General features: G+C 37.8%; 3 protein-coding genes and 1 long non-coding RNA gene across 12 annotated transcripts in view; 2 read left to right on the top strand and 2 right to left on the bottom strand.

Moving 5' to 3' along the window:
• The window catches only part of LOC129732542 (serine protease inhibitor 28Dc-like), a 10,807-nt gene extending 4,678 nt beyond the window's left edge, over nucleotides 1-6,129 (bottom strand). The window contains exons 1-2 of one of the 7 annotated variants that reach the window (XM_055693507.1): nucleotides 5,922-6,129; nucleotides 5,305-5,369 (exon numbers count right to left, since the gene is read on the bottom strand). Coding sequence is in view for 2 of the 7 variants with exons in the window: in XM_055693500.1 (XP_055549475.1) it covers nucleotides 5,619-5,667 (49 nt within the window). In the remaining 5 variants the exon portion in view is untranslated. Of the gene's footprint in view, nucleotides 150-1,747; nucleotides 2,313-5,304; nucleotides 5,370-5,618 lie in introns of those variants that run through there. The other 6 variants (XM_055693500.1, XM_055693503.1, XM_055693501.1 and 3 more) reach the window with 6 other exon arrangements.
• An 11,859-nt stretch (nucleotides 6,130-17,988) lies between these two features.
• LOC129732544 (uncharacterized) lies at nucleotides 17,989-34,812 on the top strand. The gene is made up of 4 exons (XR_008729284.1): nucleotides 17,989-18,088; nucleotides 18,140-18,260; nucleotides 18,321-18,376; nucleotides 34,126-34,812. It is a non-coding gene; the product is annotated as an uncharacterized LOC129732544 (long non-coding RNA).
• Nucleotides 34,813-40,460: 5,648 nt separating this feature from the next.
• Nucleotides 40,461-70,862, top strand: LOC129732540 (serine protease inhibitor 28Dc-like). 3 transcript variants are annotated; one of them, XM_055693497.1, is made up of 4 exons: nucleotides 40,461-40,718; nucleotides 44,430-44,504; nucleotides 44,567-44,989; nucleotides 53,983-55,724. In XM_055693497.1, the coding sequence occupies exons 2-4, from the start codon at nucleotides 44,440-44,442 to the stop codon at nucleotides 55,664-55,666; spliced, it is 2,172 nt and encodes a 723-aa protein (XP_055549472.1). In that variant the 5' UTR covers nucleotides 40,461-40,718; nucleotides 44,430-44,439; the 3' UTR covers nucleotides 55,667-55,724. The 3 variants fall into 3 exon arrangements, with proteins under 3 accessions (XP_055549472.1, XP_055549473.1, XP_055549474.1); XM_055693498.1 differs by lacking the exon at nucleotides 53,983-55,724 and adding an exon at nucleotides 56,345-57,824 and having other exon boundaries at nucleotides 40,466-40,718; XM_055693499.1 differs by lacking the exon at nucleotides 53,983-55,724 and adding an exon at nucleotides 69,645-70,862 and having other exon boundaries at nucleotides 40,470-40,718.
• On the bottom strand, nucleotides 70,822-71,810 carry LOC129732543 (COMM domain-containing protein 8-like). Its single transcript, XM_055693509.1, has 2 exons — nucleotides 71,654-71,810; nucleotides 70,822-71,383 (listed from the first exon to the last, which is right to left on the bottom strand). Exons 1-2 carry the CDS (start codon nucleotides 71,696-71,698, stop codon nucleotides 70,883-70,885), a joined length of 546 nt encoding a protein of 181 aa, XP_055549484.1. The 5' UTR covers nucleotides 71,699-71,810; the 3' UTR covers nucleotides 70,822-70,882.
• Between the last annotated feature and the right edge of the window lie 279 nt (nucleotides 71,811-72,089).

The raw sequence follows: 72,089 nt of genomic DNA, 5'->3' as shown, positions 1-72,089 counted from the left end.
AATTCTGCTGTGATGTCAAACTATAACCGTCTTCTTCAAGATCCTTGTTAATGAAGTGTTGTGAATTTTCTAACACAGACTCAGCATCGTGAGCAGAACGTGCCGAACTTTTCTGTTTGAAATCGGATTTGTTTCGTATATACTGCCTATTATGCACAGTATCAACAAATCGTAATAAACATAACACTGCTGTGCATTTGCAGCAGCATCAAACCTCAGTTGCAGTTTATTAATAACCATTCATTAAGCTTTTCCAAATACATTTAGTAGCCTTGAAAAAGGCCGATTGCTGCAATTGCAATTTTCATTCAATTATCGCATAAATGCTTCATGGTCAGATAGCGTGCGATATCCACTCTGACATAACAAATTTTTCGAACGTTGTGGAATGGTATAACTGGAAAAAGAGGTGTGACCTAATTATTTCCAGTTATACCATTCCACAACGTTCGAAAAATTTTATTCCGTATTAACTAAAATACATCTAATTCATTTTGGCTCAGAGCGATCTTTTGATAAGCCCCGCGTTTATTTTCAATTTATCCAGATTTTCTCAGTTTTGTAACACGGATATACAAAAATGATTTCTTGTGAACATTCTGTCGAGCCGGACCGATAGAGCTCTCATAAAGGGAACGAAATAACATGTATTGTGTCGTGTTACGTGGCTTGGAAGAAGAAAATGTTCCCGCCCCCTTGTCGCATGGAAGCAGATTGTTGCGTGTTTGATATTGCCTATGGTAGACATGAGTATGAGGGTGGAAATTCTGCTGTGATGTCAAACTATAACCGTTTTGTTTGAAGACGCAATAGCGTAAGTGCTGCATTTCTGTTATCTGCTGCCATCCAGCACGAGAACAAGTATAAATTACAACCAGCCCTTCTCAGGGCCACCAACACATTTTTGAGGCAATGTTGAGTTTTTCTTGACTTGCGAATACTGAAATTTGTGGTTTTCCGTCTGTTACACATGATGAAAAATCTCAACTACTTCAATTACATAATTTTAGAGCACCAAAGGTGCTATTATATTTTACAACAGTAACAACACTGGCAAGTTTGTTCAATTATCATCATTTCGGATAACCATTCGCCGATGATTCTAGTTCTCCAGTTTTCTCTAGTAGAATTGCCTGCCATTTCCGATAGTTCTGCAGCTACCGAAAACTCTATAACAGCCGCCAGATAGATAGGTGCTTAAGTATCAACGGGCCCAGCGCGATCAGCCAGGCTTTTCTTTCTTCGTCACGATCAGCAACCAACGTTCGTGCGGTATCGGTACAGTCATAGAATGAATTATACATAAAAAACAAAGCGCGCATTCCGAGCCAACTAGGTATATTATGTCGACCTTGTTAGGGAAAGAAGCATTGTGCGACCAATCAGAGGTCAACTTTTGCGTTTCGACAAGGCTCGACAATTTTCAATAGTACAATCTGTCAAACAATCAGGTTACAACTTTCTGCATTTTGACGGGTGCTTGGTTGATTTTCCAATCGATTACTGCAAAAATGACGAAAATCGGTTGGAAACTGACTAAGTTTAAAACGTTTGAAATTGGACAATTTTCGTGACGCTCTCGATGTTTTTGGTTTTTGAAATTGGATCCCTGTATTGAAATTGGTCCCCTGTATATGTTGCCGTAAGACGTAATTCTACGTCAAAAATGTTCACCGCACAATAATTTTAATTAAATAATATACATGAGAAATATTCACAATAAAAAACAGCACTGTCTTTCTCTTACATCCAACGGAAGCTTTTTTCACTTATGAACTTTCTATTCGGAATGGACCAAAAACAAGCATCCACCAACGGCAAAATGTCACGGCAGACTAGCAACGAAAGCATCGATCATAAAGTAGTCGTTCCAATTTCAATAACACTTCCTAACTGGGTTTAACCGGAAAAGTTTCAAGTTTTGCAGAATAAGACTGATATGAGATAATATTAAAAGAAACCGACTTACTCATATGGGTCAGAATGATTCAATAAGCCAGTTTCAAGATAATGTATCATAAGTTGACCAATTTATAATTTGTTCAACGCCACAAACAGGGTATTAGGGAGCTCACTTAAAATCCTTTGAAGGGTGATAGAGGACCTTGTTTGATAAAAAAAAAATCCTTCATCAAAAATCGCATATGGCCAAAATTTAACTACTGCAGAGTTAGTCACTTTTTTCAGTTTTCGGTTATGTTTGCCTTTAACGAGGTCTAGCTTCACAAGTATAATAACTAGTTCAATTCTGTTCATATCGTTGGAAAGCTGAGAAGATTTCGTACTAGTACTAATAATAGTGTAATAGTGTCGAATTAGAGAGTATAAGAAGCACTTAAGCAGGTATTAAACGAAGCAAATATTTGCTATTTTTGGTACGGATTTTATTTTGTGCAAATAAAATTCGTACCAAAAATAGCAAATGTTTGCTTCGTCTAATATCTGCTTTAGAAAGGAACGAATGTGAAATCAAATGTTTTTTTTAGAACTAAACTGCAATTTTCTCTCTGAAATGTGTTAGCCCAATTGAACATTGGAATCTACTCTACAAGTTGTTCTTTGACACCAAAAATCTAACTATGATAGTTTAGCAGCTATATCACTTTAAAAGAAACAAGCTGCGCTTTCATTTAGTGTTGAAGGATTCACAATTTTCTGCTCCACTGTGTTTACGTAGACGCGTCGTTGAAGTCTCATACACAGCATGCACTGCATACTTATTTATTTATTTATTTAATATCACCGTCTTCGACAAAAATATCGCACAGACTGTAAACTTATTCTACCAACTAAAAAACTAGTCTACTAGTGCGTAGAGATGGTCGGGTTTGATGTTTTTCAAACCCGTACCCGACCCGAACCCGAATTTTTTTTTTTCCGTCGAAACCCGAGCCCGACCCGAACCCGAAACTTTTTTTTTCGTTAAAGCCCGAACCCGAAAGTTTTATTTCCATGACCCGAACCCGAGTTTTTATAGATTTTATAGTCGGGTTTCGGGTTTTCTTACCCAAACCCGACCTAAACCCGGCATTTTCAAACCCGAACCCGAAAGTTTATTTTTTCACCAAACCCGAACCCGACCCGTACCAAAAATTTTCAAACCCGATCCCGACCCAAACCCGTCGGGTACGGGTCGGGTTCGGAAACCCGGAACGTGCAACTTTATCACGTCTGGCTGACAGCGACTCCAAACATATAAGTTGACACCTATCAGGGTAAGGGGGAAGCTCGACTGGGTCGTTCCAAGGGAGTGGCCGTAACGCAAACCGTACAAATTTCTTCTGCACGCGCTCAACATCGAGGTTTTGTCCTAGGTAATGCGGAGACCAAACAGGCGAAGCGTACTTCAGGATACTGCGGACTAACGTGCAATAAAGTGACTTTATTGCAAAAATGTCCGTGAACTCAGAAGCGTTGAACGACGAATAAACCCTAGTACAGAAAAAGCTTTGGCAGTCATAATTCCGATATGGACATAGAAGTTGAGGTCTTTGTCAATAGTCACACCGAGATCGCAGATAGACGAGACACGTTGGAGTGCTTCAGCTCTTATACTGTACTGGTGATAAACTGGATTGGCAAAGCGAGTGAAAGATATAATATAATCAGTAGAATGTTGATGTCTTCCTTAAGGGCAGTGTGGTCATCCGTAGACGCAACTACCCAAAGTACCGTACCTTCAGATCGTCGGCAAAACAGAGTTTGAACGCCGGATATAAGCAAATACAGATCATTCACGTAGATGTTGAATAACAGCGGTCGAAGAACACTACCTTGGGGCACGCTAGACGTGATACAAAATGTGCGGGATCGAGCTGAGTTGACTACAATATGTGAGGTGCGGCTGTCAGAATCTAGTCCAAAGTCCATTCTGAAAAGCCAATATGCTTCATTTTTTCGATGACATGGTAGTGAGGAACGGTATCGAATGCTTTCGCAAAATCAACGTGCACCGCGTCGATTTGTCTCCTCATTTCCATTTCCCGTGATAGTGTAGTAACATAGCACATCAAGTTTGTTGTAGTTGAACGATGTCTTCTAAAACCGTGCTGGCTGTCGGATATGAGAGGTGCTGATGCCGTATACAGCACATGGTGCATAAGTTTCTCAAAAACCTTGCCCAAACAACACAAAATGGAGACAGCACTCTGTAGTTTGTTACTCGATTTACGTTGCTGGACTTGTAAATTGAAGTGACAGATGCAGTTTACCACATTTCCGGGAACGTCCTTTCACGTAGCGATCGGTTGAACAATGATGTAATTGGAGCTAACAGTTCAGCACAGCAGGTTTTCAAGAACAGCGGAGGAATGCCATCAGTTCCGGGTCCTTTTTTTGAGTCGAGGTTGCTGATGGCAATCCTCACTTCATCCGATGTGAACTGGATAAAGGAAAGGTTGGTGTCTTGTGAGAGAATGTGGGTGAAACGGTTGTGACGTGGTACTGGTGATGACTTGCTGAAAACACTTTCGAAGTAAAAGGCGAAAAGGGTTGCTGCTTCCAAATTAGAGCTGGACTGTACATCGTTAAGATATACGTTGGATGGAATGCGAGAAGATGATTTTCGCTTCTTCACGAAATCCCAAAAGCGTGAGGGATCTTGTTTAAACCTAGCCTGGATCCTTGATATATAATTATCGTACTTGGCCTGTAGAACCGTTTTGTACAAAGATTAAAAATCGTGCAGTTTTAGTCTGTCGCTGTCAGATTTCGTTAGGAAGAAACAGTGGCGTGCTCTTCTACGTTTATTCCGCAAAAGACGTAGCTCAGGGGTCTACCAGGGTTGATTCAAAGTCGAGTTAAACAATCGCTTTTTCCGTGGAACGAAATCGTTACTAACTACGTAGAGCTGGTTGTAGAAGGATGTTAAAGCGCTGTCAACTGAATCGGCTTGTGGCGGTTCAGTTAGGTCCAGGTTCTCTGGTGAATTTGTGAATGCGAAATCAAAGAGATTTTCATTACTGTTTGCGAAACAATTGACTTGATGGAAGCCACATGTAAACATCGTGTCAAGAAGAAATTTTTCATAATCGGTAGAGATATTTAAAAAAATGTAACCGTTAACTTCGTCGTTCAATTGCCACCAAATTGCCATCAAAGTAGGAAGATTAAAGTCACCCAACGTCAATACAATATCGGTTACAGAAGCGCGGCTTGAAAGATTTTTGGCTGCATGAGCATGAGTCGAATACATATCGGAAGGTATTTTAGGAGCAATGTAAATGGCTATTATGTAGTGTAGCGACTTTATGCAAACCGCGACCTGCTCAAGACGTGAACAATTCGTCAGGGAGATCAACTTACAACGAAGATGATTTTTTATCGCAATCAAAACGCCTTCACCGCCCTCTTCCTCACTGGTTAATGAGCTACGGTCACAGCGGAACAATGTGTAATCCAAAGTTATTTCGTTTCGCAGTTCCGGAAAATCAAGTTGAAGATAAAAGTAAATTTCAAAAAAGACACACATTTCATTATACGAATAAAATTTAACTGATTCTATAGCTCTGACGAAAAAAAAAATCGAAAAACAAACAGAAAAAAACTTTGGCTCTTTTCGAAACGATTTTTCTTTGAGTATTTGCATCTTTAATTACTTAAATTAGCAACAGACTCACGAAATTGTACTGAGAGCAGAAAAGATGCAGCCAACGGCTCGGTGTACATACAACACAACAAAACAAACCAAAAAAAATTCTGAGTAAAAACTCTCCAAGTTCCATTTCAATGCTATTTTTTATTCATTTGATTTTTTATTCACTCGAATAGCTTAATTCTTTAAAATGTTCAGCCTCAATCACATTTTTCTTTTATGCTTTGTTATTGCAATAAACTCTATCCCTAACAATCAATAAATTCCGATTGATTCCTTTATGAACCGTCAATGTTAACCGCAAAATAATTTTAATCAATCAACGCACATAACAAATATGAACAATAAAAACCCGCACTGTCTTCCTCTTTCGTTCAACGAAACCCTCGTTCACTGATAAACTTTCTACTCGGAACGACAAAACTCCGCGCGATAGACTAAAAACGGACATCTACCAACCGCAGAATGTCACGACAGACTGGCAACGAAGCTCACGAACAGCTCATTCCAGTTTCACTAACACTTCGTAACTGGGTTTAACCGTAAAAGTTACAAGTTCTACAGAATGATGGAACTGATATGAAACAGAATAATAAAAAATGGTACATAATGGACGTTCACTCATACGCAACAGAATGTTTTGGAAACAAGTATTATTGACTGGAGCTCGATGCTCCAAAAATAGACTAGTGAAAAAAAAAATTATTGAACTAGCGTTAGCGAGGAAGAACAGCATAGTACTATTGGTATTTAGAATAGATCATCCATTAACAACACAAAAACGCTCTACTTCAGCTACAACAATTATACAACTTCTTACAGTACCTAAGAAAGCATCAGTGAATGTTTTCGTAACAATTAGCAACGTCATCTGCAGATGAATATCGTCGAACAACAACTATTTCGTCGTTGACCTTAAAGTCAACTAAATTTATAGTTAGTTAATTATTCGACATTGAGTTGTTTTCTTTCAGCATTTAAGTAAATCGGGTTCTAAACTGATGGTTGATTTGTTTTTCGATGTATGGGAATTGATCAACACGACTCAATACGCTCTACTGAGCAATTCCATACAACCTAGGGCAAATTTATTATACATTTGTAATTATCTTTTTTATTTTGTATGAACCTTCGCACAGATTTTTCAATGAGCTAGAGATGACATTTTATGTAATAAGTTTTTTTTGACTCAATTTTCATGTCAAAAAGGTATCGAAGATTAAAAATGTTTTTAGAGCCATGCCGGTTTGTTTGACCGGTGTGACGTCTTCGGCAAAGTTGTAGATTGTATGTTTCCGAAAAAAAAACACATTATAAAAAAAAAATTATGAGAAAAAAAGAGAATGAAAATTTAAAAAATTAAATATCTTAAAAGGCTTATTTTGTATTTTTATATGAGAACCACAAACGTTGATGGTTGTTTGATTTTAAATATAAAAAGTTTAAAAAACAAATTAGTTTTTTTCATCTGAGTCAAAACATGTGTTTTGATTAATGTGGTGTGTTCAGCAAAGTTGTAGATAGTTATTGTATCGTCCCAGAAAAATATACACAAAATTTGTTTTGTGGCGGAATGTGACGAGGGGGAGGAAGGGTTTAAGCCGAGCTTCGTAGAAATAATGAAACTAAGAAAAAAGTTTTATTTTTTTCTAATTGTTCTTTTTTCACTGTTTTGCCTGTTTAGTCATTTTCACTTTCTTAACCGTACTTTACTTTCTTGTCTTTTCTTGTTCATTTATGTGTTTTTGATAATGAAATTGGCAGAAAAATACGCTACGTAATTATGAAGAGGGGGGTCATGACTTTGTCACGAAATGCTACGATGGGGGAGGGGAGTTGGTTCAAAAAACCTAAAAAAAAGCTACGCCATTTATGGATGTTCCCTAAGTGAAAATGTACGCAAAAGAAGTGATTACGAGTTTAATGTTCGCCTAAAAGATGCCGAAAAAGATTGCCTAGGCTGTTGAATGTCATTTGGCCACAGTTCTTCTTATTTTTACTTACTTTGTTGGCCGACGGACCGTTTACCTGAAGCCGTACGAATTAGATATGTCCAACTTCTTCTGTCTTGGGCAGCCGTTATCCTGTACACCAGCAGATCATGCATTTTCGCGAACATCCACCAAATGCGAGGCCTACCATGGAGTCGACGGCCTGTTTCTGGTTATCTGCTGAATATAGTTTCGGCGGCTCTCTCGTCAAGCATTCTGGCCACATGTCCAGCCCACTGAAGCCTGCCCCGCTGTAGTACCGTCATTATACCAACATGTTTGTATGCCTGGTACAACTCGTAATTCATGCGCCTGCGTCACACTCCATCTTCCAATTTACCGCCAAGTATCGATCTCAGAACTATACGCCCCAATACTCCGAGCACTCATCGATCAACTTCATACAGCGTTCATACTGCATATCCGTAAAGGCAACCGAGATGATCAGCGTCCTATACAGCGCTAGTTTAGTGCTAGTTTGCAAACTACGGAAGCGGGTTACTTCACGGCCTCCACTTCAACCCCTACACGACCGGAATACTCACGCTCCCTGCCAGCTACCATGTACTTTGTTTTGGCACAGGTAATGTTGAACCTGAGAGCCTCCTTCACGGCCATATTTCACACACCACCTCCTTTGTAACTATAAGTAACGTTTGATATGATTCCCCTCTCCCCTACGTAACGCAAAACAACCTGCCCCCCTCCAAATTTTCAGTTTTTAACAAACATCACAATAACGTAACTGTCTCAACCTCCTCTTCCCCCCTACGTAACAAACAGTAACGTAGACTCAAACCCCCTCTCCCCTTCATGCCTTACGTAATTCGTGTACGACGCGCGTTACGTTATTTGTGTGTCTGCCACAACTCGTTTCTTTACACTGCGTACCCGTAAACAAATGCCCCTATAGATTCTAAAAATTTTGTATGGACCGTGGACATTACACAGACCCTCCCAAAGCTGTCCACGTGGAATGTGGATGGCCCCTTACCGGTCTAAATCTGAAGAAGAGAATACGGGAAAGCACTTTGTATGCGGAGTTGAGCAACGTAATGCCTCGATAGTTGCAACAATAAAGTCGATGGCCTTTCTTATCAATTGGGCATATGAGGCCTTCCAACCAGTCGTCCAGCATTCGTTCATCAACCCAGATCCTCAGTATGATCTGGTGCAGCGGTTCTCAACCTGGGGTACGCGTACCCCTAGGGGAACGCGAGAGCCTCTAGGGGGTACGCAAAAGAAAAATCAGTAATGGCGGACAAAGTAATGTTTTTTATAATACTTCAGTTGTTGTTCAAACTTGCTCTCAAAACATAACTGTAGCAATAAAACAAACTATAGTCCAATTTGAAACCTGGACTAGACTACCACAACGTGATCTACCACTACCTTCCCCCACTCTGCGTGGCTCCACAGCTTGTACGTCACTCAGAATCCTCATCCTGAATTGAGTACAGAGCAGCGTCATGCTACGATAATCTGCCTGTCGAACTTCGTAAACATTCATCCGCATGGCAATTTCTTTTTTTTTATAACTCTAATATTTATTTAGGCCCAACCGCGAAGCATAACGGGGCCGAATGTCTTTTGGAGTAGGGAAAAGCCAGCTTGAGTAGAGCCTGTATCCCGACTGCTCCTCCTCAAACAGGCATAAAAACCTCTCATCTTTGCTTTTTTATAAATACAATTTAAAAATACATGTCATTTAAACCTACGACTAACAATAACATTAAATTTCTTCTCTATGTTAAATATCAATTCTTAATACTATTCATTGAGGTGTGATGGTTCCTTATCTCTTCGAAATCAAAACTTATACCTAGGTTTGGTGGATCATGTCTCTCAAAAACAGCGGTTTTCAACCGGGGGGGAATTCCCCCCTAGGGGAGAATTTGACCGTTGCAGGGGGGAATCGCGAGTGGAAAAATTTCACATGTAATGCGATTTTATGATTGACGGTGGTGCGACATTTTTTTTCAGTGTCCAATGAATTCGCTCGCGAAAAACCCATGCACCGGTTTTTGCGCATTATTTTGCTCTATAGGCATACGTCAAATAGACCTTTCTATCTGCGCTAGTATTAGTGGTCGATTTCACTAATACAAGTTTTATTTTTGGGCGCAAATAATCAACACGCTGGTGATAACAAAAAATTTCCTCATGCCCCGAACTTTTATTCAAGTTGTAGGCCGATTTTTAGTTTTATTTCATTTATGTTTCCACTAAAACACAGTTTGTTGAAACAGGTAACACGAATGAACTAGGATTCATAAGTGAAATATTTTTCGAAATTGAATATCAGCTAATTTTTTGGTTGAAAACAAATCGATTTTATAAGGATACACGACTAAGCCTGTATTTGTGAGATCTGGCTTAGAAAGCTCTATATGCTTGTTGACGATAAATCGTAACACACACCTTCACAAGTGATGCTGAAAAGGCCCGTGTATTGGTGTTTTCCTGCTCCTGCTTGAAACCTGTTTAACATTAAAGTTTAAAAAGCCTTATATTTTTTAATTACTACAGCTTTTCTTTCATGGTGCCGATAGGAGGGAAAAGCTTGTGTAAATTATCAAAAGGGGGTGCATGAACTGAAAAAGGTTGAAAACCACTGCTCAAAAAGAAGCAATGATTCATGTTTCTCTAAAAAGAATAACACAAGAAAGAAGAAAAAAGGAACAGAATTAGTGTGAAACTTTTTGAGGGTAGTTGTGTTGGGAACAATAAGCAGAAACAGCAAGGAGATAATCAAATTTGATATTTGATATCTTTTAAAAAGTCATAAATAGGTATTCCAAGCGCGGGGTTGCGGCTAGCAAGCGCATCCCGTACCTGAATCGTAGACGTCACTTTCTGTTTTTTGAGAGAATCTTTAAGCTTGGTCCTTGCTCTATGATACTTTGGGCATACGAAAACTATTCATGGCAAATTGTACCGACATCCTTATCGTCTTTTTATTTCTCTTTTACCCCAAACCGACTGACGGCGTTCTGGCGGGAACTACCTGTAAACCCTAGGTTTTGAGTCTCCTATTTGTAAATTCCGTTGATTAAGTCAGTCTTATTTTTTATTCGGTGAGTGTCATTTCTTCAAAGTAAACACTCCCATAATTCCTATTCCTGTTTTGCTCCTCTCGCACTCATATATTTGTTACCCCTAAAAACATCCACCTGCTAAATTTGGTTCCATTTACTTGGTTAGTTTTCGAGATGCGCATGAATTTGTGTTTCATTTGTATGGGACCCCTCCCTTTCAGAAGAGGGAGGGGTATCGAACTATCTTAGTCACCTTTCTCGGCTCCTAAAACTCCTATTTATAAAATTTCACGCCGATCGGTTTAGTAGTTTCCGAACCTATATGGAACAGACAGACAGACAGACAGAGCTGCATTTTTATATGTATAGATAGATTATACGAAAATAACACGTTTTTGATGTAAATAGATCCAATTACTACCAAAATACAGCGAATTGAACTTTTGGCCAGCTTTTCGGTTCAAATACTCCTATGTGCTTTGATTCCCCAAGCAACAATTATTGTTGCCTAAACGTTCACTCCATCACTTTTATTAGGCTACAGTTGAACAACAACCGAAATGAAAAATAAAAAGCTTCTGTTCAATGGTTGTTCAGTTAAATTTGGAGAAATTATCCGACACACAGTTGTTTAGGAACGGCGAAGAGAATTTTAAACAACAACAGCAGAATATTTTATTCAACACTTGTGAAACCAGCGTTGAACAGCTGCACCGAAAACATTTATTAGGCTACTGTTCGGCATGTGTTCAACCTGTCTAACAAAATACTTATTAAACATCTGTTAAACCGTTGCTCGACTTTAGAAAAGCTCTTGTTAAACGCGTGTTTAATAATGATGTTTGCCAACGTTTGATTCGCGCATTAGAACGTACTTACCCAGCTCGCGCTGAATAATGGCGGGGAAAAAAGTTTAATCGACATTAATTCAGCTCTTTTGGCACAAACAAAATGCAAAATTAAAATTCAATTTTTTTTATTATAATTATTAGTATTTGCTCCGTATTAGTTTTGTACTTGTTGGGTAAATTTTTAATTTATATTAGAAAGCAATACCACCCTTTTTATAAACCATCCTTTTTGTGTTGGGTTCCTTGTGAGATTCGAACTTGCGGTCCATTGCTTGGCAGTCATCGAAGAATGCATCTGAGCTAATCTGTAATATGACGTGTGCTGTGTTTCAAGTGAATATGCTTCTTAACGTTCTGGTCTAACAAACGTTGAACAGGCATTACATAACTGCGGGAATATAAACTTCTTGCACGCAGCTTTAATGTCGAATTCGTTTTCGCGGTGTAGCTACACGAGGACTACACTTGTGCCCTGTAGGTGTTTTTTTTTTTCATTTTCCCGGACTACACCCGAAAGCGACAGGGTGTAGTTGAAAACACCAACAACAAAAATAAATACTATCAAATGCCGTACGAAAAAATTACCAGCTGGGTGTAGTTTCGTTTGAGTGTTCGTTTCAAGTTAAGGTTAAAAAGTGTAGTCCGGGACGGTGTAGGGTGTAGTACCGTCGCGAAAACGAACTAGACATAAGCAAAACTTACCGGTTGATTTGACATGACCAGACATGCAAAATCTACAGAATACTTATTATAATTATTTTTAAATATTTCTGTGAAATAAATTATATATATATATATATATATATATATATATATATATATATATATATATATATATATATATATATATATATATATATAATTTATTTCACAGAAATATTTAAAAATAATTATAAAAGGTATAGGAAACCACTATAAAAAGCATTGAAGGGGGAAAATACCAATGCCGGCGCACGGTATGACCGTTGCTTACATACGCACTAAAACCAAGATTTGCTGACTATTCTGTAGATTTGGCATGTCTGGTCATGTCAAATCAACCGGTAAGTTTTGCTTATGTCTAGTTCGTTTTCGCGACGGTACTACACCCTACACCGTCCCGGACTACATTTTTTAACCTTAACTTGAAACGATCACTCAAACGAAACTACACCCAGCTGTTAATTTTTTCGTACGGCATTTGATAGTATTTATTTTTGTTGTTGGTGTTTTCAACTACACCCTGCCGCTTTCGGGTGTAGTCCGGGAAAATGAAAAAAAAAAACACCTACAGGGCACAAGTGTAGTCCTCGTGTAGCTACACCGCGAAAACGGATTCGACATTAAAGCTGCGTGCAAGAAGTTTATATTCCCGCAGTTATGTAATGCCTGTTCAACGTTTGTTAGACCAGAACGTTAAGAAGCATATTCACTTGAAACACAGCACACGTCATATTACAGATTAGCTCAGATGCATTCTTCGATGACTGCTAAGCAATGGACCGCAAGTTCGAATCTCACAAGGAACCCAACACAAAAAGGATGGTTTATAAAAAGGGTGGTATTGCTTTCTAATATAAATTAAAAATTTACCCAACAAGTACAAAACTAATACGGAGCAAATACTAATAATTATAATAAAAAAAATTGAATTTTAATTTTGCATTTTGTTTGTGCCAAAAGAGCTGAATTAATGTCGATTAAACTTTTTTCCCCGCCATTATTCAGCGTGAGCTGGGTAAGTACGTTCTAATGCGCGAATCAAACGTTGGCAAACATCATTATTAAACACGCGTTTAACAAGAGCTTTTCTAAAGTCGAGCAACGGTTTAACAGATGTTTAATAAGTATTTTGTTAGACAGGTTGAACACATGCCGAACAGTAGCCTAATAAATGTTTTCGGTGCAGCTGTTCAACGCTGGTTTCACAAGTGTTGAATAAAATATTCTGCTGTTGTTGTTTAAAATTCTCTTCGCCGTTCCTAAACAACTGTGTGTCGGATAATTTCTCCAAATTTAACTGAACAACCATTGAACAGAAGCTTTTTATTTTTCATTTCGGTTGTTGTTCAACTGTAGCCTAATAAAAGTGATGGAGTGAACGTTTAGGCAACAATAATTGTTGCTTGGGGAATCAAAGCACATAGGAGTATTTGAACCGAAAAGCTGGCCAAAAGTTCAATTCGCTGTATTTTGGTAGTAATTGGATCTATTTACATCAAAAACGTGTTATTTTCGTATAATCTATCTATACATATAAAAATGCAGCTCTGTCTGTCTGTCTGTCTGTTCCATATAGGTTCGGAAACTACTAAACCGATCGGCGTGAAATTTTATAAATAGGAGTTTTAGGAGCCGAGAAAGGTGACTAAGATAGTTCGAGCCCCTCCCTCTTCTGGAAGGGAGGGGTCCCATACAAATGAAACACAAATTCATGCGCATCTCGAAAACTAACCAAGTAAATGGAACCAAATTTAGCAGGTGGATGTTTTTAGGGGTAACAAATATATGAGTGCGAGAGGAGCAAAACAGGAATAGGAATTATGGGAGTGTTTACTTTGAAGAAATGACACTCACCGAATAAAAAATAAGACTGACTTTATTTAACGAAATTTACAAATAGGAGACTCAAAACCTAGGGTTTACAGGTAGTTCCCGCCAGAACGCCGTCAGTCGGTTTGGGGTAAAAGAGAAATAAAAAGACGATAAGGATGTCGGTACAATTTGCCATGAATAGTTTTCGTATGCCCAAAGTATCATAGAGCAAGGACCAAGGTTAAAGATTCTCTCAAAAAAACAGAAAGTGACGTCTACGATTCAGGTACGGGATGCGCTTGCTAGCCGCAACCCCGCGCTTGGAATACCTATTTATGACTTTTTAAAAGATATCAAATATCAAATTTGATTATCTCCTTGCTGTTTCTGCTTATTGTTCCCAACACAACTACCCTCAAAAAGTTTCACACTGATTCTGTTCCTTTTTTCTTCTTTCTTGTGTTATTCTTTTTAGAGAAACATGAATCATTGCTTCTTTTTGAGCAGTGGTTTTCAACCTTTTTCAGTTCATGCACCCCCTTTTGATAATTTACACAAGCTTTTCCCCCCTATCGGCACCATGAAAGAAAAGCTGTAGTAATTAAAAAATATAGGGCTTTTTAAACTTTAATGTTAAACAGGTTTCAAGCAGGAGCAGGAAAACACCAATACACGGGCCTTTTCAGCATCACTTGTGAAGGTGTGTGTTACGATTTATCGTCAACAAGCATATAGAGCTTTCTAAGCCAGGTCTCACCAATACAGGCTTAGTCGTGTATCCTTATAAAATCGATTTGTTTTCAACCAAAAAATTAGCTGATATTCAATTTCGAAAAATATTTCACTTATGAATCCTAGTTCATTCGTGTTACCTGTTTCAACAAACTGTGTTTTAGTGGAAACATAAATGAAATAAAACTAAAAATCGGCCTACAACTTGAATAAAAGTTCGGGGCATGAGGAAATTTTTTGTTATCACCGGCGTGTTGATTATTTGCGCCAAAAATAAAACTTGTATTAGTGAAATCGACCACTAATACTAGCGCAGATAGAAAGGTCTATTTGACGTATGCCTATAAAGCAAAATAATGCGCAAAAACCGGTGCATGGGTTTTTCGCGAGCGAATTCATTGGACACTGAAAAAAAATGTCGCACCACCGTCAATCATAAAATCGCATTACATGTGAAATTTTTCCACTCGCGATTCCCCCCCCCCCCGCAACGGTCAAATTCTCCCCTAGGGGGGAATTCCCCCCCGGTTGATAACCGCTGTTTTTGAGAGACATGATCCACCAAACCTAGGTATAAGTTTTGATTTCGAAGAGATAAGGAACCATCACACCTTAATGAATAGTATTAAGAATTGATATTTAACATAGAGAAGAAATTTAATGTTATTGTTAGTCGTAGGTTTAAATGACATGTATTTTTAAATTGTATTTATAAAAAAGCAAAGATGAGAGGTTTTTATGCCTGTTTGAGGAGGAGCAGTCGGGATACAGGCTCTACTCAAGCTGGCTTTTCCCTACTCCAAAAGACATTCGGCCCCGTTATACTTCGCGGTTGGGCCTAAATAAATATTAGAGTTATAAAAAAAAAGAAATTGCCATGCGGATGAATGTTTACAAAGTTCGACAGGCAGATTATCGTAGCATGACGCTGCTCTGTACTTAATTCAGGATGAGGATTCTGAGTGACGTACAAGCTCTTGAGCCACCAACACAGGAGAAGTTTGAAAAGGCGATAAGTGAGCTGAAAAACGGCAAGGCCGCTAGGAAGGATGGCATCCCGGCCGAACTTCTTAAAACGGGAAGCGAGCGGCTGTACTATGCGATCCACCAGATCAGCGGTTCTCAACCTTTTTTTGTCCACGTACCCAATATTTACCAAATTGATTGTACCCCCTGGCTTCTAATTTCCTCGCAGAGTGGGGGAAGGTAGTGGTAGATCACGTTGTGGTAGTCTAGTCCAGGTTTCAAATTGGACTATAGTTTGTTTTATTGCTACAGTTATGTTTTGAGAGCAAGTTTGAACAACAACTGAAGTATTATAAAAAACATTGCTTTGTCCGCCATTACTGATTTTTCTTTTGCGTACCCCCTAGAGGCTCTCGCGTTCCCCTAGGGGTACGCGTACCCCAGGTTGAGAACCGCTGCACCAGATCATACTGAGGATCTGGGTTGATGAACGAATGCTGGACGACTGGTTGGAAGGCCTCATATGCCCAATTGATAAGAAAGACCATCGACTTTATTGTTGCAACTATCGAGGCATTACGTTGCTCAACTCCGCATACAAAGTGCTTTCCCGTATTCTCTTCTTCAGATTTAGACCGGTAAGGGGCCACCCACATTCCACGTGGACAGCTTTGGGAGGGTCTGTGTAATGTCCACGGTCCATACAAAATTTTTAGAATCTATAGGGGCATTTGTTTACGGGTACGCAGTGTAAAGAAACGAGTTGTGGCAGACACACAAATAACGTAACGCGCGTCGTACACAAATTACGTAACGCATGAAGGGGAGAGGGGGTTTGAGTCTACGTTACTGTTTGTTACGTAGGGGGGGAGAGGAGGTTGAGACAGTTACGTAACTGTGATGTTTGCTCAAAATTGAAAATTTGGAGGGGGGCAGGTTGTTTTGCGTTACGTAGGGGAGAGGGGAATCATATCAAACGTTACTTATAGTTACAAAGGAGGTGGTGTGTGAAATATGGCCGTGAAGGAGGCTCTCAGGTTCAACATTACCTGTGCCAAAACAAAGTACATGGTAGCTGGCAGGGAGCGTGAGTATTCCGGTCGTGTAGGGGTTGAAGTGGAGGCTGTGAAGTAACCCGCTTCCGTAGTTTGCAAACTAGCACTAAACTAGCGCTGTATAGGACGCTGATCATCTCGGTTGCCTTTACGGATATGCAGTATGAACGCTGTATGAAGTTGATCGATGAGTGCTCGGAGTATTGGGGCGTATAGTTCTGAGATCGATACTTGGCGGTAAATTGGAAGATGGAGTGTGACGCAGGCGCATGAATTACGAGTTGTACCAGGCATACAAACATGTTGGTATAATGACGGTACTACAACGGGGCAGTCTTCAGTGAGCTGGACATGTGGCAAATCTTGGTTTTAGTGCGTATGTAAGCAACGGTCATACCGTGCGCCGGCATTGGTATTTTCCCCCTTCAATGCTTTTTATAGTGGTTTCCTATACTTATTATAATTATTTTTAAATATTTCTGTGAAATAAATTATATATATATATATATATATATATATATATATATATATATATATATATATATATATATATATATATATATATATATATATATATATATAATTATTTTTTTTTTCACTGTTTTAATTTTCAAACAAATGTAGCTCGATAAAAAGCAACATCTAACAGTTACTCAGTAATTGAAAATGTAATGTTGTGTATTAGTTAGCATTGGGGAATAAATCTATTGTATTTTATTGAATATATTTATTCTCTTGGAATTAATCGATCCACCGATTCAACCGACTAGCCTGGATCGATCTTTTATACGTTGTTGAAATCTATCATTTATATTTTAATATTTTTACAACACATATGGATCTTCTGAAAATTGGGCAAAAACTTGTTGCTGCTCTTCAGTTCAAATCTTTGGCATCCCTGATCATTGTTATGTCGCTGTCATGTCAGCATCAGGGATACCAAATGTGCAGATTTGTCTGCAAAACGCAGATTTTTGGAGTCCGTGTGCAGATTTTTAGTGATTTGCAGATATTTGCAGTTTTTCCACGATTTCTGCAGATTTTTGTCAGAATCTCCTTATATTTGCGCAGATTTTCTTAAAATGTGTGCAGATTTTTACAGACTTTTGCCCGCGTGAACGAAATTTTTTCGGATCACGGGTAGATTTTTTTCAGTTTTCGAGCACATTTTTCCGGTTTTTCGAGCAGTTGCAGACATTTTTCAAAAACATCTGGCATCTCTGGTCAGCGTCCATCATTCCGTCTTCAGTTTTATTAATTTATTCCGTGGCTTTAGTCTCCAGTGTTATTGTGTTGCTTGTCTCTGTTTATCGGTTTTGATCGTTTTGATTGAGTGTTCACGAGTGAGGTAATTATAAATATGAAGTGAAATCAAGCAATTAACATTTTTCAATTAAAGGAAATTACTTCTGCGTGGTACAAACCGTCGAAGCTAGCGGTCACTGTGGTTCCGTAGAATTCAGGAAAGGCAGCTACCTCAATTTAAGAATTTGGCTTTTATCATTTGCTAGAACATAACGGTAAGTAGGTACAACACTATGCTGTATCGTATTTAAATAATTTTACAATTCCATTTCTAGGAACTTCAATGAAATTTACACCAAAGGAAGATGGTGCATTTGACCGCGATGAGTAGGTGAGAAACTATAAGGTTGCGTTGTATAAACAGGATACCATCTGGCCGGAGGTGTAAATCAGGACCTTTCATAGTTTCAAAACCCACCCTGGTAGAGGCAGTTATAATAAAACCGGAGCGCTAGCCCCGCAATTACTTTGTATGCTAATAGTTGTCCGCGAAGTCTGTGCTTAATAGATAATAAGGTCAAGTTTGTACAGCGTAATGTTCGTAACAATACTTTGCCTTTTGTTTGATTTACGCTTTTTTGATTTAACTGTTATAGATGTGAAGAGTCAGATAAATGAGTAGAATGCTTGTCTGAGAGGCACACTGTCGCAGTGAAAAAATATGACATCGAGTGGTTCAATTCTGTTAAAACCGAGGGGCATTTCAAAGGCGTGCGACACGCCTCGCGGGACAAATTTCTGAGCGGGACATGTTGTTGAAATGAGGGACCGTATAGTCACTTCATAATTAGATGTTTAACGATTTCAACACCTAGAAGATTCCTCTCGTCACTTCGCTGAGATTCAACAGAAGAAAAAATTCGTTTGCGTTGTGTCTCGAATTGGTTCACTTTGAAAACCAGGACAAATGCCAGAATATAAAAAATAAATCAGTACGCTCAAATAGGATCTCAGAATTAGGACATGCCCTGCTAAATCAGGACGGATGGTATCCCTATGTATAAATGTACATATATTATTGTTTTGAACGCTTCGTATCGTATTTGTGATCGAACGCAATTTGGTCGAATAAGTTGAATATATGATGTTCACTTATACGAGAGTGTTGCATCGATTAGTTCGTAAAAGGGATACTTGGTCAGCAATAATAAAAGTGTTAAAAATATCTTTTTTTAATACTTTTACTATTGCTTACGAAGGTTCATTTGTAACTCAAGTGTTTTATAGTAAATTATCAATTGTTCATTTTGTGTGGCTAACCAATTATTTATTTGCTTTTATTTGCTTTGGCGATTAGGGCTTGTTATTCGTAGGGATTTAAACCTACTTGTCAAGTAAAGAGAACTAATCTTACAACTAATTTAGTTGCTTACTAATTGACTATGAGGAAAGCTTATCGTAGCAATTGGGGATTGCAGCGATTTTTATCGAATGTTGGGAATAATTTTATTTGACATAGCTTCTAACATTTCGATACCAGTAAGTCTGTAATTTGAGTGTACCAAACCAATGATGACGCTTTAAAATCTTTTTCAGAATTTAATTCTGAATCCTTCGAAGCGTTTTTTTCTCGTTGAACATTAAGTCGATCAGGTTGGTATTGCATAAAGCATTGCTGGTCTGAAAATTTGTTTGTAAATCAAAAGTTTATTCTTCAAACAAAGTTTAGGGTTACTAGTAATTAGACGACATAAAAATCATATATAAATTAAAAGATCATTTAGTTTTTAAAAAAACTTTAATTTGACCGTACTCGGTCACACTTCACTTGAGACTGATTAAAGACTATTTTACAGAGGCCTGACTGCCCTACCTGCTGTCCTAAAATCTGCTGACCTAAGACCTAACGACGATGCAGCACTTGGCGACGTCAATCCGAGTTCCACGTTGAATACTTTGATGGCTCCGGGCTCCAATCCTGCTGACTGTGCTGTCTGGTTGTTTGCGCGTGGCTTGGTTTCTGGTCGCTTAGATTCAGCGACAACTGGTGTTGAGGATGTTCCGTCTTTAACTCGTCCCTCCTTAAGTATTGGTCGTCTCGAGCAATTCCTTGTCCTCGCTATAAGCCGATATTTTATGGTTACGAAAGCTAAAAGTGCTGACATGCTGATGGTGCTGATTTTTTTTTTTTTAGGGGGGATTTGTTAGTAGCTTAAGTATTTATGATAAATATTAGTAAATAATGAGTATGTGTGTCCAATCACAAATGGTGACTTCTCAACACTGTTAGAAATTTGTAATTTTAATTGTTAGGATTTGTTTGCTTTCGCAATTAGGACTCATCATTCGTAGGGATTTAAACCTACTTGTCAGAAAAGGGGAAGTAAACTTACAACTAACTTAATTGCTAACTTATTGGCTATAAAGAGAGCTTATCGTAGCAATTGAGGATTGCAACGATTTTTGTCGAAAATTGTTAATAATTTTTTTTGACATAGCTTCTAATGGTTCAACACCAGTAAGTCTATGTAATTCGAGTGTACCAAACCAAGGAGGACGCTCAAAATCATTTTCAGAATTTTATTCTGAATCCTTTGGAGCGTTTTCTTCCTTGTTGAACAGCAACTTGACCAGATCGGTACAGCATAAAGCATTGCTGGTCTAAAAATTTGTTTGTAAATCAAAAGTTTGTTCTTTAAACAAAGTTCAGAATTCCTGTTAATGAGAGGATATAAACATCTCGTATATTTGATGCACTTGGCTTGTATACTCTCAATGTGCTCTTTGAAAATAAGTTTTTTATCATAAATTAGTCCGAAGTACTTAACCTTGTCGGACCAACTTGAAATAACCCCATTCATCTTGACAACGTGATTATTGTTTGGCTTGAGGAAAGAAGCCCTAGGCTTATGCGGAAAAATTATCATTTGAGTTTTAGAAGCATTGGGAGAGATTTTCCACTTTTGCAAGTAGGAAGAAAAAATATCTAAACTTTTCTGCAATCGACTGCATATGACACGAAGACTTTTTCCTTTTACGGAAATGCTTGTGTCATCGCAGAACAATGACTTTGTGCATCCTGGAGGCAAATCAGAAAGATCTGAAGTGAATATGTTGTACAGGACTGGACCCAAGACTGAACCTTGAGGTACACCTGCTCTGACAGGAAATCTATCAGATTTTGAATTCTGATAGACAACCTGCAGAGTTCGATCAGTAAGATAATTTTTTAAAATTTTGATTAGGAAAATTGGAAAATTAAAAGTTTGCAATTTCGCAATTAAACCTTTATGCCAAACACTGTCGAATGCTTTTTCTATGTCTAAAGGAGCAGCTCCAGTGGAATAACCTTCAGATTTGTTAGCTCGTATCATATTAGTAACTCTGAGCAATTGATGAGTTGTGGAATGCCCATGGCGAAATCCAAACTGTTCATTTGCAAAAATTGAATTTTCGTTGATGTGTGACATCATTCTGTTAAGAATAATTCTCTCAAACAGTTTACTTATTAAAGGAAGCAAACTGATTGGTCGATAACTTGAAACTTCAGCTGGGTTCTTATCCGGTTTTAAAATGGGAGTAATTTTTGCATTTTTCCATAATTTGGGAAAATATGCAATTTTGAAGCAGCAATTGAAAATTTTCACTAAAAATTCCATTGTGCTCTCAGGGAGATGTTTGATTAGTATATTAAAGATTCCATCGTCACCAGGTGCTTTCATATTTTTGAAATTTTTAATAATTGATTTAATCTCATTCAAGTTAGTTTCAATTATTTCTGCAGGTAAAAAATTCTGGGAAGAAATTAAATCAAATTGACGTGTGACTTCATTTTCAATTGGACTCACAAAATTCAAATTTGAGTTATGAACACTCTCAAACTGCTGAGCAAGTCTTTGAGCCTTTTGTTCATTGGATACAAGAAAACGTTCACCATCTTTTAAAACTGGAATAGGCTTTGAAGGTTTCTTAAGAATCTTCGACAGCGTCCAAAATGGTTTTGAATATGGTTTCAATTTTTCAACTTCAGTCTCAAAATTTTGATTTCTCAGAAGAGTAAATCTATGTTTAATCTCTTTCTGTAAATCTTTATAAATAGTTTTAAAAACAGGGTCACGAGAACGTTGATATTGACGTCTGCGGACATTTTTCAAACGAATTAGAAGTTGAAGATTTTCGTCAATTATTGATGAATCAAATTTCACTTGAGCCTTTGGAACAGAATAATTCCTGGCATCAACAATTGCACATTTTAATGCTTCCAAAGCGGAATCAATATTCACTTCGTTTTGCAAATCAAGCTCATTATTGAAATTTCTCTCAATATGAGTTTTGTATCTTTCCCAATTAGCCTTGTTATAATTAAAAACAGAGCTCATAGGGTTTAAAACTGATTCATGTGATAAAGAAAAAGTTATTGGAAGATGGTCAGAATCAAAGTCAGCATGTGTGATCAAATCACTACATACATGACTTTGATCTGTTAGCACCAAATCAATTGTTGAAGGGTTTCTTACAGAAGAAAAGCATGTAGGACTATTCGGAGACAAAATAGAATAGTATCCTGAAGAACAATCATTGAATAAAATTTTGCCATTGGAATTACTTTGAGAATTATTCCATGAACGATGTTTAGCGTTAAAATCGCCGATTATGAAAAATTTCGAACGATTTCTGGTGAGTTTTTGTAAATCACCTTTAAAATAATTTTTGAGCTCGCGTGTGCATTGAAATGGTAAATATGCTGCGGCAATAAATAGAATCCCAAGTTCAGTTTGAACTTCAATTCCCAAAGTTTCAATAACTTTCGTCTCAAGATGGGGAAGAGCACGATGTTTGATTCGGCGATGAATAACAATTGCAACTCCACCGCCGGAACCCTGAATCCTATCATATCTATGAACCACGTAATTGGGATCATATTTTAATTTAATGTTAGGTTTCAAAAATGTTTCAGTAATAATTGCAATATGCACATTATTTACTGTTAAAAAGCTCAGTCTCATTGGCCTTCAATGAGCGAGCATTCCAATTTAATATTTTAATTGTTTTATTTAAAATCATTGCTAAATTTTAAATTAGAAACAATTTCAATAGTAAAATTTGTGCCTATTTGAATGGCTTCAAACATTGATTTTGCCTGCAACATGGCGTTCATAAGATCGAACATTGCCTGTTGCAAAAAAGAAAGTTTACCTGCCGTAATAGGCCCCAGGCAGTTGATATTAGAAAAAATATTTTCGGCAGCAATATTAGCTGGGGCAATAGGTGTACAATTATTTTCTAGTGTGTTTTGCTTACGGTCATTTTCGAACTACCAACACTAGGCGGTATAATGTTCGAACCACCTGTAACCTGTGCATAAGTTAAACGGGTATGCAAAGGAGTAGGTAAACTATGCGTCACTGGTACGCTTGGGGAATTTTGTTTTGAAGTTGGTTTTAATTGAGAAATTGAATTTTGTTTACCTTGCCTTGCCTTAACAATTGCTAAACGGACTGGGCATTGATAAAAATTTGACATAAGGTTGCCGTTACAATTCGCACAGCGAAATTTTTTACTCTCTTTCACAGGACATGTGTCCTTTTTGTGAGAAGAGTCTCCACAATTAAGACATTTTTGGTCCATGTTACAGAATTTGGAACCATGGCCATAACGTTGGCAAGTACGGCATTGGGTGATATGCTTTTCACCTCCGCCATACTTCCTATAAATTTCCCACTTTACACGCACATTATACAAAGCATGTGCTTTTTCAAAAAAATTTAAGTTGTTAACCTCATTGCGGTTGAAATGAATTAAATAATTAACAAGGGAAATTCCAGTTCTCTGACTGTTTTCGCCTCGTGATTTTTGTTTCATTAGAATTACTTGGGTAGGGGCTATGCCAAGTAACTCTGTTAAAGTAAGTTTGATCTCATCAACGGTTTGATTGTTGGTGAGACCTTTCAAGACAACCTTGAACGGCTTGGCGTTCTTGGTGTCATATGTAAAAAATTTGTACATCTTGTCAGTTAAATACTGAACAAGACGATCACGACCCTTTACTGAGTCGGCTAATAAGCGACATTCACCTCTACGGCCAATTTGATAGGTAACTTTAACCTCAGAAACAAACGTTGAAAGTTCCTTTTTGAATATATTAAATTCAGAAGAAATAGTTACCACAATAGGTGGAACTTTCTCCTTTTTTAAAGATTTTATATTTTGTATAGTTTCATTATTGGTAACTTCCATTTCACCAGCTCCATGCTCAAGCAAAATATCAAAAGGATTGTCACTACAGACACTCGAAGTGTCAGAAAGAGATGCCTCTCTTTTCCTCCCCGCAGCGATGCGAGGTTTCTTTTTCCGTCCAGCCATTTCAGGTGATACGAAAAAAGTTAAAACAAATGTTAAATTCAAAAGTAGGTAGTCTTGAGAAAGACTGATGGGAAATAACTTTCAGGTAGTCTTTAAAAGACACACTGACAAAACACAAACTTTGAAGCTATAGGCAGTCAAAGACCAGTCCACAAGCAACCGAAAAAACGTCTGATCTGTAGGACAGTTCAATACGCACTGTTGATGGTGCTGATAATTATTGATCCATTATTGTAATGGAATTTCATTGTTTCCAGCTGCTGTCTGTTTTTCAAATGGAGTTCATGCAACTCCGAAATGTTAACGTGTCGTTCTGTGTGTAATGTTCTGATTTCTGGTGGTTGTATTGGAATTATTGTTGGGTGATCAAACCAAAGTTCATAATTTTCAAATAGCTCGTGATTTACGTATAGTGAGCAATTTTGAAATGTTACTAGGTGGATTCCTGTAAGAGTTCGAGTGTTGACGCAGGTACCGTTGATGACTACGTCTTGGTGAACGGCTATCACCAACAATGTTCCTGGTCCTATCATTCTCGTTTCGGTTGCTGGAGGTTTTTCTATCATCTTGCATTGTCCTTGTTGTCCTCTTAAGAGTGGTGCTTCGCAAAGATCGTTGCTGATCTCTATTAACTGTTTTCTTTCGCAAATTGTAACTTTGTTGTTTTCTCGGCATGGTGATGCGATGGCAAAGATTCGCTCTGAGTTGATGAATACTTTCTTGTTATGTATCTGAACGGTGTGGTTCAACCGTGGCAGGGGTTCGATGGTAGTTCTTCTGTAAACTGTTTGGGTGAGCCTGGGGATGTTGACGCATATGATGAGTGATGATCTTCGGCGGAGTACTGTTGTCGTTAAATAGCTGCTTGCTTCGTCTACGTGTTGGATTTCTAAGCCCTGCTTTGAGATTTCCTGAATGATAGTTTCTAGCTCTCTAGGTGTTAAGATTAAATTGTTTATAATGTTCACTTTCGCCAGCATAACGGCATATTCTATTGATTTTAAATTTTCTAAAAATGAGTCTAATTGCAATACAAGTATGAATTTTTGATTTTCAGATAGTACATTTTCCTGTTCGGCTATTTTATTCAAAATATTTTGGTGCTCTCTGATCTGGTTATTTATAAGGTTTAATCTATTCTCAAATTTTGAATTGATTTTGATTTGCTTATTATTTTGTTTCACTAAAACATTGCCGTTTTTTCTAAGTTCGTCTAAGTTTGAATTGATTATCTTTAAGTCTTCTGAGTCTAAGTTGCCTGTTATAAATTTGATTGTGCTTCCTAAAAAATCTATTGCTCGTCTATCTCTGCTTGGTTTGCTGATCAAAGTATCGAAAATAAATTTGATTTCTTTAAGCTTGAGTTGAATAATTTCTGAAAAATCTGTTGGTGTGTTTTTAATTTTGTTTACAATGTTTTCAATTATTGTCAAGGATATTTCGAATTGGGCAAAATCTATCACATGCAATAGTCTATCATGTCCGTCAATTATTCTTCCTTCCCCCCTTTGAAGAATCAACGCTCCTGCGTTGTTAGTAATGTCGTGTATTTGAATGGTGGGATGTGTATGAATGGATGGTAGGATGGAGGTGGTGAGTGCTATGATGGGAATCAAAAGCGTCCGAAAGGATGGTTCCATTTTTCTCCGCTTAATATTTGTTCCTAGAATGAGATGGTAAAATGTCATGATAGAAATCAAGAAGTGTCCGTGGGTGGTTCCATTTTTTTTTTCACGTTGTATTTGTTCCTAAAAAAGAAATAGTGTTAGTATTGTTTTAATTATAGTCATAGAGTATCAGACAGAGGTTAGACACGCTTGACATTATCCTTGTGTGTTTCTTTGCCAGAGTCGTCTATAAATGTTCGACCGTTATTTTCTGTAACTGTAACTGGTACGTATTTAGCTTTGGTTTTCTTCTTGATACCTTGCACCTGTTTGTATACAATTTGGTTTGCTGCGAGATCTGGTGCTTGTTCTCTGGTTTTGTTATGGTACTCTAGATTTTGTTTTTTCGATTTGTCATGAGCCAAAATGACTTCATCGTAGACTTTGTTTCGATTTTGAAGGATAAGGTCAATGTCGAGCGGTCTCTCTTCTTCGTCTTTAAGGCCAAAAAAGGCTTCTCTGGGTTTCATTTCTATCATAGAGTGTATGCTATTATTGTACTGTGTGCATGCTATGTTGAAGATTTCCTTGATGCTCATTCCTTCATAGTTTGCTTGGATACAGCGGAAGATTTCTGCTATAGCAGAGTGAAATCTCTCGACTGTTCCGTTACTTTGGCTATGGTTTGGAGGCGTAAAGAAAATTTCGACATTTAGGTCATGGAGAAGTCCTCTTATTTCTATCGACCGTAGGGCTGGTTCATTATCGCACACTATTTGACGGGGTGTTCCAAAGATTTTGAAAAATTTGGTGCAACCTTTTCTTATATCTGAAATGTTTCGTGATTTGATGTGTATTAATGTACCGAATCTTGAGAATTTATCTAAGGCTGATAAAAATGTTACCTTTTCGGCAATGAAGATATCTATGTGAACTATGTCTAGGGGTCTATTTGGGTTTGGTGTTGAACCTAATGCTATTTTGTACGGGTGTCTATCGTACTTGTTCTGCTGACATGTTGCGCATAATTTTATGTACTTTTTGATCGCTGTTTTTAACTTTGGAAAGTAGAATCTTCTTGAGATTTGCTGGTGGTTCTCCCAGACACCTCTGTGTGAACGGTCGTGCATTTGTTCAATAATCAGATTTTGCTTCTCGGGCGTTCGGAGATCGATCAACATTTTTTGTGTGATAAATATTTTGAAAGTTTTCGCTCTATTGAAATGATTTTTATAGGTAGTTTGAATTATACCCATTAACTGTTCAGGACAAAAAATACAATTGGTCCGTTTTAGGTCCATGTATTCTTTGAAAATGCGAAAAATTATAGGTACACCGAAAACAAGTCTGGTGATTGTTCTTCGGTATATTCTCGGAAAAATCTGTTCGTAATTATCCGGTTCGTCCGGTCCAATTTTTAGAACAATTTGGTTGCTGAATACATTTAAAGGGTGTTCGGTGCAACTAATAAATTCTGAATCATCTGTGTCCGCTGAATGCACAGTTGCATCATCGGATGATGAATTTTCATGAACATTGAGTTCGTTTCTGACTCGTGAAAGGCTGTCAGCAACAACATTTTGCTTGCCTGGTCGGTAACGAATCTCATAATCGAATTCACTTAATGAAAGACGCCAATGAACTAACCTGTTATTAGTGTCTTTTAAATTAAGACCATACGTTAGAGGTTTATGGTCTGTATAAAGGATAAACTTCCTTCCGTAAAGGTAAGGTCGGAAGTATATGCACGCCCATACTACTGCAAGTAACTCTTTCTCTATTGCAGAATACTTTTCTTCTGATTTGTTAAGAGTCCTTGAAGCAAAGGCTATGGGTTTATCGTTTCCTATCTGCCCTTGAGAGAGTACGGCGCCAATAGCAAAATTGGAAGCGTCCGTAGTTAAAATAAATGTTTTATCAAAATCGGAGTATTGGAGAATATTGCTACTAGTAAGAATATGTTTGCATCTTTCAAAAGCGTCGATGAATTCTTTCGAGTGGGAAATCTCTTCGCCTTTTCTCAACGCATTTGTAAGAGGTTTTGCAATTTTAGCAAAATCTCTGATAAATTTGCGGTAGTATCCCAGTATTCCTAAAAAAGTAGGAGGGTGGTATTCAAGACACGACCGCATGACGTTGGACTACGGTATTCTTATATTCCATTAAAACAAATAATAGAGAGAATTGCAACTCTAGTATTTGCTGCAACTTTATCTTACAGTGCATTTCTGGATGCTGAGACGTTAAAACGTTATAAATAATAATATATACTAAAAGAATGAATATCTTTTATTTAATCGCTGTCATTTCATACATATTCGAATCAACCCTTTGTTTGCTGCACTACCAAGACAATTTAAATTTAATTGAGCGAATTGGTAAAATTTTCCTATCTAAGCAAAAAGCAAACTTTACGAAACTATCTGAAATTGGAGCCCAGAACGATTCAACCGAAAATTTTAAATTTGAAAATTGTTTGACATTTAATCGATAAAACTCATGCTAGGTTAGTTCCAGCCCAGCATATAACTTCATGTATTTGAAAAAAAAAAACGTTTGGTTCAATAACTCAATATAGCAAGAGCTCAATCACACGTTTTTCGGTAGTTGTTATCAAGGTTTGGGCGAGTGACAGGAAAATATCTTAACTTCTTCAGTTGTGATTTAGAGCATTTATAATTGTTTTGTTATTTTTCACGATAGCGACAAGTTTGTTTCTTTCTCTGTGTGCGAGAAACAAAAACAAAACCGCGCACCGAGAAACAAAAACGAAAATTTAATGAATCCTCATTGAGAAAACTTGCAACTCTTTTTACCAATAACTTATGATACTCAAAAGAACCCGTTTTGATCTAAATCAAATTTATAGTAAATAAGTGTTGATCATTCATAGGTAGTAATTTTTCCTCGATGAATAAAGACTGGCTGAAGAAGTTAAAATCGCTGCTGTAAATTCAAATGTGAATCAAATTCACAACTGTGTTCGTTAAGACGTTTCAATATTTTCAATGACAATAATAATCTTCGATAAACACCCGCTATAGTTATTCACACACATGCTATAACTATCTAAACACGCGTTAAAACTATTCATACACACGCTGTAGCTATAGCTATCCATACACACGCTATTCCTTTCCATACATCCGATACAACTATCTATACACACGCATAAGCTATCCAACCATGTGCTATTACTATCCATACATACGCTATAACTAATCATTACACACGCAGCAGCTATCCACACACAAGCTATAACTATCCGTACACACGCTGAAGATATACACGCAATAGCCATAATATGCTACACATGCTAGTGTCTTACACACGCTATAGCTAGCCATACACACGCAACAGCGCCATCCCTATCATCGCAAATGTCATAGCAATACAGATGCACATACGCTATATGTGCACACTGCACACACACCCAACGTTTTCACCCAACGATATCTGAATTGGATTACCGCTGGTGGGGTCCAACTCAGATCGAAGGAGCACCGAACTGAATGAAGAAATGCAGCTTCCCACTACCTCCGCCGCTGCTGCCTGATACCACCGCTCTGGTTCTGCTGCAGCTCAGTTTGGCCGCTGGAATCAGCCACCGCTGCTGATTATACAAGACCGGCCTGGTGGCTTTTCACTTGTTAACTGATGACTGCTATGAGACGACACAGGCTATTATATAGCCCAAAGCAAAAATCCATCCGCGAGCAAACAAGAAGCGAGCTTGTGATTGGTTGAATGTGCACGACTTTTAACACAACTTTTAACTAGTTTAGTATCGAAAACATATTTAAATTATTATATGACAATCTTGCGCAATATTTCCCCTATCAATCAAGCCATTGGTGTTTAGAATCTGTTCAGTGGTAATGATAAAAGAAGCATTTTAAAACGGTGTTGAAACACCTGTTGCAGCTACCGGAAGCGAGCTCGTTATTGGTTGAAAGCTGTGAGACTGTTTACAAAGTCAGATCGGTTGTATCCGTTAGTGTCGACTGTGCCTGTGAAGAGAGGTGGTGATTGGTTGCTCGGTTTGATTTAGACAATCGATGTGATTTATCAATTTTTCAATAGTGTATCTCGAACAATAGGTTATTTTTGTTACATAAATTCAACCGTAAAAGAATTTCTGATCGGTTGATGCCAAAACCTCGAAATTCTGAAAAGAAATGACTGATATATAAGCGCTCAAAACCTGACCACTTTTCCCTGGTTTTCCCCGGTTGAATTACTAGATTTTCAAATTCAGGTGCCTAACTTCGATATAGACGTTAGTCCAACGTCAAAACCGCGTAGCTCCTTTCCATTTGAAGGAAGAGGCCATTGTTGTATAATTCGGATTTTATCTGGGTTGGGTTTTACTCCATCTTGAGTCACGATATGACCTAAGAAAGCAACTTCTCTTTGTAAAAATTCGCTTTTATCTAGTTGCACTTTGAGGTTGTGCTTTTGTAATGTAGCAAATATTTTTGACAAATTATCCATGTGCTCTGTCAAACTTGTTGAAAAAACAATGATGTCATCCATGTATACTAGGCAGCTGACACCAATATGCTCCCGAAGAACGTTGTCCATCACACGTTGAAACGTTGAAGAAGCATTTTTTAAACCGAAAGGCATTCTTAGAAATTCATAGTGTCCGTTTTCCACACTAAAGGCTGTTTTCTGAATGTCTCTTTCGTCTACTTCAACCTGGTGAAATCCAGATGCAAGATCTAGAGTGGTGAAGTACATACAGCGTCCTAACTTGTCTAGGATGTCTGTAATATTCGGAATGGGATAACGATCGTCAATCGTTTTCTCATTCAGTTTGCGGTTGTCGATTACTAACCGCCATTTCCGCTTGCCGGAAGCATCCAATTTCTTGGGTACTATCCATACGGGTGATGTCCAAGGGCTACTCGAATGTCGAATAATCCCTTGTTCTAAAAGTTTGGTAATTTGACGTTTAACCTCCTCTCTATGGCAGATATAGCGATATGACTTCGTATGTATTGGCAAGTCATCTTTTGTTTTAATTGAATGCTTTATAGCACTGGTAAATGAAAGTTTATTGCCTTCCATGAAAAATATTTCTTCGTGCTGTGATATGATTTTTAGAAGTTTTGATTTTTCTTCAGCATTCAGATGGTCAATTCTGAGTTGCTTTCTCAATTTGTTATTCAAGGGTAAACCATGCATGGACATGTCGGGTGTTCCAATTTCGAAATTATTTATTTCTGGGTCAAGCATACCAGAATTTAAATTTATTTTGCACGATTCGTTCGAATAATTTGAAATTAATGCTTTAACGTATCCATTTTCGGCTGTGTATAGTCCGGAGAGGATAAAAACATCTGAAGTGATACTAACATTATTCTCGACGTAAAAATCTCCGGTTACATTAGTTGGGAGATTTATAAATTTTGTCTCATGTGCATTTAGGTACACTGACTTGACGTCGGGGTACTTGCGCTTCATTTCTATTGTACCGTAGGGAAATTTCAATTTGTTGCTCGAGGTGATTATGTCTGCTTTTAGGTTCTTAAGTGATTCATACCCTATAAGCCCGTCGAAGAACGGATGGAAGTCAAAAATCAGAAATGTTTGCTTAGTGGTGTTAGGTATTTTTGGGAAAGGGTTAAATTCTACAAACCTATTGATTATGTGTGAACCTCTGACATTTCTCACCGTAGTGGGAGTGGTGTGTCTACAATTTTCTAAATTATCATGTTTTTCAGATAGGTAATTTCGATTACTTCGTGAGTCGATTAAGAGATTTAAATCGCCTTTGTTCGTTTTCAATGTAATATATGGGATGAAATTATTTATGTCGTTCCCGCTGATCCGTCCGCCAGTTGAAAATTTAAGTCGTCGACGTTTTGTTGGTCATTTTCTTGCGTCTCGCGTTCCTCGTTTTCTGCTGTTGACTCATGTGTCTCGTTTGTCTGATCAATTTGAACGTATTCTGTTGGCTGTACTGCGAGATCGTTTTCGAAATATTGTTCGGGGTAGTAATAGTAATTGTTATCAAAAGGGTACTGTGGATAATTGTTATAATCGAATGGTTCGTGTTCTATATGGAAATTGGGTCTCTTCATGTAATTGATTCCTCTCGATCTTATAGATTGATCGACTTCCATTGGCACGGGTTTTGGCTGGAAAGCCGGCCTTGGGGCGAAAACATTTTGAGCGTTTGTGGGTTGCTGCCTAAACTGGTAGTTTTGGAAGTAGGGTTTCGGTTGGTAAGGATTTTGTTGTTGCGGAAAATTTGATTGGTATGGATTTTGGAATTTCTGTTGGTATGGTTGTTGGGGGAATTTTGGTTGTTGTGGAAATCTTTGTTGTGGGAATTTTGGTTGTTGTAGGAATTTTTGTTGGTATGGTGGTTGTTGGTATCTCGGCTGATATAATTGGTGAGGGGGTTTTTGTTGATAGGGTTGTTGTGGAAATTTCGGGAATGGCATCGGTTGCACAAATGGTTTTGGTGGTAAAAGTGGGTACTTGTTCTGAGGGGGTTTTATTGGTATAGGTGGTGGACGGTGTGTATTCCTCCCGTACGTAATATTATTTTCATCTAGACAGAATCTTAATGCGTCTTTTAGATTTTTCGGCGATTGTGCCCGAATTATGTGGCCTGGAGGATCCATCAGTTCTCCCAGAAAAACTTTCAACCCTAATTCTTGATAGAACGTTTTCTTAGCTTTTCTAACATCCGGGTTTTGCTCGTTTAAATTGAGAAGGTTAATTAATAGGGATAAATAGTAAGATATATTTCCGTATAATTCTTCAGTAGTGCCAACTTGTTTTATTTTTAGAAGATCTTTTGTGAGAGACGATTCATCTCTCTTATCGCCAAAATGTGTGATGAGAGTGCTTTTAATCTCCTCCCAATTTATTTCGGTGCCATACAGTTCCAAAACTGCATCGGCATCTCCAGTTATTTTTCCACGAACTGCTTGCATCCAGACATCATAAGTGGGTGTATTCTCCACTTGTCTGAACGCCGGTATAATATTGTCGATTGCTTTAATAAAACTATTTAGTTTCACAACATCACCTGTGAAGCAGGGAATGTCTCTGAGTATCTGTGGTGTTTGCATCGACTTTAAAATCAGATCGATACGAGAAGTAGAACTCTCGCTCGGATCTCTAGGGTGTTCTCTAGTGTGAAGTTGCAGATCGGAGATCTGTTCTTCTTTTTCGCTAAGCTGCAACAAAAGTTGTTGTAGCTGCATGGTTTGCTCTGTTATTTGAACTTTTAGCATTTCATTCTCGGCAGCGACGAGATCTCTGTTGCCGTCGTATTGAGCCATTTTGTTTAAAATTATACGTTTTGATTAGATTATTCGAAGATTTAAAAATTGTTAACACTTTTTGAGGATGATAATTGATATTCACTTCACAAGGTTATTTAAAGTATTGGTTCACTATATTTTTATTTATTTGCTTGTATTTTTTTATGTTAGTTTGATTGCTTTTTGTGATATTCAGAGACTCGCTTACGACGGGTGCGGGCTTGTCTCTCTAAATAAGTAGTGTTTATTTTGTGCCGGATCGAAATAATGCTTTTATTTTTTTCCAGAAGCTATTATTCGTCCTATTAGTGTTAATATAGACTAAAGTACTTACGGTTTTCTATGTTTGGTCCACGATATTCGTTCGCGGGGAACTTATTTAGGTTCGCGGATTTTGATTGTGATTAAAAACGCGAATCTCACGATATTCCCTCGTGGATGCACTAACTGCGGTTTCTAAATCGAATCACAATCCGCGCCGACTGCGCCACTTAAAAGATCATTTAGTTTAATTTAGTTTTTAAAAAAACTTTTATTTGACCGTCACACTTCACTTGAGACTGATTAAAGACTATTTTACAGAGGCCTGACTGCCCTACCTGCTGTCCTAAAATCTGCTGACCTAAGACCTAACGACGATGCAGCACTTGACGACGTCAATCCGAGTTCCACGTTGAATACTTTGGTGGCTCCGGGCTCCAATCCTGCTGACTGTGCTGTCTGGTTGTTTGCGCGTGGCTTGGTTTCTGGTCGCTTAGATTCAGCGACAACTGGTGTTGAGGATGTTCCGTCTTTAACTTATATATATATTGCACTATGCCTGTATACTTTCAATTTACTGTTTGAAAATAAGTTTTATGATTAAACTATCTGTTTTTTTTTAGTTGCTGGAGGAGCGATTACTGATGATGCGGGAGGAGAGGATGGAACAATGTAGCTACAACAAAACGACAACACAGAAAAAGAAAGGTGTAAAAGATTGTGTATTAGGCCACTTTCTGCATAGTTTTAAGTTATATATATTGTTTATTCAAAAGCAAGCTTAATCAGTAATCTGTAAATCTGTATTAGGACATAAAAAAGTTAAAGGGTATGTGCTTGAGTGCACAAACGTAGGCTTGACGTGGGACTATTGTGGGTGTAAAGATTCAATTCTGCCATAGCCATAGTATAAAACACACACCAAACGTACAAATACCAAACACAACAATCCATGAACACTTCACAAAAAAACACATACACCTGTCATAAACCATAGCATACAAACTAATAGGAAAAATAATTGTTGCCTAAAAAAGTATTCTGTCATGAATAAATTTACCTCGGATGAATGCATTTTTGCACACACATACACGTTATACACACTCACACGCTATATACACACACTACTCACAAGCACACGTTCCTCAGACACACCCACGCCACTTACACACATACACACACGCCACTCACACACACACAAACATTAACACACACACACAAACATTAACACACACAACGTTAACACACACACAAACATTAACACACACTCACACACACACACACACACACACAAACATTAACACACACACACGAACATTAACACACACACACACACACACGAACATTAACACACACACACGAACATTAACACACACACACACGAACAATCATACACACACACAAACATTAACACACACACACATTCACACACACAAATACACATACACACGCTAACGCTACTCAGACACACACACTTGGTATACGACACACTATACCTACACAAATTACTATCGGCAGCATCCAAACGGTTTCCAAGTCTCCCAATGGTCCCTTCCAACGGCATCCAATGGTCCCCAGTGCCGATCACGTCCAGTTTCGGGCTGTATTCCAACAACGATGTCTGAATTAGATTACCACTGGTGGGGTCCAACTCAGATTGAAGGGAAGCCGAACTGTTCGCTTTGACGGTCGACCAGGATATGAGCTTCTCTCAACACGGAATGTCCTTTTATAGCATCACTCAGTGTGGGGAACTTGGGTGATTGGGAGAAGAACCAATCACGTGGAAGCATCTCTGCTTTCTTTCTTCGTCGTTCACGTTGGGTGATGAATGCGATGCCAATTGGCTGGCATTGCTAGCCAATGACTGAATGCGTGAAATCATTTCGTCTATGTTTTTGAAGTCTGCGTTAGGGAAATAAACCAATCGTATGAAAAATGTATGTGGATATTTGACCTTCAAACTTTTCCGCAATTTTCACGGAGTGATAAGAAAATGATAACTGAAATTATCATGTTATACAGATCTTGTATGTTTTAGCTTTCCAACGGTATATTAACTATTGAAATCGGAACAGTTGTTTGAGCGCTATTAGCATCTAAAATCTTCCATTCCGCCAACCAAAAACGTTACATGTTCAATCCAGTTTTCACAGAAGGTACCTTAGTATAGTGAAGAAAGACGTAGTCTCACGTCAAAAAGATTCAACATCATGTAGTCCTACTGAATGTACGAAAATAGAATGATTTTTATTTAATAAAAGGCACTTTTTCATCACACATCAATAAATTTTTAATCGGTCTCGTTTCTTTCCAATAGGGCGCTTAGTACTCAGTTTTATTGCAAAAGAAAAATTGAATTTCGATATCTTTCGTGTTATAGATTCAAGTTTTATGCAATGCAATGACGCAACCGGTTACGGAACACCGGAATTTATTGTAGTGAATATTTAACTGGGTATGGGGCTAACAGCAAAGGCTGTTAGACGCACCCAAATTTATGTTACTTTAATTGATTTTTACTGATTAAGCTTTGATATGAAATAATCCACCTTGTAACCAACCTGATAACCTGATTTCAAAATACCTTACCGTAACAAACTCGGTTGACTGACCGTTTGCTTAATTTATTTATTTAAGTTGTGTGCTCGACGGAGAATCCGGGTGCCTTTTTAGGAATTTCATTTTTTTTTCACCTTAATCTATAGTGCTAGAAATTGGTGACATCTCAGAACTCGTTGAAAGGCAACATTGGATATTAGTTTTTAAACAGCAGCGGAGGAAGGGGGGGGCTAGCATGAGGGACTTTTTTACTCCTTACGTGAATAGTGGGGTACCCGTGTAACCAGAAATTAATATTCTTGTAACGTTTGCAATTTTTATCCGATTTAAATAGTTATAGCACTAAAAAATTCAGCAACTTCAGTTTTCTCGTGGGTATATTCCGAAACAGAGGAGCTCTATGAATTTTTGAACAGAATCTCACACTTATTGATTCATAGTTTATGAAATTACTTCAACAATCTATATTCATGGTTTCGGGTGTTCTTGGTGATATACCTACAACATGGTCCTTGTTTTGTTCACTGAATCTAGAAAGACTCTAGAAGAGCCCCATAGGAAATTTGTTCCCGAAACGGCTTGCTAAAGTTAATTCATGAATTGGCTTTCATGATATGGCTATAATATCGTCAAATTTTTTTTTGTTTGGAATAAAAAAAAACTTTAGGGGGGACACTGACGATTTTGAAAGGAGATAAGCTGCGAATCTAAGGCAATCCACAAGACAGTTGCGATCAGCTGAAACCAGTTTGTTTTCATCTTTTGACATCTTCACGTTTGTACGAACGATCGCAACTTGGATGCAATGCGAATCGAAAAGCGTGAAAAATAACAGTTGTCCGATTGGTTGCTCTAGTTTTGCGTGGAGCAATACTTTACCCAACAATAAAATACCACTTTAGATTTACTTTCCAACGCTCAAAGGTCTCGTGTTCGGTTATGTTTTGGATTCGCAACTTGAAAAACAACAACAATAACAAACGTACAAGCAATGGAACGTCACCCGTGGATTGCCTTCTTTTAGTGGTTTGAAAACAACGTTTATGCTGCGTTAAATCAACTATACGACGCGTTGAGAAGGATGTTCCATAAAATCAGTAGTCTAACGTTCGCGTCTATAAGAGCTAAAGAATTGCTCCTTGAAAGACTTAAAATTCATATGTGCAGCATTTGAACAACACGTGCAGAATAACAGTCGCCAGGTTGCCGTTTGAAATGTTCAAATCGCTTTTATTAGGCGAGAATGCAACTGATGAGCGGACACCTTTAAAGCGCTTTAACGCAGCACATATTTATTAGTGTTGCTTATAATCTCTTGCAAACGTTTAAACAACTTCTGTTAAACTGGAGTTCCACTATTGGAATAATATATGAATAAAGAATGCGGCAACGTTTGTACAACAAATAATTCAACGTGTTGTTTATTCAGCACCGGTTGCATCTACACTGCTCTTATTCCACATTTGCCTTTATAAGGGCTTCCAAATTGTTCCTTGGGTCGTTCCAGCTTTTGATAGAACTCATCTTTGACGTCATAGAGTTTCTCGTTTGTCGGTGGTAGGTATTGATTAAACTGTAGTTGAAGAATTTGCCCTTAATCCTCAACACGCATATACAGTCATCTACGATCCTTCACCGGACGACTCTTGTTTTATGATTTCCCAACACTACGAAACCGGCGCCCCGTTTCACTGTAGGTGAACTTGAAAGAAGTGTGTGCAATAGAATCTACTGCACGAAATTTCCTTTCTCCAGAACATGGCTACCGAACCTCCTGAATCACTGCGATTTCAACTCCCTGCCACTGTAGTTTTCAAGCAAGCAAGCCAGCTCGCACCGGTTCATTGAGAGAGGCGTTCCAAAAACTCCATTTCCAATCGTCCATCGTTTTCTTTTTCTGTGTTCGTAGCCTAGGTCTTTGCCGATTGTTCCGTTCCATATCTCTAATTTCGTTATTCGTGGTTAGGCTAGGTTTCGGTAGGCTACGTTACCAGGGTCGCGACACCTACATCCTGCTGATGGGGCTGCCATTTTAGGTATAGCTGGCAGGAGAAAACATTTTCCGTAAAGAGAAAAGGGGGGAGAGGGTAATGCAAAATCCAACTGAGCCTCATTCTGATGAAAAGGGGTGGGGTCTCGAAAATTTCGAAAAAAGTGCTTATGTATTTTGTGGATGACAATGAAATACTCCGATTGACTCGTTCGAAGAAATTACTTTCTATGCTGAAACTGGAAAAAATGGTAGTCTTGTTCTCCGACGAAAAGATGTTCAGCATCGATGGTCCAACAGCCGCACAAACCGGTTCATTCCACCGAAGAGAGTTATCGATGTTTCTGAGAAAGCAAAGTTTAAGTTCCAAACCAACCATCTAGCTAGTGTAATGATGTTTGGATTTAAAATAAATTTTCTCGTCGATCTTAACGGTTTACCATGTTGGTTATTTTATTTTTTTTGCAAATAAGAGTTGTTCATATAGATTTGAACATATTTTGTATATGAAAATAAGGAGAATTCAGAATTCGGCTTTGTTTCAAACTTCAACGTAATCGCCAAAAGATAGATAGACAAGCCGTATGAATACTGACTGACACTTTTTTCAACGCCTGCTGTTTCCCTGGAAGTTGCCCTACAGTAAAGAGCTATACATTGCTGGGTGAAGGACATTCTAAGGAACGAAATGGTATATAATAATCATGCCTTTTATTACACTAGACATAATAATTCGATTTTTGTTCTGAAGTGTTCGAAATTTGGGACTGTTCGAAGTTTGAATCAAAAAGGTACTTCAAATAATATTTGAAAAAAACATCATAAACTTTGGCATTATTTTCGTCACACCCTGTGCAATACAATTGTGTACGGCCAATAGTATAAAAGCACCTTTATAGCAAACCTCAAGTATAATAGAATTAATTTGTTGCAATGGGATAATTCATTAAAATTCATCATTTCATTCGTAGTCCTACGTCAAGCCTGCCGGGACAGACTATTCGAAATTTTCGATAATTAACGATAATTTAAAATCTCATGTTCGTGCTATAAATGTCCACTCTCTGTGGTGTGGGGCCCTTAACTACATTGTTTAAGTACGGTTCTGAGCTGCAATAAGAATACATACAATTTCCTGACTGGTTTTGAACAATTCATATTTCTGATGATGCACACCTCAACCTAAAATTTTGTTCTATCAAGTGTTGATTGCATCATCAAGTCGCGCTGATTATTGCATTGACTGACAGTAGAAAGATGTGTCGCATTTAAAATGTGAGCTCTGCAAGTATTTTGTACTGATGCAAAATAGCTTTATACAGTACAGAAAAAAAACTAATTAGGAAATTGAGAATATTGAAAAATCAGAAAGCGACCATTGCAACAAACGGATCGATTCAAAGCGAAGTTATGTGTCATAGACCATCCCAAGATTCATCACTATATACAAAACAACAATGACCCATTCCAGTAACCTCTCCCGTTGGTCACGCTGTGTGGTTAAAAAATTCCGACCAACTCGGTGCTACCATCAATCACTAGCTTTCATTGCCGCAGAATTACTGTCACGTGCGAAAATGAAAAAGGTCCCAAAAATTAGGTATTCCGCACCGCAAAACAATTTTGAATAACATTTACCTTACACCTAGACGGTTTGTGCCGACAGAGGCGTCAATGAATTCAATCGCAAGAAGAAAACAAAAACCGCACAAACGAAATGAATGACTAACCTAGCAAATTTCCATTGGCCCTAGTCTGCTGGTCCACTGCCGATGGGCGATGAAAAAGAACCGGAAATCACACAGCACCAGAGAGTTTGCCAAACCACACTGACTGGACATCCGATAACGATTTGCCTATCCACGAATGCATGCATCGGTAGCGACTGAATGTCAACAAAAATTGCGACTTTCGGATCGGCCAATTCGTTAGTGTAATAACTTTTCACGAGATTGTAACAGTTCTGTGTAAATCAAGGGTGTTTCATCGTATCTATCACTCACACTCGGACAACTAACGATCGTGTCGCCAATATCAATCGTACGGGTTACAGGATGCCAAATCACATTATTCACAAAATTTTAGCACTTAGCTTTAAGCTTTTTCGATTCAGCTATTCGAAGTTCTACCTTCGCTTAACATTGGAGGGATATCAAATGAAGACAAATTGTGAATGAGTCTGACACTAGGGCTCAACGTGTTTTACAATACTTGGGATTTAAAACTCTGCAATTAGTATTCTTCACGTATAACCTATTTCTGGCAACCGTAGCGATTCTCCGATCGGTAATGAGCGTAAAGATCATGACGCGATTCTGAAACACGAAGCTCGCGATCGCCTCGCTAATCCGGTCTCTTTCTCTCTCTCTCTAGGCGAAGGTAGTATAAGTGACTTTTAAATCGGCTGCCGAGCGGAACAAGTTTTCAGTTCTTCGGAAGCTACGTTCGGGTGTGATCACGGAATTTCCTAGGGTCTTATCGCTACGCGCAGCAGACAGTGTTTATAAGCAGAAATCAGAGAACGATCGTATTCGGGATCTTCCGCAGTGCAGGTTGATGAACCGGGTCGATCGGATAAAGGTTTATGTGATTGGAAAACCTGATTCCAGCGCAGTGTCAAGAGTTCTTTGCAATTTGCAACAGCTTTGAGTGAGAAGCTACAAGGTAATTCAAATGATGTAGACAGCGGTGAAGTTGACTCAGTGATCATAACGTTAGAACAAGAGAGCAGCAAAATTGAGTGATAATGGCTGATAGTAAGTCATTAACGACTTGTGGGATTTCCAAATTATCGCGAGAATATACACTTTCCTGTGCCTGTCTTGCTAGAAGTTGCCAACCAGTAGAAAATATTTCCTATTCCAGTTATGCTGGGTAGCGTCCAATCGCAAAGAAAACGAGTCACAAAATATGGCTTATCATCTAAGGGTCATCGACGGTGTGAACCTGTAGACTTGCGAAGGACAACAGTGCGAGATTTTTGTCGGTTAGCGGTGAATCCCGATAGGCCTGGAGGAGCCAAATCTTGACCTTCTTTACCGAAGGAACAACAACATAAAGCTTTGAGAAGGTTTACAGGGAATAGCGCGTTTACTTTTGTGTGACGAATGCCTAACCATGGGTAAACAGTCGACGGGAAACAAGTTGCTGGTGTAAACAAACCAACGGTAATCGATTTACAAATACGCTGACTCTGCCAGATGTTACTTATTGCGGAATAGCAGTTTAAAACTATTTTTTATTGATAGCTTCAAAAAAGCGCGTGAAATAGCAAAACGTAAACGTTCATTATGAGCTTTATAAGCTCAGTCTATTTTCTCCGAGACGGAACGACTCTCATGCAAGGTCCTTTCGTTACAACCTACACGGAAAACCAATTTTTTTCATTTGTTGTTTTGATCGCATGAAACCACTATAATAATGTAATGTTTGGCGTTTAATAGTATCTTAGAAGCGTTTAGTGTGCTGTTCAGGTTTGAGTCAGGGAGATAATCACTAAATGTTTGAATGAATCGTCTTCAGATACAGATGGAAAAAACTTGTTTATAGAGATAAAAAAATCTGATTTCTTCACCCTAAAATGTTGAAAATCACTCATGTTATAACTTCAAGTTTTCGCGAATGAAAAAAAGAAAATCAAACACCTTTTATGAGCTGTTCAAAAATTGTTCAAAATAAAATACAAAGCATCTTAAACCCATTCCCCGCGGGTGATGCCATATGGCATCACCTGACATTTTAACTTTGATAACAGTTTAACAACTATACTTGAAATTTCTAACGATGAAAATATTCTAAACAGTTAAAGAACAGATTGACCTTCAACATGCAATATAGTTTGTGCCAATCATGCATGCGGTTGCTGAGTAACAAGAGTTTGAATGTCATTTTTCGATGTAAAAACTGATTTCTCTCCGCGGGGATAGGTTTAAAGCAATCCATATTAACGTAGAACGGGACGGAATCCAAGCATACGAGGACCGATGGCTTCCACCTGCATACGACCGCATTTCGGGAATGTCCCATAAAATATCATTAATTTTTCAGTTAACCTGCAGTTATTTATTGTGAAACTGCTAAACCAGCATCAGGCACCTAATTGAATCAGTTTGCACATTTGGTTTCACCGTTAAACCTTTAAAAGCTCTCAATCTTGCTATTTTTCACATCACTATTTTTTCTCTCTCGGTGTTGTTCAAATTTTCGCGCCGGTAGTGACTAGAACATTTTCAACTTCAATTTAAAGTCAGCTGCGTCTGTCAAATTTCACGTCCGTGTTGTCAGCACTGTCAGCAGTAGGCTGCGCTAGCATAATAAAATGTTCAAATTGTTTTAGCTCTGTTAAATTTATGGCATCAGAAAAATTTAAAATTTGGTAACCATGTACTGTTAACAATGATAAACTAATGCTTGGATTCCGTCCCGATTCACCTTAAAGGAATGGACAAAAATTTTCAAAATCATTCACAGGAACTCGGTGCACCACAGGACACTCAATACAAGTATAGTGCGGTACTTTATTTGTAGCGGTGCCAAACCGGGGACAAACACCTAACCTGAGTGCGTGCTACTTTAAAACTTTCTGCATCATTTTGGTACTGCTCACCAGTGCCGTGCGTGCCTATCAAGTCTGATAAGCGCATTGCTTTCGATTGCAAAGTTTCTGACAGTCGTACCAGAATATGCTCGCGCAAGTAAAACTTAAATGAGTAGGAAGATACGGTTCGCTTTCGTATTTTCTATGTTGAACAAACAGGATGCGAAACTTATAGAGAACATGGAACTAGTTTCTTTTTCGCGAGCTCACCGATTTAAATAATTTTTTCCGCCGTTTCATTCGTAAGAATATTCCTCTGGTCTGAATTACAACTTGCAGAGTAACTTAGAGCATTATTGCCGGTATTTTTTCTATCCAAAAATATACACGGAAATTCGTCCTGAACATTTTTCTTGTATTTTCTACGTGTGTCATAACAGGCAATGGCTTGTTATTAGCATCTTATAAATCTTATAGAATACATGGCTGTAAAAACATTAAAACCCATATCTTTTTGACACATTATCAAAATCAACCTCTCACATAACATGTGAAAGAAGTTCCAATATACCACCTCTAAAAATCAGACATCTTGAATCTAAAATATACAACAAATGATTTTTAAGTATGTACATTTGTAACTTGACGAACGCCCACTGATGCCACTATGCACGAAACTAATGTAAGGGTTGAAAGTGTTATTAATCGTCTGAAAATACCGCGTCTATTACGGAGTTATTCAATCAGCTGATTTGCTACTACTATATTTCATTACCTCGGCTGGCGGATATCACGTTCGCACACCCTTGAAACGATCATTACGGCCAGCCAAAAAGTACCGTCTTCTGTATTGACGTCGATCCATCCATGTAAGCTGTCACGAACTTTGGAATTGACACACCCGCCAAACTGCATTCGAGGTGATCTCAGCAATTTGACGGAATGGCATGGATTTCCCGGAAGTACGAAACCGGTTCCCGTATGCGAAAATATTCCTCTGAACCAGTTTCTTCTCCTAGCGATTATAGATACCGGAGGCGAGCGCTCATCAACACACACTTTTAAAATGAATAGTTATTCACAACGTTCAGCAGGTTATTTATGCCTTTCATGTCGTTTCGGTACTGGTGCTTATGGGCTGGATTAGTTTGCCCAGAGTTTGACCTGCAGTCATAGTCAGTATAGAAGAGACATCAAATTTTAAGCCGCATCGGGTATTTCGTAGCACACCTTCACACCAAAATAAAAACCGGGTTGTAACAAAAATTCGTTAATAACTAACCACTTTCTTGTTATTAGTGGTGGCCACAATGGCGTTAATTTTTATCTAGTAGATTAAAACTGATTAGCGAAATTCTTAGTGTCGTCAATAACATGATATCCGGAACACCAATCACTAGTTTGCTAAACTTGCAATTATTCGCATAGTGTGATAATGGGCACAAATTGCTCCAACCTACTTTATTGAAAAGATGGCTTTCAGAATGCGTGTTCCATTCACACACATCGCTCAATTGTGTCTCCTCGTGAGACAAGTACAAGCCTAGCTTTTTCCGTTTCGTTTACGTGTTTTAGGAAAAGTTTGTTTGACACAAAATATGCGCTTTTCGCGTCAAAAGTTAAGTAGATTGCTTCCAACCAACATTTCAAAATTTCATATTTACCTAAATAATTACTGTGTAAACTACCGATAAAAACAAAACCTAAATTCGGGGTACTCAAACCTCACTAGCTTAGGGTTCTTGATTAGCATTTAGCGGCGCTAAATTTCTGGTTAGCAATGCGCACCACTAGGTACTTATTGACATTCTAATTTCTTTCTTTTTCTTTGTTCGCAGGAGCTTCAAAATGAGACTCAAATATATGTTGGGAATAATTCTGATAGCAGCTCTACATCAATCCAACTGTCAAAGGTAAACTGACATGATAAAAAACGTTAGGAGCAGATGACTAACCATAACCAATCTGTTTACAGACCTCATCGGTTCTCCGAGGATTCCTCGCAGGACAATGCCTTAGACATAGTAGCCGATAGTGTTACCAATTTGGCTCAGAAAATTAGCCGAGTCATAGTAGGCGACCGGAGTAAGACGGAAATTTTTTCACCAGTTAGTATCGCGGGCGCTCTGTCGCTGTTACTGCTCGGATCCGGTGGTACAACCCGGACAGAACTGATGGAGTTGATGGGTTTCTCGAACAGTACGATCAGATTCACCGAAATTCACAAAGGCTTCGGTAAACTTTTCGGCGAGCTGGTGTCCAACAATCCGAGCCTCAAAGCCAATGTGCCCTGGCGGGAGAACGACACGTGTAACAACGTGGACTATGATGATTTTACTGATTCACGAAGCAGCTTCCAGAAAGAAACCAAGGGACGGCGCCACCGGCGAGATGCAGAGTAAGTTATCATTTGATGCTTGAAATATAGTGTGACATAGACCTTATCATGCACTCATGCGCTAATTTCAAAATTGACACTTAACCGAAAATATCATAGTGGTGTGTAGTACGCGAGTTGTTGCTATTAATTACTTTTCCAAAATAAGCACACGTCACGTAATTTCCGTCTCTTCTACGAAGTGAATTGTCATTGTCGCGTTGGTCAAAAAATACGTGCGAATCAGAAATCAGTTTTCGGAAATTGGAGGTAGTTCTGAAAAACATGAAGTGTCATCAGTAGAACCCAGTGATAGTTCAAGTTGCCTTGAACGGAACAAGCGAGGTATTACGAAAATCTCAAGGTAAATATCTTCTTGTGATATATTTGTTAATAGCTATGTACGCTTTTTTGTCAATATGTATGTGGTAGGAACACAGTGACATTCACTTATAGATGGATCTTAGTTACTAATGGATAGAGCGCATGCACCAGCATTCTAATTGAAATGTATCTGAGGTTCTTTTTTCATAATTTCTATATGTAAATCTGCATGTTCTACTAACCTCGCATTCAACACAAAAAGTATTCAACAATGTTACATTTCTGTTAACGATTTGTATTGCTTTATAAACACATTTGCAAGGTAACAACGTGAAGAGAAAATCAAAATGTGTTTTAAAACATCAAGATATGGGACAAAAAAAAATCTCAAAATATGACAGTCTTTTATTCTCTGCAAACTCAATAAGTTTCCCGATTTTCGTTGATAGGTACTTCATGCTTCAAAAATTTATACGCACAGAATATTGGAAAACTAAGGTTGTTGCATGAAATTAAAAATTCTGAAAATTCAAAAAAATAAATCTGAAAAATACCATACGGTTTAGGAGATCGGAAATAGTAGGAGGGTAGTATCCAAAATACGTCCGCATGACGCAGGGACGGTATCTTTCTATATTTCGTTGCTTTGGAGAAATCGTCTTCTGCCGATTCACCCACCCTTCTGGGAATTGCGCTTATACATCATATCTTCAGTTGAAATTAATACTGACTCAACTCATAATTCATAGTTTCGAGAAAACGTGTCTGAAAATTAGCGTCAAAAACTTCTCCTTCCAGTTCCGTTGAAACTTCAAATTTTAAGACTTCTAGTTTTACTGAACTTGTTTGAGTCTATTATGTACATATGATGAGCAAATTATACGAGTTGTAACCTTAGTTAGATATTTTAGATTTAAGCTATGAAAGCACATCTACTTATAACATTGAATTTTTTGTGAATTTTGAAACGGGTCTTCGTGAGATGAAACCTAATAGTATTTGGCATCGTCTGCCATTAAAAACTCGAAACTGCTAAATTCTGAGTTGTGCCAGTATTGAATCCAAGTGACGATATTTATTTGATGAGACATTGCGAGGATTGATATGTTCGTAGAAATTCTCGATATATTCGTTTATTCACTAAACGAAATTGCTTTGCAAACTGCTATCGCTAAAAAACTGTAATACCAAAATCTGGCGTCCGTATGTCATCGGTACGGTTTTGGAATGAAAATTATGGTAAAATGTTTGAATGGTACCTTTTGTATCAAGGTTTCGTCAGTTACTTGTAAAATCGGGTGAAGCGTAGCAGAATAGGAAATGGCAAGAAAAGTAAAACATTTTGGAAAGCTGCACCGACCGCGGTCGAAAAATGAAAACTATGAAAAAAAAACGATAATTCGATTATAAGTTTATTTGCATGGCTTCTACCGCTTCAATTACATAACTTTGGAGCACCAACAGGTACCAGTTGCCGATGATTCTGACCAAGTACTCTTCAACAGCCGCCAGATATACGGGTGAAACCAGGCACGGGATGACCGGTACTTTTTCCCCTTTTCTTTTTTTCACAATCAGCACCTAGCATCCATATGATATCGGTACGGTTTTGGAATAAATTCGGATGGTGCCTTTCATAAATTCTCGGTGCGCGTGGGGTGTGTGTACTAGAGCGAGTAAAACAACAACAAATCATTCCAAAATCAGATTGGTTGTATGTGCATAAAAAAATTCTGATCGATTGATGCCAAAACCTCGACAATCTCATAAAAAATTACTGAAACATAAGCGCTCAAACTCTGATCACTTTTTCCATGGCTGATTTTCTTGATTTTCAAATTTAGGTTCATTGACCTAACTTCGAGATAGACGTAGTCCTGGGTCAAATAAAACCACTACAAGGAAAATGAAAAATTGTCGAGAAGAATTGCAGTTAATTTTATAATATTTTTTTTCCTGTATGGACTTATTACTGCGACCAGAAAGGTTGATTTATTGTGATTTTTTTAAGGTTTGAACAGAAGTTATTACATTTTTTGCTACAACTAACGCGAGATCAACATATTAGCTCTTTTTCTCAACAAAAGTGGTAGTCTCTTCGAATCCATCTACAGCCAACAAAAGTGTTAGTCTCTTCGAATCCATCTACAGCCAAATTTGGGATCAAAATCTCTTTATTCAAAGTATCGACATCTAGCGGTGGAGAGAACACGTTTTACACTCAAAAGTTTATTCCACTTATACCATTCATACCTGCTCGTATTGAAGAATTATTTCAGTCTCTCTTGTTCTCATACAAAACCAAAAAGCAAAAAAAAAAAACTATACGACCTCTCGCCGTACTTTCGTCGAGAGAATTTTTTGTTCTCTCCGGTATTGGTGTAGCGAGAGTGCCTTTTTATGGTAATCGTACAGTACCAACCGCATACGTGCAAGGTTTTTTTGTACATATTTTTTTAATTAATTTAATTGTAGCCCGAGTCGAAAACAGAATATCTTGACTAAAAACAATCGTTTTTTTACATTGTTCAATTTTTCTTGAATGCGGTTCTGTCTTAACTTGATTTTGATAGATTTAGGATCACTTTTTTGTCTGGTCATTGGAGCAAAAAAAAAGAATAGATTTTTATGCTTGTTCAAACTATTGGAGCGAACTGTTTGAACGATGCACTGTAAAATCAACGTAGGATAGAACAGCAAGAAATGAATGCAAAAGCGTGGGCTAGGATTTGCAGCGAGTTTTGTTCGAAGTTACATATCTGTTCTGTGATTTAATGCTAGACAGAACTTATCAATTGACCTATGCAAATGTTCAATTTTGGTTTGTGTATCGTAATGCTTCGTTGTTATACTAGTAATAGGTCGTTAAACTAAATCGGCCAAATAGGGCCCTACGAAAATCTGTTTCAGTACGGCCATTTCGGGGACAACTCATCAGATGAACTTGAAATGGATGTTAATCGATTCCTGGACTGCCGGTACCTGGATAACTGTCCCATAATGAAAACCTGAATTAATCCACCTAGTGGTGCAGAAACCTTTGTTATACTAACTATTACTTTATACATATTTGGCTAGTCACTTACAAATCGTATACCATCATAAGTCCAATTTCAATAATGAATGAAATGAATTTAAAAGATAGTTTTCAGAGAGTTAACCAAAGACGATCTTTGAATTAAAGCTTGACGTGGTTTTTTTTTTCAAATAATATGAATGTTATCACTAGAGTACATGAGTCTTATTTTTTCGATCACAAACCAATTTTTAAATGCTGGCTAGAAGTAATTGAATTTTTTTTTTGAGATAATCGAACGTGGGAAACAGTAATAGATAACAATGATGCTGATTTCACACTAGAACCGCAAACATGTATGTTAGTTTAATGCGGTTCTACTTATTCGATTTATTTTCAGAAATCGCAGGACCTAGATTTATGAATCAGCATCAAGTTTTTTTTACGAATTGAAGCAAACTTCTACAAACCTGATCTCGAAATATAGTTGAGAATTATACAGGAAAAAAATAAAGCTATTGATGAAAGTTGTCAATTTAATTCTATCTCAAATGCATTATCTGAAAATGAAGGTTCTCCACGATCTTCGAGAATATTGGGTTTTCAGAGTGTAGGCGAGAACATTATTGTTTTCGAAGGTCTAGGCTGTATGAAAAAATCCACAATAAAGACTTTTTAAATCTTACTGCGATAACGAGAAGTGGAATAACATGGATACTCTGTTTGCACTTAGCCTTAAATTAGAAATCAATATTTATATCTTACATGAGCATATTGTATCATTCATAGAGATAAGTGACTTTTCACCTGCGCACACTAGTAAACGTGTATAACCATGTAGAGTTGCTTCAACACTTTTTCCTAATTTTGCCGATTACGTTCACCAGCTACTTTAGATTCCTGGTCACAAATTTAAAACATAAAATAAGTATTCAACTGAAAAATTTTCCAGCTGTTCAAAACGTAGCATTGCAAAGCGATTTATTTGTGTTTTTCTTAACGGATGGCACTAACACATTCGTAAATAGGTCTATACATCTTTGGTAAAGCTTTTCAAAATATCAGCATCGCTAATTGTGTTACATGTGCACACTGTGCGATCAGATTTTACTACAATGCTTGGCTCCCGAAAGCTGTAAATGTTTTTTACTCTTCGCAAATCTAGGTTCAACGTACAATTTAGTATATATTTTATAAGAAGTGAGGACGGAAGCTTTGGAAGAAAAAGAGCTAAGTTATCATTGCAGTGTCTTCTAAAATCTGGTTCAAATTTTCAAGAAAAAGCTAATGGGTTTTTTATTTACACCAGTTATGACGCACTGCGAAGAGTGTAAAGATTATGAAAATTTGTCCATGAATGTTGATTTCCTTTGAGAAATAAATAGCGATACGAAAAAAGAGGGATAGAGAAGAAGAAAAAGCAGTGAGAGAGAAAAATTATCCAGAAAGTAAAATATCCCATGTCTAAAATATACTTTGGTCAAAACTCTACAGTTCAAGCAACCAATAAAAGATCGCACTCAGTATGATTTTCAAAGATCTCTGGGGCTCTCATTTGAGCATGCGAACATCAAAATCGGAATAAGCGTTCTTTTTTGGGTCGATTTTGATATACTACACATATAAACAGCATATTTACACATACATACGTACAGGTACACATACACAAACATTCATAAATTGTTCAATTCGTGGATCTGAGTAAATTGGTATACAACACATGGCTCTCCGAACCATTAATTTTGCCTTAAAAGTTAAATGTCTTATATAAAAAATACTCTTTGATCAATATTTTAAAATCTAAGCCACTAATCAAAAATCCACTCGGTAGCATTCTGGGGGAGCACAGTAGCTTCCATTTGCGTATAAGATCATTAAAATCGGATATTGCGTTCTGTAAGAAAGGTGCGTTAGTATTTTGCGGCACATACATACAGACAACATACATACATCAGTTCGTGATATTCTCGCTCAGCGAAACTTGCCATACATGCTACATGTTTATAGCTACTTGAAGAGCATCAAGGTGCCAATTTAACAACGAAACAAAAAAAACATGTTAGTTTTAGTATTAGATATAGTTTCAGCTCGTAGTCGGCAGCGAGGGTAAAGAATTTGCCTTTAGCTTATAAGATATTTTAGACCATAAGGCATTAGATTTAATTGGCTCCGTAAAACAATAATTTGTATTGTGCCGTGTCAAATAAATGTTGTGTGAACAAAAAAAAACATACATACACACATACAAACACACGAACAGACATTGCTCAGTTCGTCGAGCTGAGTCGAATGGTATAAACGATTCGGCCCTCCGGATCATGGATCTATTTTGCGTTTTTCGACCGATTTTATAACCTTTGTTTAGTATAACAAAAGTAATATAAATCCTTTGTTTAGTATAATAAAGGTAATATAACAAAGGTAATAGTATAACAAAAGTAAAACAACATGTTGAGAAAACGGCGATTTAATATTATCTGTGAATTTTCGGGTTTCCAGCAATTACATCCAGAACCAATGACCATAACAGTTTCGTGGCACCACATGTTTATCGTTGAGAACAAAAAATGGATGGAATTGGTTTTACGTTATATAACTTTAACGTTAAAAAAAAGACAAAATGGGACAAAATATGCGGGTACATTTCAAAAGTACTCGCATATTTTGTCCCATCTCATATAAATTCAACCAGCAACCGGCAATATCATTGGCAACGTAAATTGTACTACAGAAAAACAACATTAGTCTAGTTAATTAAATGACATACTTCTATATGCCTGAAATAATCCGATATACACTAATCTGGAGCAAAATTATATGTTTGCAGTTTGTACCACTATGCAGTGGGACTGTAATGCGGGTACTTTCAATATGGGACAAAAACAACTTGGTATTTTTTTCATGTTTTTCCATGCAAAAGTATCAATTTTAATTTTTTCCCAGAAAATATGATAACAATTAAGTCGATTCCCGATGATAACTCAAAAGTGACCAAAATCAGTATGGGACAGTTATGCGGGTACCGGCAGTGGAGTGATTTCATAAATTTTGATATACATATTGCTTGGGTTTCTATCCATGGAAGACCTAGCAAAATGTATATCAAAATTCATGAAATCAATCATCATGTTGGTTGCCATATAGGACCCAACGGGAATCTGTTCCGCTATGGCCATTTCGGTGACACACATCAGATGGACTCAAAATGGATGTAAATCGATTCCTGGAGTGATTTCATGAATATTGATACCAATGTTGTTCGGTTTTATTAAAAATTGTACCAATTTGTCTCACTGGAACTTGCTCCCGAACATCCGGATGTACAGGAACCAGATGTGGTCACAGGTTCATGTCGGTCCCGGATTCTAGAACTAGACAGATTTTCCAATCTTTTGACAAGCCAGGATCGAGAATCGGTCAACAAATGAAAATGCAAGAAGCATTTGATTTTGTGGGTATCCGGGTGCCCTGCCGAGTACTTATGGGGTAAAATCCGAGGTAGTATCCGAGAAGTTAGTGGATTATAGCTTTGCTCCTAAATGCTAGTGTATGCAGAAGTGCGTCAAAGTGCGACAGGTAGTTGCTCGCTGGGTTCGTCGATTTTACGTTGGTTTATGGGAAAACGCATTTGAGTCTCTGAAAAAGTTGTCTTCACTAGGGGCTGGTTCTCGAAAATGGTTGAAAAGCTATAGGCCTCTATTACAGGAGACAAGGAGAGCGGCCAAATTTGGTATTGCAGATGGCGAGTCGGCTGGATTTTTGACGAGTAGCTCGTCTGTCATCAGCCAAGTTTCACTCGCGTTCCGTATAGACGAGTTGTTCGTTCGTCTTCTGTAATAGGGGCCTAATCTAATCTTTAATTTTTGTCCAGTGTAATCAGTTGAAGTTCCCAATCAAGGGGCACTATTTCAATCACCCCGAACCTATTTTAAGCAGATCGCATCTGATCTGTCCAACGATGTTCATCTAAAGCGTCCCGCACACCTTCAAAATGTCCGGCGATTCAATATATTATTAAAATACATATTCTACTTATTGATATGCTTTCACTGCCAATCGTGGACACATTTGGCTCTTCTAAAAATTTTGAATGTAAAATAATTCAATGAACCAATGTAATGGAAGAACCATTGTAAAGCAATTCCATAGAAAATATCTCAATTTTATTTGATTTTTTTATCAAATTGTTTATTTGACAAGACACAATGCAACTCGTCTTTACAGTTCCAGATACAAAATTATAAAGACGACTGCTGTTTACTACATCTGTTTATATTTTTTTTCTGGGTGGTGAAACAGCCTCGGCCCTTACTACCTCAAAAAATGGGTTATCCGAGTTCATGCTTTCATCTTCACTACTCTTCGATACGATCTGTGGTGGTTACTGCCCTTGTTCTTGCATGTTCTTTCATCTGTTATGTTTTTTGTCCACGGCAGTGAATTTATCGTGGTTCACTCCAGCTGCTACTTCTGCTACGTTCGTCACTGTTGGTGTCTCCGCTAGTCGTGGTGTCTTTGCCATCTGGTTTTCATAGGAAACCCGACTAAGAAATGGATCCGGAAAATCATTCAATACAATTCGCCTCTCCCAGCTGTTCTCGAGGTACGATGCTGGCCTAACAAGCCAGTCGTCGTAGGTTCGAGTCTCGGCTCGGGAGAGACTGTTAGTGTCAGTAGGATCGCAGCGCTAGCCCCGCAATTGTGTCTGTGTATAATAATGTAGCACCAAGGAAAGGAAAAAAAAACAAAGCTATATCTCGGAATTGGTCAGTGTAAGCGCGTTTGTAAAATATGTACACCGCTGTGAACACCACCTAAAAAGTTCTTCCACTTGCCGTTTCTGGTAGACACAACTTCTCCATATGCCGCCATTTGCTTACAAATAGATCGATTTGGTTGAAACTTTGCAACTTATGTTTTTTTTAATATCAATGAATTTTTGAGAAAGTATTATGTAAAAACGGTGTTGATGGCTACAACTATTTGTAGAGCCTGATCTTTAAGCTTTTTTAGTCCATAGAAGTATCTGTGAAAAGTTTCAGCCAGATTAAAAACAGTCAATTAAAATGGAATTTCGCGGTATGTAAACATTGTAGCTAGGCACAAAAAACGATATCGAAGAGTGAGTGTAAAAAGAAAGGTAGAAAAGCATATACACAAACACGAATGATATTCGCAAGCATGATGTTGATGAGCATGAGCCTAACTCCCTATATTATTGTATTGCTAATAATATAAATACGGAATACAGCAAACACCCGGGATTACAAAAAGATCAATGTTTATGATCGCAATGAGTGATCTATACAGGAAAATAATGTACCGAATCCACACCACGAGTGTACGCAATACTTCCAATCATATGCTTTATTTCGCTTATAAACAGAAGCTTTTTATTACTTCTTATTTCTTTAACAAACTTCACCTTTCACTCAAATATACAACATTTTGTCTCTTAATACAATTATGCGATCTTTTCCATTTGTAATAACTTCCATAATAGTAGTATATAACGCACTCTATAATCTCGCTTATTGTGAATTTGTTCGAAACCAATTGGCTTCAAATGCTTGTTCATTGTACAGACTGCCCCTCCAAGCATACGGTGCTTACAGCTTTGAACCTCAACCCACCGAGCATTAAAACCAATAAAACCAACCCTTTTCTCCAACAGCTTACACCTAATTGCTGTTGCCAATGGCGTGTTTGTGAATCAGGATCTGCCCATAAGCAGTTCTTACGCTATGTTAGCCCGAACATTATACGGCGCAGAAATACAGCAGCTCGAGTTTGGCCGTAATCCTACGAAAACTGCGTCCATCATCAATCAATGGGTCCGGGAGAAAACCAGGAATAAAATTCAGGAAATTGTTTCATCAAATCAAGTAAACGATATTCCAATGGTTTTGGCAAGTGCTCTCTATTTTAAAGCCAAGTGGGAAACCATGTTCATCGAACCGGACACAAAACCAAGACCGTTCTATATTAACGGAAAAAACGCGCCCCCTGTTGATGCAGTGGGTATGGCAACATCCGGATGCTTCCCATACTACGATGCGGAAGAAATAGATGCTAAAGTTGTTGGTTTGCCTTATCAAGAAGGTAAGTCCACCATGTACATCCTGATGCCAAATAATTCGAGCAGGACGAAACTAGCATCTTTAATACAAGGCGGGTTCAGATTACAACAGTTTAATCAGATGATAGATAAAATGCAAGTGAAGACGGGGACAATTGCGATGCCAAAGATGAAATTGGAGAGCACAATTGGTTTGAAAGAAGTTCTGATTGGTTTGGGGGTGCGAACCATTTTCGATCCACAGACAAGCAATCTCACTGGATTGACTAGAAATACTCAAGGATTTGAGGAACCTGGCCGACGCAGACCATCTACCACTTCCAAAAAACCTGAAATCGACCCAGTAACTTCAACTGCTCAAGGATTTGGATCTCCTGATCGACGCAGGCCATCTACTACCCCCAAGCAACCAGAAATAGAATCTTCTACTACTGTACCAGCACCGATCGTTTTTCCGCCCCAAGTTCGTCTTACTGTTACCCTGAAGGAGTGCAACTCATTCAATAACTGCAAACTCAATCGTAGTACCTGTTTTTGTGATTTACGCACACGTGGACCAGAGGATGCAAGAGGATGTCACATAAAACCTTTGTATGTGGCAAGTCAATGTCCCACCGGGACATATAAAAAACCCATTTATAACGCTGAAATGTGCATGGCAGAATCGTATAACATATTGTCTGAGCCTAGACACGAAAGATGTTCTCAAAATGGATGTCACTTTATCTCAAATGTATGCTACTGCTGTAAATATAAACCATCACCAACCCCTACCGATATACCCAAATTACAACAACCACAACAGTTTAAGCCAGAAAACAATCAACAATTCCGAGCACCGGAACCAACTGTGCAACCTTTCGAAGTTTCGCAACGACTTAACTCTGCCAACCAGAACAGTCCTCAGAACAATCCAAGGTTAGATACTTCCCAGTGTCAGACAATCCAGGAATGCCGCAATCAGTATGATTGCTACTTCGTAACACGATGCCCTGTTATCAACGATCTGTACGCTCAAAACCAACGACAGGAAACTCGATACAAACGTCAAAGCGGGAATAACGAAAGGCCTAGCATGTACGTGGGGCAAATCATTCACAAAGTCAGCCTGGATATCAACGAGGAGGGCACCGAAGGTGGTGCAGTCTCTACCGTAGTAATCGATCGTATATCGTCATCATTTACGATACGTATAGACGGACCGTATATCATTTATCTGCGAAATGATGTCACAAAGCTGCCACTCTTCTACGGCCCAGTGTACGATCCAAGATCTTAGAGATAAAGATTGTACGTTTCAGTTAACAGGTTACTGAATAAAATAACGTTAATAATGACTAGTGCTTTGTTTGCCTTCAAATCCCATCTCAGTTTCGCGATCTGCAAAAAAAACGCTTAAAGCGCTGGAAATCAACGTATCGTATTATGTATCATTACACACTAATTAGTTTTGAAATCATATTAAGTTAATTTGATTTAATTCAATTTAACAAGAAAAAAAAAGTTTTACTCCACGACCTGCACGCTCCAACTTAAATCGATTTACTCGATGCGAAATATTCCGTTTTCCAATGAATTAATTGTTACATAACTACAGAGAGTATCACTGACCTGACATGGTAAAAAAAAAGCATACAACTAATCGGGAATCTCAGAATGTTCACTAAACAAATATTTTAAGGTTTGTATATATGTTTTCAATTGGTAGTTTATGACTGCACGTTGCTGTTGCATGTTCACATTTTTAGGGATAGCCAAAAACGTACTCGTACCCTGAGTAATCAACAAATTTTCACTTTCTTTTATTCTGTAAATATCTTATTCTTTTGTCCCTTTAAAGAACTTATGCATGCTGTGATGTGCTGTTTCACTTTACGACTGACAAACTATCGCACTGTTCCGGGCAACTGCTCTACCGCAAACCTAAAAGTATAATTTTATTACTTTTTATTTGTAGATTTGAGCGTTTTATGCACGAAATTCACCTCGCGAACGGCATCTTCCTGGATAGCACCTTCAACCTAAATCCTACGTATGATCAAATGGCGAAGGAGTTATATAAAAGCGAGGTAGAGAAGCTCGATTTCGCCAATCACGCAGATCAGGCGACCAAACACATTAACGAGTGGGTCAGTGCAAGCACCCGGGGTAAAATTCCGGAAGTTTTCCAAACGTCCGTCAGCAGTAACGCAGTGATGATCATCACCAGTGCTCTGTACTTCAAAGCATTGTGGGAAGTAATGTTCATCGAGGGTGGCACACAGCTTCGCGATTTCTTTCCTGACGGAAAGAATCAAAGCTCCATCAAGGTACCGATGATGGCTCATGGTGGATGTTTTCCTTATTACCATTCTACAGAGTTAGAAGCAAGCATTCTGGGAATACCCTACAAAAACAAGCTGACCACAATGTACGTAATCAAACCGGATTCTTCCAGTCGGCAAGTGCTCCAAGAATTAATAGCTAGAATAGACAGTCAAGTAATAAACAGCCTCATTGATCATATGAAGAGAAGAACTGCAGTGGTTCTGTTTCCAAAAATGCATGTGACTAGTACGCTCAATCTGAAGAGAATCCTAAGACTTCTCGGCGTACGATCACCTTTTAATCCAGCACGAAGTGATTTAAGCGCCATTTCAGTCAATTCTCGACTGTCGGCATCTGCATCCACACCAGAACAACCACGGCCTGCAGTCAATTTACCTGTTTATTCGAAAAATAAAAACAAACAGCAATCCCATTCAAATCAGCTAATTTTCTCGCGAATAGACAACGTTACGGAAGTTGAAGAAACGACAGAACCACCAACAACTCTGATCGACGAAGTCACGAAATCTCCAACAACCTTGCCAACCCTTTTAACTGAAAATGCATCTAATAAATCATCACGAGTGACACGTGATGTGTCGTATAAAACTCCACCAGAGAGCAAGCGTAAAGCAGATCCACTTAGCAGTAAAGATTTCTTTTTGAATAAAAGAATCGTCAAACCAGCCGCTGGAAAAAAGATCCGTCGATCCCGCCGACAAACCAAAATCCAACAGTTGTTCATTAGCGACGCCATTCACAAGGTAGAGCTAGAGATCAACGAACGCGGAACAGAGGGCGGGGCAGCTACGGCCATAACGTTGAACCGTTCTGGGACCAACGTTGTGTTTCGTGCGGACGAACCATTTATACTACTAATCAGAAACGATCAAACCAAGCTGCCCCTCTTCTTTGGAGCCGTGTACAATCCCAGTGAATAAGAAACGTGATCCAAAAACTGTTAGTTGTTGTAACCGATTTCAGGTTCTGAACCAGATTTTATAGCTATAAGTTGTAGTAATGTAGAACGATAGAAGACATGAAATGACACTAGCAATAAGCGAAACCCCGAAATGCTGCCCTCTTGCGAAGGCAAACTATGACACTAAATAGATAATTCGTGGAGATGAGTCGTAGCTGTTCTCGTAATATCCAAAATCATATTTTCCATCTAAATACTGGTAAGAAGGGGTGAACAAAAATAACAAGCGAGTCACCAAAATTCAACGATGTCTTCTGGCTTGATTATGAAAAGTTTGCAAGAAACTTCACTCGATTAGCAGAGATTTTTTTGCGGGTATTTTTCTGAAAAACTTAAATTTTCCAAATTCATACTTTGTAATATGTCAAAAACAGACAGAGACGTCTCACATTTTTTTCCGAGTGGGTTGCAAGGAAATGGGGGAGATATAGTTGTGGCGTACGTATTGTCGTTTCACTTTTCACATCTATAGATTTAATGCAACAATATCGCACGCTAGCCTGGAGGGCTAATAGCGGTCTCGATCAATTAGATTAGTTAGAGAATTCGTTATCAATATTGTTTTTGGCACATTTGATGAGTACAACGATACACCGTGCCCCAGTGCTGAGTCGAGAATATTTCCAGCTCGAAAAGATCCTTGACCTGAGCGGGAATCGAACCCGACATCACAACCGTGTGTGGGAGAGCTAGCCGACCGACATCGCTAACTACAGAACCACGGGGACCACTCAACGGGGGTCTCTCGAAGAAGTTTGACATTTTAGCTCGCGATGCATGTGTGAAATAAAAAAAAAAAGAAAGTGCACGGCAATTTTGAAATGCAAACATAGAAATATTAGAGTTTTTGTTTTTGTCCTGATAATTATGAGCTTTTTGAATCTAGATAATTGCTAAAATTATTTAACATCATTGGAATTTAATCATAATTACAATTGTTGAAATTTAAAACATGCTCTAACAATACAACACTGATAGAACGGACACGTAAACGGGACCAGACAACTACATTTGGGTATCTATTATCAAGCCAAACATCATTACAGTGAGGGACAAATTAGAGTACCCAGTTTATTTTATTTTTCATTTCGTTCGTTTTTCTGGTTGAAATCATTATGAGTAGAACATGGTGTAACGGTTTGGCCAAAAAGTAGGCGCGGGGTGAGGTAGCGTTTTTTGCTTAGGGAGGTTGGAGACGAAGTCTCACTCTACAACAGGAAGAAATTTGTCCTTGTTTATCTATGTTTCCTTGCTCAATTGAAAAATAAACGTTCCAGTTTTCGATGTTTAACTTGTGAGTTTCTTTCGAGAAGCACAAATATTGATAGCAAGGTATGTAACATTGTTATATTTACCATATAAATGCATCTAAATGATATGTTCAACGATGCGATTTTTTTTTGAGAGGTTGATTATAAACAAACTACTTTGCAATCAAATCTGTTTCCAATATGGCCGATCCTGCATTTAACACACCGTTACACCATGACTCAATATATCATGGTTAAAATTAAACGAAAACACATCATAATCATCAATGAAGAATTTTAAGAATTCTTAAAATCTTATTCATTATGTTCTTTTCAAGTTTAGTTTATGTTGCTCTGATAACAAAACGTTTTTCTAATGGAAAAAACCGTTTGAAATTCATAAATGAACAGGGACAAAATAAAGTGCCCAGATCAATATAGCATCAAATAAGCCAAACTGAAATCAAACAACAACAATGTTATAGTGAGTATGGCCTTTTTTAGCTTTCAACACCTCCTGTAGGCGCTCCGGCATGCTTTGGACAATATTGTTCAAGTGTCGTGGGTTGAGTGCCTTCCACGCGCGCTCAAGGGCTTCAAAATAAGTTTTTTCTATTACTTACAACAGTTTTATAGATCCGAGCATAGAGGATGGCCCGAAGATATTCAATGGGGTTCAGATCAGGACTTTGTGTGGGGTATTCAAGGAGTTTGATGCGACGGGAACGGAAAAATGACTTCGTCAGCTTGGTCGCATACTTCGGATCGTTATCCTGCTGCAAAACGAAGCGTTTCTCGAGGCCCGTATTGATGTCGAGGTGTTCCAAAAACCGTTATTGAAAAATAAAATACGCCATCAAAACAGTTAATGCCAGTGGATTTGTTTTACCATCCTGCACTTCTGAGCGAATTTGAAAATCATCCTTGGACTAATTTTTGAGTTGCGCCCTTTCAAAGTTTTAGGGGGGAGTTCTCATGCAAAAGAAAAACTTTAATAACCTTTCCTAAACAAACGAAAATCATAGTAGGTGTTGTTTTGCAGGCAAAACATGTCCATTGATTCAGAAGATTTAAACTGTGTTAGCACCTTCGGAAAATTGTCCGGACCAAATAACCAGTAAACATTATTCGACACCTCAATTTACACTGTAATTCTAAAACAAGACTAATGAAAACTTCATGTGTAGAACAAAAATGGCTTGATCCGAAAGATTCAATTTTACAAAAAATATACTTTAAAAATTTTCCACGTTGGATGATGTCCCGACTAACTGTTATAAGAATAAATATTTGTTTTTAAAGGGTTTTTCGACAAGGGCCCTACAACAGTAAACCGATAGAGACAGCAAACGATGCCATATTTTTCCCGCTCTTTCGGAAATTCTTTTCAGTAAGGTTTGAAATTTCATAATGGAGAGATACACGATCGAACAACGAGTTGATTCAAATTTTTCCACTAGACGCTCAATTGGTGACCTAACAGGGCGATCATGACGACCATAAGTTGGATGTAGCGCTCATAAAATGTAAGTCATAAGACAAAAAATATAATTACTTCATGAAGTAATACAAATCACAAATTTGCGCATAGTCATTGGATACAAAAGAGAAGGAAAAGTTAAGAGACTTAGTATGAACATAGCTTAAAACTTTTCCTCATAAAGAGTGATTTTTTTGCTATTAAATTTTGGTTTTTCGTGTATTCAAATTTGACAGTTCACGCGGGAATTCTGACAGCTGTCAAAGTCTAATGTACTCAGTTTGGTTTGCTATTTCACCATGAACAGACTTACGCCTGAACAACGCTTACAAATAATCGAATTTTATTACCAAAATTCGTCCTCTGCGAAAAATGTTTTTCGCGCATTACGACCATTTTATGATCCTCATAATCGACCTACTGAGCAAGCTATTCAAGCTATTGTAACGAAATTCCAAACCAGTTTTACTCTGTTGGACATAAACCCACCAGCACGTATACATAGAGTGCGTACAGAAGAAAAGATTGCTGCCGTATCAGCCAGTGTAGTGAAAGACCGTGAAATGTCAATTCGACGCCGTTCGCAGCAATTGGGCTTGTGTTATTCGACTATATGGAAGATTTTACGAAAGGATCTTGGTGTAAAGCCCTACAAAATACAGCTCGTACAAAAATTGAAGCCGAACGACTTGCCGCAGCGTCGAATTTTTGGTGAATGGGCCTTAGAACAACTTGCCGAAAATCCACTTTTTTACCGAAAAATTGTGTTCAGTGACGAAGCTCATTTCTGGTTAAATGGGTATGTTAATAAGCAAAATTGCCGCATTTGGATCGAAGAGGCAATACAAGGATCGCCAATGCACCCAGAAAAATGCACGGTTTGGTGCGGTTTACACGCTGGAGGCATCATTGGTCCGTACTTCTTCAAAGATTATCAAAATCGCAACGTTACGATCAATGGTGCTCGCTATTGCGCGATGATTTCTGATTTTTTTTTTTTGCCGGAAATGGAAGAGCTGGGTCTTGTTGACATGTGGTTTCAGCAAGACGGAGCAACGTGCCACACATCGCGCGAATCAATGGACATATTGCGGAATGAGTTCGGTGAGCAATTCATCTCACGAAATAGACCGGTGAGTTGGCCGCCTAGATCATGCGATTTAACACCGCTAGATTATTTTTTGTGGGGCTACGTTAAGTCTCTCGTCTATGCGGATAAGCCAACAACAATTCCAGTCTTGGAAGACAACATTACACGCGTTATTCGCGAGATACCCGCCGAAATGCTCGAAAAAGTGACCCAATATTGGACTTTTCGTATGGACCATTTAAAACGTAGCCGTAGCCAACATTTTAATGAAATTATCTTTAAAAAGTAAATGGCATAAACCAATTTATCGGCTCAAATAAAGATTTCATACAGTTTTGTAATTTTTATGCATTTTTTTTAAGAAATTCTTAAAAAATCACCCTTTATATCCACGTATGTATAGCAAATAAAATTGATAGATTTACTTTAAACATAGACATAGGTGTAGTATATGAAAAATAATTATTCTTACAATAATTATTTGAGACACCATCTAACGAAAAACGTATTTACGGTACATTTTTTGTATAATTGAATTATGTTCGGATTTAACCATTGCACAGTGGTCCAATAAGGCAAAAAGTGGAACTTAATTCCATATCGCCTTTTAACTTCATCCTAGCTTAATAGTGTCTTCGGAGCAATTGTTTGTATAAATGACCCGCATAATTGCAAATTGTAAAAAAATATTAAAAGTTTACTATACTAAAAATAAAAAAATTAACTTTTTTGTGTTAAGAGATAGAAGAATAGTTTATTCAGCAAAGTTGTAGAAAATTCAAAAATATGAAACTTTGTTGAACAAATGAAAATCCTATCTTTTTTCGGTACAAAGTTATGAAGTACATTACATGGAACTTATTTAAAAGTTAGTTTTTTGTACTTAACTTTAGTTAGTTGCATTTTACACGAAAGTGTAGTTCGGAGGAATTGTTAGGGCACACAAAACAAACATTTTTGCCGAAGACTATATATCTCCAGGAGTTTTCCTTACAAAGTTATATCATATTTTAGCTTATTTTTTCGATAACTTCAAGAATGTATAGGTTAAAAAGGGGCAAGTGGAATCATGATGTCAATAGTTTTTCTTGAAGTTAAGCTGAAGTACTATAAACTTTTTTAGGTTCCATTTGTCCCAATCCACCCATTTTAGAGTACAGCGAACATATGTCACAGTAGGTTTTCATATATCAAAAATACTAACTTTTTTGTGTTAAGAGATAGAGGAATGGTCTTTTCGGCAAAGTTTTAGAACGTGCAATAATATGAAACTTTGCTGAACAAACAAAATTTCTATCTTCATTGGAAACAGAGTTACAGAGTATTTCATGTAAAAGTTACTTAAAAGTTAGTTTTTTGTACTTAACTTTTGTTAGTTACATTTTACAAGAAAACTTTGTTCTGAAGAAGCATTTGGGCATACAAAACACACGTTTTTGTTGAAGGCTACACAAATCCAGGACTTTTCCTTATAAAGTTATAGCACATTTCAGCATATTTTTTCGATAACTTTAACAACGTATAGAATAAAGATTAGGTGGATTGGGACGGATGGAACTTATAGCAGTTTTGAGCACTTGAGCTGAACTTTGAGAAAAAAAATTGACATCATGATTCCACTTGCCCCTTTTTCCTTTATACGTTCTTAAAGTTATCGAAAAAATATGCTGAATTATGCTATATCTTTGTAAGGAAAAGTCCTGGAGATGTGTAGCCTTCAACAAAAACGTGTATTTTGTATGCCAAAATCCTTTTGTAGAACAACGTTTTTTTGTAAAATGTAACTAACAGAAGTTTAGTACAAAAACTAACTTTTAATTAAATTTTACATAAAATACTCTGTAACTCTGTTCCCAATGAAGATAGAAATTTTGGTTGTTGAGCAAAGTTTCATATTTTTGCACGTTCTAAAACTTTGCCGAAAAAACCATTCCTCTATCTCTTAACACAAAAAAGTTAGTATTTTTGATATATGAAAACCTACTGTGACATATGTTCGCCGTACTCTAAAATGGGTGGATTGGGACAAATGGAACCTAAAGAAGTTTATAGTACTCCAGCTTAACTTCAAGAAAAACTATTGACATCATAATTCCACTTGCCCCTTTTTAACCTATACATTCTTGAAGTTATCGAAAAAATAAGCTAAAATATGATATAACTTTGTAAAGAAAACCCCTGGAGATATATAGTCTTCGGCAAAAATGTTTGTTTTGTGTGCCCTAACAATTCCTCCGAACTACACTTTCGTGTAAAATGCAACTAACTAAATTAAGTACAAAAAACTAACTTTTAAATAAGTTCCATGTAATGTACTTCATAACTTTGTACCGAAAAAAGATAGGATTTTCATTTGTTCAACAAAGTTTCATATTTTTGAATTTTCTACAACTTTGCTGAATAAACTATTCTTCTATCTCTTAACACAAAAAAGTTAATTTTTTTATTTTTAGTATAGTAAACTTTTGATATTTTTTTACAATTTGCAATTATGCGGGTCATTCATACAAACAATTGCTCCGAAGACACTATTAAGCTAGGATGAAGTTAAAAGGCGCTATGGAATTAAGTTCCACTTTTTGCCTTATTGGACCACTGTGCATTGTTGTTGAAGATATAAGGGTTCCAGTGGTCTTGTTTTAGAACTCGAGTGTGAACTAAGATACCAAATGATGTTTTTTGGTTTAGGTTGAAAATTTGCCATTTTACATTTAAATGAAATTATCTTTCAAAAGTAAATTGCATAAACCAATTTATCGGCTCAAATAAAGATTTCATACAGTTTTGTAATTTTTATGCATTTTTTTTAAAGAAATTCTCAAAAAATCACCTTTTATATCCACGTATGTATAGCAAATAAAATTGATAGATTTACTTTAAACATAGACATGGGTGTAGTATATGAAAAATAATTATTCTTACAATAATTCTTCGAGACACCATCTAACGAAAAACGTATTTACGGTACATTTTTTGTATAATTGTGTTATGTTCGGATTTAACTATTGTTGTTGAAGATATAAGGTTTCCAGTGGTCTTGTTTTAGAACTCGAGTGTGAACTAAGGTACCAAATGATGTTTTTTTGGTTTAGGTTGAAAATTTGCCATTTTACCCGGGGTTTTCTGACCCGAAAAATTTCCCGATGGTTCTAATACAGTTCAAATCTTCTAAAAAGTTCGCCAGTGGGCATGTGTTGCCTGCAAAACAATACCTACTATGATTCGCGTTTGTTTTGGAAGGGTAATTCAAGTTTTTTTTTCTATGAGAAATCCCCCCTGAAACTTTAAAAGGGCTTAGGCGACATCCATAAATTACGTAACGCAAAAAACTCAATTTTTGGACCCCCACCCCCCCATATGTAACGAAACGTAACGCCAACACCTGCCCCCCCCCCATGAAAATTACGTAACGCTGTAGGGGGATTTGCTTGATGAAAATACTCGTTTTTGGAGAGTCTCTCCAGACATTTTTTGTTACGTAACGCTGAACTTACCTCCCCCCCTCCCATGTGTAACAAATCGTAACGCTCAAGGATACTCCCCTCCCCCCTATGAGCGTTACGTAATTTATGGATGTCGCCTTATCTCAAAAATTAGTTCAAGGAAGATTTTCAAATTTGGCTCAGAAATGCAAGATAGTAATACAAACCAACTGGCATCAACAGTTTCGATGGCGTATTTTTTAATTATAACGGTGTTTTGAACATCGTGGATGTGGGATACCTCGAGGTTTTCCTGCAGGATATGGCAATACGACTCAGCTGTCATGATTTCTTCTGTTTTCACCAAACTGCCCTCCGTGCTTGACTGTTCCTTGAATATGGCGACTTGAAGCTTCGCAGCAGACTTGTGCCCGCTTCTTCCAATTGAACAGCTTGAATTTGGATTATTTGGTCCACAACAAAGTTCTCCAGTATCCCAGCGGCTTATCGGCGCGCTCCACAGTGCAACGTTCCAAAGACAAAAATCAAAAAAGTGGATTTCTTATTGAACCAATTCTATATGCTGATATGTTTTATACATATTTGAGACGTACTGTAATGTTATTATTAACCTTGTAAGTTCACCCATACGATTATGAAACGCATCTACTGTGAAGTGGTTTCAACTATACAAAATTATTTTTTTTTTTAAATTTCTCATAGTTTTCAAATTATTTTTTTAATATACTCTATATCTTTTCAAGTTAAAACCAATATGGCAACGGTAGAGGCATGTAACTATGACATTTTACATGTTACTATTGAGACACAACGTAGCGCATTTGGAAGTTTAAGGCTTCTTGGTCATACTCCTTTATGCTTGACTTTTTCCCCTTATTTGGAATATCCTCCAAACTTTGGAAGTGATTGCCATTGCTCAAGTTTGCTCTTTCAACCGGAATTCGCGTTTTCGAATGATACCTCTGAAACCAAGAGTGAGCAGTTTAACGTCATATGTCCCTTATTTTTATGTATAACACGTAATGTATGTGCAAAACACATGAAAGATTCCTGGATTAATGATGTCTAAATGTTTTAGAACAGTAAACCGTATATAAACATAATTAAAAGGGTATTAAATAAAAATAATATAAAAACCTATTTGTGATGGCGTTTAGGTCACTTTTTCATCTACTTTAAATTATTTGAAAATGTTTTTCAAGCCTTTTATCTAATCTAGACAATATTCTTGGAAAATTATCATTTTATGCCTATGTACAAAAAAAGGCGTTAGAGACATCTTTGCGATTACGTATTTGTCATTCGTCAATTATGCAAATAGTAGCTCTCATCAATACTAAACATTTTTCGTGTCACACCAAGTGAAAAAAAAACTAGAATGACTGTTTTGATTTTTGTCCCGCGATCCCATACATTCAACGCACTGTGCGCTCCTTGGCGAACTTAGGGCCTTCTCACTGTCTTGATACAGAGCCCCCACGCTTGGATGCGGAGACGGTCAGTACGACGCAAAACCGAATGTTGGAGCTCTTCTTGTATCTGCCGGATCGTAACTTTTGAGTTTTACTTCACCTCACAAATGATTTTCTTGTCCGTTCTGGCATCTGTCTTGCATTTTCGTCCTCTTACTGGGTGATCCACCACCGATCCGATCTTTTTAATGGAATCTTCATGAAATCATTTCACCGTTCAAAATAGTTGTGAAATTATTCCACGCGAAACGTCGCTTTTTCCGTTTCCACTGCAGTGATAGCAAAGCCTTGGTGCTACATTCCGATTCGGAACTCGACCTTTTGTTGTTTATACACAGACTTCGCAGACGACTGTTTAGTGTACAGGACAATTGCGGGGCAAGCGCTACAATCCTACTGACACTAACAGTCTCTCCCGAGCCGAGACTCGAACCTAAGACGACTGGCTTGTTTGGCCAGCATCTTACCTTGAGACCATCTGGGAGACTGCAGTGATATGATACTCATAATAAACTAAATTTGGCTAAGGCTTGTAAACGGTCAGCATTTTCATTTGATTACGATACCTTAGCGTGCACCACAGTAGGCTTTCGCTCGGAAATGCAAAACAACCGTCGCATCTTACACAAAAAACATGATGGTCATTCGACACTCGCGCATCTCTTTGTCGAATGACAATCATGACTGTCATTCGTTTAGTGATGTTCTTTTGCCCTGTTTCTGTCTACTTCGTTCTATTTATATTGAGAAATATTATTACAAGACCAATGTTATAGGTAATCTACAAAATCTCCGCACACAACGTGCGTAATTCTTATTTCTAGAAAAAAATGTCAAAATACGTTTGGGTAAAAAAACGTCGTAGTGGCGAGTACTCGTTTGACATGTTTGTTCAAGAATGTATTTAGGAAGCGAGCCTTGCCACCGTCAGAGGAAAAAGAAGACGATTATCGCAGTGAAAAGTGGTTCTACCATGACCATTTCAAAGCCTGGTCATATTACTGTAGGTGCACCAGTACGCGGCTTACTTCAACATGCATATGAATCTACTACACTGTTTACTTTGATGATACGGATGACGTTATTGCCTTTCCTGTTATTGCCTGTTGTAGTACACTCTTTGACCGAGCGTCAAATGTTTGTCACTTTTTGACAGATAAAAATTTGGTCAAAGATAATTATTTGTCACTCTCCAATTTTAACATGGGGCAAACACGGGCAAACAACAACCATGATGTCAAATAAATTTGACCATTATGTCAGAAGGTCAAATATTTGACCATTAGACAAAGAGTGTACTACAGGCTTAAGAACTTACTTGTCATTGTCATTGATTTTAATAGAGTGCATGTTTTTTAATCCTGGTGCTTATTACGGGAGTCACTTCACGGTGAAATATATTTCACTCTCACGCTCACTTCACTTTTTTAGACCTATTCCCGATTCCACCTCAAGTGAGGTGACAAAAATCACCTCCGTGGAGTGAGATTGACAGTGAAATGAAATTGAGAATAGGACAAGTGAAATGAGATTGTTTCCCAGCTCAAAAATGTCGAAGTCCCAGAAAGTCGTTTTTTCCCGTTTTTTTTCAGATAACACCAGATCTTGACGTGTTCTGCATTTCTAAGACATTCGGCATAAAAAAAAATGTTTTTTTCGGTATCGAAAATTTCCTGAACTTTGCATTTTTTTCATCGGGCGAAAAAATGAAAAATTGACCGCTTTAAGGCACAGATCAAACTCTGATTCGCTTCGTTACTGAAGAATAAATCCAATATTTACCATTAGATCACAAATCAATCAACTTTAAGACTTATGGCAGCGTCGTGGAATCATTTCACCGTTCAAAATGGTCGTGAAATAATTCCACGCGAAACGTCGCTTTTTCCGTTCTCACTTCACTGATATGACACTCATAATAACCCAGATTTCACGGCAGATGTCACTTCGCGACGTTTTTCTCACTTACGTGAGTCCCGTAATAGGATTTTGTTCACTCCACTCTGATTTCACCGTTAAGTGACTCCCGTAATAAGCACCCCTGTAAAATATCAAAATCTATACAAATAGTTGGTGCAATCTGACCGTTCCGCACCGGGTGCAGAAACTCCACTTGACGCCACAATAACACATGCGTTGTACGGTAAACGGTATCGCTGATAATAGCAGGAAAACACTTCTCGCGTAACTTTTCAAAAGAAACTAAGTAACATTAAGAGACTCTCTTTTTGTACTTTTTCTGTATTTTTTATGTATTTTTCATTATACTTTTTGCACACAGCTAGGCAAAGTTATAATTTTTCGATGTGTAGCAAGACACTTTTGAAAATTTTTAAAACGCTGTAAATAACGAAACAGAATGAGAGAGATCTTCAATTGTTACTTAGTTTCTTTCAAAAATTTACGCTAGAGCTCATCTTATTCCTTGTTCTCTTCCATTCTCATATCCCTACTACAACACAACCCGAATTAAGAGAATTAGAATTAACGTAAGCGTGACCAACCATTGTCATTGATTTGGGTTACTCTCTCTCTCTCACACTCTCTCTCTTTCTCTCTCTCACACTCACTCACTCACTCTCTCTCACTCTCCCTTTCTCTTTCTCTCTCCCTTTCTCTCTCTCTCACTTTCTCTCTCTCTCTCTCTTACACACACACTCTCCCTTTCTCTCTCACACACACACACTCTCCCTTTCTCTCTCTCACACACTCTCTCCCTTTTTCTCTCTCACTCTCTCCCTTTCTCTCTCTCACCCTCTCTCTCTCACACACACACTCTCTCTCTCTCACTCACACTCTCACTCACACTCTCCCTCACACTGGTATGTGGTTAATATTTCTCAATTTTCTAGCAGGAACCTAGGTTTGCTGTTCGCAGATTACCTAGTATATTTATCGGTAAAAAAGAACTTGATCTTGCTGGAGATGTCTGATCGAGTAGTGGCCTTGTAGAATTGCTAAGCCTATAGGCTTAGGTCATGGTATGGATCCCCCCCTCCTTTCTTACCTTTTACATTAGCACAGATTTCGTTCATCGACCAATAATTATTCCTTACATTTTCGAAAAATTATCCTAGTTCTAGTCATTCGTTAAAATAAAAAAAAATATTTCTGATTTTCAAGTACCTACCAATTTAAATGTTCACAAAACAGTTTCTAAATATTTTTATATTGGCTATATATAAATAACCTAATGATTCTCCATTCCGTTTTATCTATCCAACATTTTTCAGCAACGCGGTAGAGGTGGACATTGGCAACGGACTATTCGCCCAGTACGGTAAAATGTTTGACGAAAAGTACCAAAAGCTTGCCGAAGAGCTGTATCGTAGCAATATGATGCTCCTCAATTTTTCCACCTCCCCCCAGAAGTCTGCGGCTTTCATAAACGATTGGGTACGAGAGCGTACACGTGGTAAAATCCCGGAAATCGTTTCACAGCTGGACAGCGACACAATGCTGGTTATTGCCAACACCTTGTTCTTCAAAGGTGAATGGGACGAACCATTCCTAAAGGACGGAACGAAAGCAAGAAAATTTTTCCCCAATGGACCACAGGAACCCGGAATCGATGTACCGATGATGGTTCATGGGGGATGCTTTCCGTACTATTTCTGGAAAGAAGCGGATGTGCGAGTTTTGGGTATTCCATACAAACGAAACTACACCATGTACATTTTCATGCCGAACGATTCTGACAGAAGAAAATTAAATGGGCTTCGAGAAAAGCTAAGTGCGAATAACGTTAACGATATAATTGCAAAGATGGACATTAAAACAGCTTCGATACAGTTTCCCAAAATGCATATGATCAACTCATTCAACCTGAAGCAGGTATTCCAACAGCTAGGAGCCTTTGGCATTTTCGACAGATCAAAAAGTGACTTAAATCGTATTCTTGCCGGCCCGGGTGCGATTTCCAGAGTCGATGTGACAAATCTTAACGATTTATTAGATTTTGTGGATGACTCAAAAGAAAGTGCTCAGAAAAAGCTGCTGGAAATGTTTCCCGACTGTGGAACCGTTATCGAGAAAGACGTTGATAGTAAACAAAAGTGTGAGAAAAAACTAGAATGCCGCTTCGGTGGCGAAACCTGTCTATGCTGTGCTAAGACATTCGGCTTTCGTAAGCGCCGTGATGCGGGTGAAGGACTTTTCGTCAACGAGGTTATACATAAAATCGACGTCGTCGTTAACGAAAAAGGCACAGAGGGTGGTGCGGTTACAGCTACTCTACTGGATCGAATTACTCCTCAAGTTAATTTCCGAGCTAACGGTCCGTTTATTATGATGATACGTGATGAGTCAACGAAACTACCACTTTTCTACGGAAGCGTTTACGAGCCTACCTCCTAATCATAAGAATATTTTTGCTTTCTGGATTATCTCGATCACAACGAATCTTGGATGTAGGTCGAAAATAAAATATTTTTATGTATAGTTTTCTCTTATTTATAATGCGTATCTTACCTTATTTGGAATCTTCTAAATTGCATTCCTCTAACACTTTTATTAACTCATTCAGCTTTTCTCGTTTCATTTCAAACCTTACCGTCTTCAAATGTTGATCTTTTCCGCGACAGTTTAGTACCACCGTGGCGATTTGCTCTCGCATCGATGCCACACTGCTATTCCCCATAATCCACTTGACGTCCCAATCGAACGACTCCATCAGCAAATTGTTCCTAGCGTTGATTTCATTGATCAGAAACTGTGCAATTTCCGACTTCCGCTGGTCGACCGTGCGCAACAAGGTTTGCTGCATACCCGCACTGAGTCCTTGAAAATGTGCCTTCAGCTCTGTTTCGTTGATTTCCTCCAGACAATACTGACGGATTATTGACTCTATCAGTTTTATTGTAACGCTAAAATCAACTGCAGCACTGGAGAGATTGAGCAACAATTGAAGTTTCAACTTAGTTCCATTTGTTTTTGGTACCTCCAATAGATAGTCAATAAGCAAGTGGAATATCTGCAAAAAAATGATAATTTGAATATATTTTGTCATTGAGGTTTTATTTGCTATTAACGTGTTAGCTCAGTATTGTACAGTCTTTAGTTTTTATGGTGCAAATAAGTAAATTGTGAAAGCAGCTGATTTTAAAAAAGCATCGTTCATCAAATTTTTTACATTTCAGTCAATATTGTCTTCGCATAAGTGTTTTTATACCAAAAATATTGCGCCGGTCCACAATATGTATTCTACCAACTTATAGTACTCACAATCCTGCATATTTCGTACCTGCTTGATATCTTGTTCATTCGTGATACTGAGTAAGTTGTGCATTTTAGAAGCAAATAAAACCTGATAAAACTATTGTACATGCATGTACAAAAACAAACAGCTTTCACAATACCCAATCCAAAATCTTGCTTCGTTTTTACCAAGATAAAACAGTTTTCGTCAGACAGCTGACATCGCGCCATGTTTTTTAAGGGCTGACATCTCAACCTACACACTAAAATATTTTTGCCTTTCGCCATTTATCATCGACAAGATTAAATCGATTAAATTCACCAGCTTATACCGATTCCTATAGTTAAGCCTGTATTACTATCTTTGACCAAGCGTCAAATATTTGTCACTTTTTGACAGATAAAAATTTGGTCAAAGATAATTGTTTGTCACTCTCCAATTTTAACATGGGGCAAACACAGGCAAACAACAACCATGATGT

The sequence above is a fragment of the Wyeomyia smithii genome, chromosome 3, assembly GCF_029784165.1.
Source record: "Wyeomyia smithii strain HCP4-BCI-WySm-NY-G18 chromosome 3, ASM2978416v1, whole genome shotgun sequence".
Classification (NCBI taxonomy): domain Eukaryota; kingdom Metazoa; phylum Arthropoda; class Insecta; order Diptera; family Culicidae; genus Wyeomyia; species Wyeomyia smithii.
This window is presented reverse-complemented; position numbering and strand designations above follow the sequence as displayed.

What these genes read in the sequence shown, in the direction of transcription:
- LOC129732543 (XM_055693509.1), bottom strand. Translation starts at nt 71,698, where the DNA reads ATGCACAACTTACTCAGTATCACGAATGAACAAGATATCAAGCAG. An exon ending in ATGAACAAGATATCAAGCAG is followed by an intron (nt 71,384 to 71,653) that starts GTACGAAATATG and finishes ATTTTTTTGCAG; the next exon opens with ATATTCCACTTGCTTATTGA.
- LOC129732540 (XM_055693497.1), top strand. Translation starts at nt 44,440, where the DNA reads ATGAGACTCAAATATATGTTGGGAATAATTCTGATAGCAGCTCTACAT. An exon ending in CATCAATCCAACTGTCAAAG is followed by an intron (nt 44,505 to 44,566) that starts GTAAACTGACAT and finishes ATCTGTTTACAG; the next exon opens with ACCTCATCGGTTCTCCGAGG. An exon ending in CGCCACCGGCGAGATGCAGA is followed by an intron (nt 44,990 to 53,982) that starts GTAAGTTATCAT and finishes TTTCTCCAACAG; the next exon opens with CTTACACCTAATTGCTGTTG.